Raw genomic sequence first — 71,652 nt, 5'->3', positions numbered from 1 at the left:
CAAATATCGTCAACGGAATGTTTTACCTCCAAAGAACGATTTGCACTTGTCTTTGGCCACCTCACCATGTGAGGCTGGTTGCGGTCCAAGACCAGACAGCTGACCTGGGAAGAAGCTGATGACGCGACGTCCGGACACGTGGAGAGAGGGTACGGTGTGGGCGGTGGGAGGATGAGGTGTCCGTCCCGGCTGCCATGGAGAAACACGGCATAGAGAAGTGAGTTCCTTGCTTTCCTTGCTGCAGTGGTTGGCAGTGGGGCCCGGGTAGACTGACTGAGGCCGGCGTCTCGTATGCTATTTCTCCTCTTGTGGTGGCCCACATAGAATATTAGAATCTGAGGGACAAGGCAATGAGGAGTGGATGCGAGGTGCAGGATTCCCTTCAGAACGGCGGCCCTACTTTCTTCCAATCATGCTAAAGTCATCAAAAATGATGACTGACATGTAGAGAACTTCTTTCCCAGAGATCAAGGACTCTCCTTCTTGGCTCATACGTTCGACCATCCTCTAAAATCTTCTTCGTCTGAGTAAAGAGAGAGGGAAGGAGATATGGCTGAGTCTCTGGTTTCCAATGTCGTGTCTCAGCTTACCAACCTTCTCATCCAAGAAGCTGTTTCCTTGGGTGGTGTGCTTGATCAGATCGAATGGGTGAAAACACAACTCCAGCTATTGCAAGGTTTCCTCGAAGATGCAGACTCCAGAAGGAAGAGCGGAGATGCAAGAATGGGAAGCTGGATAAGGCAGATGAGAGGTGTAGCATATGAAATAGAAGACGTCATAGGCACCATCAACTACATGGGTGAGAGGCGACACCAAAGGAGAGGCTGCATGGGCTCCATTTCAAGGTACTCTCACAAACCTTGTGAATTGATCACCCTCCGTAAAATTAGTTCCAGAATTGAGCTGATAAAGAACAAGATCCATAGTATTTCCCAGAGCACAGTAAGTTATGCCCTTGCCAATCCAGGTCAAAATAGTGCAGTGGATGGAAGTTTGCAATCACTCAGAGAATCCTCTCCTCACTCTGATGATGATGACATTGAAGTCATAGGCTTCGAGAATGATAAGAAAGAATTAGTGAGTCAATTGCTTGACGGGAATGAGAAAGCACGATGTGTAATTTCTATAGTGGGTATGGGTGGGCTAGGCAAGACCACCCTGGCAAGAAAAGTGTATAAAGAAATTACAAAACATTTTGATACCTTTGCTTGGGTTTCAGTTTCTCAGAGCTACCGAGGTATTGAGCTCGTGAAGGACATCATGGAAAAAGTAATGGGAGTCAAAAAGAAGAAAGAAGACTTAGAGCAGATGGGTGAAGAAGAAGTGAGAAAGACGCTCCGTGATTTCCTAAGAGACAAAAAGTATTTGGTCGTGATGGATGATGTATGGAGAGTTGATGTTTGGAGAGAGATGCAACGAGTCTTTCCTAATGAGAACAAGGGCAGCAGAATACTGCTTACAACACGTAACATTGAGGTTGCAAGAGATGCCGAGCCATGGATTCCTCCACATGAACTGCACCTTTTAGACGCCACGGAGAGCTGGAAACTCTTTCGTAAGAAGGCATTTCCACCAAATCAAGATGTCCCAACTGAGTTGGAGGCATTGGCCCAGAAGCTTGCAAAGAAGTGTGGTGGACTTCCTCTTGCACTGGTGGTGTTAGGGGGCCTTCTGTCAAGGAAAGATCGTAGCTACGATACGTGGTTGAAAGTAGCTCAGAGCATGAACTGGGCATCTACTAGAGATGGGAAGGAATGCCACAATATATTGGGTTTAAGTTACAATGACTTGCCATATCCGTTAAAACCATGTTTCTTGTACATCGCTACGTTTTCAGAGGACTCCATTATCTCTGTTTCCAAATTACTTGGGTTGTGGGTCGCCGAAGGTTTCATACCGCAAGAGCAGCGACAGACAATGGAAGACACCGCAAGGGATTGGTTGGATGAGTTGGTGCAGAGGTGCTTGATCCAGGCTGTCCAGAGATGCAAGGCTCGTGGGCGGAGTAGTAAGTCCATACGCATCCATGATCTGTTGCGCGACTATGGCCTTGAAGAAGCCAAAAAGGATGAATTTCTTCATGTTTGCAGTAGTGAGGACATGGCAGTATTTGATCGTATATCGAGTCATCGTGCAGCTTTCTACAATCGTATCAATGAGGATGTGGTTGTTTCCTCACCGCATCTCCGCACTTTGCTGGGCTTCAATTTAATTTTGACTAATGGGGGAAGATTTTTGAATGGGTTAAACTTATTAAGGGTGCTGGATTTGGAGAATGCACAAGATTTGAAGGAGTAACCGAAACAGATGGGCAGCATGATTCATCTACGATACTTGGGATTAAGAGGAACTGGTTTGAAAAGACTGCCATCCTCCATCCGACATCTCCTGAATCTGCAGACTCTGGATGTGAGCAGAACAAAAGTCCAAAGGCTTCCGAAATCATTCTGGAAAATCCGGACGCTGAGGCACGTATATATTAATATATACATGTTTCTAAGCGCACCGATAAGTGGTGATCACAAGAACTTGCAGACTCTGCATATCGAGGACTTTGGATTTGATACGGATGTTATGAAGATCGTCCGTTCACTAGGCTTAAGATTCAAAAATTGGGTTACCACACCGGGCTTTACTTGGGACGTGATTGACAAAGCATGCGAGGGAATGTTTGCAGCACTCGGAAAAGCACTCGAGAAAATGGACCACCTCGTCTCCTTCTCTCTCAGTTTGCACGAACTTATAATCCCTGGGGACATCCTTTTCGCTCGGGCACCAAACCTGCACAAGCTCCGTTCATTGACACTGCATGGATGGTTTTTATTCAAACAACAGCAGCAGCTCCCAGACAGAACTCAATTCCCTCCAAACCTCACCAAGCTCGTATTATGGAATTCTGAATTGGAGCAAGACCCAATGCCAGTGCTCGAGAAGCTGCCAAACCTCAGGCTTCTCGGACTGCATCGGGATTCATATGTTGGGAAGAGTATGTTGTGTTCTTCTGCTGGTGGCTTTCCTCAACTGCAATACTTGACATTATTCTATCTAAACAATTTAGAGGAATGGAGAGTGGAGGCTGGGGCGATGCCCAGCCTCACCCACTTAACCATTCATTGGTGCGCGAAATTGAAGATGCTTCCCGAGGGATTGCAGCACGTGACCACACTTCGAGAACTGAAGCTGATTGAAATGCCCCGTGAGTTCAATGGCAGGGTCAGAAATGAGGTCCGACACATCTCCTCCATTATTTTTGTAGATGAGCTTGATGAGACATAATATCACCAGTACCTGTAAGACACTCCCTCTCTCCTCTATTTCCTCTGTTATTTCCCTCCCTCGAGATCCTAGTAATGGAATAAATTTCTTGTATGATTGAATACGCTCAAAGCTCGCAATTATAGCACACTACATGTTTGATATAATATCATGCATAATATTATGATTGATTTCTCTCTGATCTTTGAACATTCTAATTGCTGAAATTCTTATTCAAAAATTCTTTCCCTTATCTAGTTTAAGAAAACAGAGCATTGAACTCAACCAAGTACTACTGACCTTACTGGAGATTGATCTTCACTATTTCTGTTGTTTTTTGTCAAATACAAGTAGTTGGATGACAGGATGTGATAACTCGGTCCATCTCTTACAACACCTCATGCATTAAGACACTGATAATACCATTCATACACCTGGGACCGGCCAAGAACAGTTAGAAAAAGTAGAAAGTAAACACTGAAAAACTCAGAATATGTATTCTAAACATTAGGGGGAAATGATTGTTATTACGGTCGGTTGTGATACTATGACTCCTTTAACTTAGGGGAAAACTCTATTAATGGAATAAACTTCTTGCATCATTGAATACAATCAAAGCTTGTAATTCATAACTTAGTAATTTCAAATATAATTCAAGCTAATAATATATTATTAGTACTTTAGTAATTTAAATTCACCCTTCCTTTAGAATCCACAGTATGGGAAAATATGAATGTCATTGAATGCATCTTGGTACTCACCTCTTCTGAAGTTATTTCTCCATTCGATTAATCAAGAAATTTAATTCTAGTTCCTTCCAAATGACTGGGTTTTTATATATATGCCAAATTTCCACCATGCCAAAGGATGCACATGTTTTTCGAGCTACATAAAAAAATTCAACACCTAACTTTATCATTTCCATCTAAATAAATAACCAATATGTTGTTTCCTGTCTTGCAGGATAGCCATTATAATTGGCATTAGTTGAAGTGATGATCCAGTCAATAAGATTCTCTGGCTCTCTTTAATATGTGCAAAGAAGCATTTCTAGCTATTTCGTATGGAACCGTTGATTGTATTAGTTCTCAATTTTCATTTTCACATCATATGTTTCTTTAGATTTGATGGAGTTGTTAATTTTCCATATTGTATTTCATAATGCTTTGGCACAAGAACTTCGATCTGAACTTGCAAATATTTGGCAATATATGATATATTCTGATGCAATATTCTTTTCTGCTGTTTCTTCAATAGCATCCTTAAAACAACAGCTTCTTCCATTCCTCAACTTAAATTTAGCATATGCACTAACCCTTACCTAAGCCTCACATAAAGTTCATGTTTCTTTCTGTATTCAGAAAAGGAAGAGCGCAAGCTCCATCTTATTTCATTAAGATTATGGCACAAAGTTCATGTTTCTCATTAACTCTTATTGCTAGTGGCTTGGTAAAAGGATCTATGACATTTTAGAAGCAGATACAAATGAGGCTTTTTTTTTTCTTTTTCACATGTTCTTACCAACTCTGGATGTTAGTTTGATACAATATTTGACATTAGTCGGTTGGATTTCTCACTTAAACCAAACTGCTTGTGATCAAATGAAATTGCAGACCCTACAAATGCTGCAAACTGGGTCTGTTTACCCATTTGAGAGTACCTTCATAGATGAGATCCTTTCGATCATATGTGTAGCTATGCTTCCCCTAAAACATAGGATCCTCAAATGAGATTTACTAGGATTTGGATACTAAAGTTGATGGAATGATTGTGCGCTGACATTTCTTGTTGGAAAAATATTTGATCGAGCGTGCCATGATCGTTCATGTAAGTTTGCTTGCTCTCAAATAAGATATTTTTCTGCTTGGATGTGCACTTTTAATCTCTATTTTGCTAGTTGCTATGAACATGGAAAGGTGTTCTGCATTATAACTTTCTCCTCTGTACTTTTGTTTTATTCCTCCCTCTCCCTCCCTTTTAAATCAAGATCTTGAAACCTGCTATAAGGTTTTAATTTTTGTTTGGCCGCAGGGGACTCTACTCGTCAGTCTGTGTCGATTATTGACCCCAATATGATTTCAGGCTTCTCTAGGTTTGTCTTTTTACATTTCATGTTGTTGAGGTATATATCTAGTATTTAGTTGTGAGACTTGGAGATGATAAATCAATAGAAGCTACTATTAGGATGACATCTTGCACCATAAGTGACATAATTAATTGAGTACTCAAATCCTATAATTAATACGTCAAAAATTATAGGGAATTTCTTTCATGCTTACTGTCTACCAAATCATCTAGGTATTGCCCAAGTAGTTCATGAGTGTTATATATATTGCAAATACTTCTTGGTCCTGAATCTGGGAGGGGGATCCTTTTTCTTCATTGTTCTTGTACCGGCTAGGTTGCCAAGGTTGTAGGCAGGGGCGGCTCAATACATTCCGGGGCCTAAGGCGAATCCAATGAACGAGGCCTCTTTTTTCTAATAATAATTTTTTTAATAAATATAAAATACTTAAAAAATATATATATAAATAGATAGTTATCAAGTACACTATTTTAACAAAGATACATGAATCTAACAAAGATAGATAAGAAGCCTTTTCAATTTAATATAATTTTTGAATGGAAGCACATAAAAGTAATTACTCTAAATGAAGGGCCATGAAACTGATTAAATAACTGAGATAATGCTTGGCAATACTGTTTACCATGTCAAGCAAGAGCCGTATAGGAAAAGGTCATCCCATGTGTCACGACCCCCGCCCCGTTTCCGGCGGGCCGCCGCGACGGTCCTAGGGTGCGGGTAGGCATAAGGCCACCAGCCACCACGTAGAACCCTACTATCTATCAATCATAAATAAATTCTGAAAATTTTGGCATGATGCATGCACAAAATGATCACCTTTCCTATGGTGACCTGTCAGGATTATCTCATTACATACAACAACGCTACCTGTCAGAGCAGCAATCACATAACCTGTCACATAACGAACCTGGACAATATATATCAATACATCATCACAGGCATATAACTCAACTGTATAAAAATCTGGTTCCCATTCCATCCATGGTCAAACCCATATCCACAACAGGATCTATGACTGTAACTATACACTAAATACAACAGAAGGTTTATAATACACCAAAAGGGTATAAACCTCTATCTACATTATACTATACTATGGAGCGGCACAGCTAGCAGGCAACCACTAATCCTGCTCCTCTCTATACAATACCTGCCCTGCAATCAAAAATATCAAACTGGGGAGTGAGTATATGAATACTCAGTGAGTGGAGTAGAGAGTACTATGCACATGAGACCAGATATAATCATGGCTCGAGGTGAAATCTCAAGATCAATAACAAGATGAACATGATCTCAACATAGAGAATATGGAGTAAATCATCAATATCACCACAATCAATATCAACTCATCTAAAGCATATATGGAATAATCAAGTAAACATATATGCTACTCATGAATATGCTCAACAGGTCATAGTACTGAATCATATAAATCAGGTGTCAATAGGCTGAATCATCAACAAGATAGCTATCGGGAGGTGGGTTTTACGCCCCAGGCGAACCAGCAACAACTCCCTACTGCCATATGCATATATCGAATATGACACCACACCAATATGTAAATCATCACTAGACAGCTGTCGGGAGGTGGGTTTTACGCCCCAGGCAAACCAGCAACAACTCCCCACTGTCACATGCATATGCAGGATAAGACACCGTATCGATAATGTAAATGCTAGACAGCTATCGGAAGGTGGGTTTTACGCCCCAGGCGAACCAGCAACAACTCTCCACTGTCACATGCATATGCAGGATAAGATACCACACTGATCATGTAAATGCTGGCCAGTATCCAAAACAGAAATCCATCTCACATCTATATACTAAACGGCACCTCGCGGGAATTCTACATCCGCGGAAAGCCGTACTGCACCTCGCGGGGTCTTACTATGCCCGGCGGCAAGCAGAATATAAGTCGTAGGACCGGCCGATCCTACGCCTAGGGCCGTGTCCCCCCTAGGAAGGGACTGGGCTCCGTCCACCAAGAAGGCTACTATGTGCACAAAGGCCGATGTTCAACCCCATCGACTATAGGTGTCCTGCAGATACTGCCAAGCCATGCATAAATGCCATAATGCACCCTCCCAATACTCTACTAAAAAGGAGTATAATCAAGACTACCACTCACTTGATCATGACCCAATCATAAACTAACATCAGGGTTAGAAATGAGGGTCAAGGAAGTGCAATACAACTCAATATACCACTAAAAAGGCTCTACAAATCTTTGAAATAGAGAAAATGAAATCAATTTACAAAAAAAATCATTTCACAATTCGGAATCAATTTGATTACTCATCAACCTCTCGTAATTCCTCTCAATGTTCCCTCAAATGCATGTACAGAATAATCAAGCATGGAGAATCAAGATTATAGAGGAATCTACTACAATATCAGTCAATATGCACAAGTGGAATCAATTCACACTTGGCGACATTCATGAAAATGAATTAAGAATGCTCATGGTGCAAAGTACATGACTCCCACTCACCTGTCAATCTGGCACAGCCCTGATACGTCTCCAAAAATCTACAGCTGGCAGTAGGAAACTTCTTCCTCTTGTTCCCTAGCTTCTTGCCCAACTGATACATGCATTTACAATATATTTAGTTTTGTATCAAGGGCTATAATCTACGTGCCAATTATAATATAGGAGATTTTAATTGATTCAACTCCCCCGTTCCCTAAATCTTTTCTTTTCTTTTTTTTTCTTTTTTATTAATTAACTCACCATTTATGTGTATTAGGGACTCCTTTGCATGAGTACAAGGTCCCCTTAGCTTAATCTGGGCTTAATACCCTATTATGGCATGAAATACCCTATTTTCCCACTCGGATGAACAGTAATCTGGACCGACAACCGGTTACTTTATCCTGGGTTTGATCCACTTTCCAAACTCCAAATTTGATGAAATTTTTACCTAACATTCTACACTCATAGGGGATTCCAAAGAGGTAAATGCATTGCTATCGGAGGTCGTTTGACCCCCTAAATAATTCGCCGAAGTTGGGACTTCGACACAGTTTTTCCGTAGTGCCGGAAAAATTTGTCAAAATCCGATTCTTCCTCTTTTAACCGCCTCTACAACCCATATCCGACCCCTCTAGACTATATCCACCCTTTGTATAGCCTAATGTCATCAAAAGACTAGATAGAGACGGATATTTATCTTTTTCTTTTTGGAAATCGAGGTCCTTGCGTAGAGGGGAAGGAGATCTACGTTTTTCCCTTCAGCTGGCAGCGCAACCGGGATCTCCTTCCTTTTCTTTTTCTTCTTCTTCTTCCTCTTCCTTTCTTCCTTTCCTTTCCTCTCCTTCTTTTTCTTCCTCTCTGTTGCCGTCTGAGAACCCCCTCCCTCTTTCTTTCTCTGCTTCATTCCGTGAGCCAGCTCAAACCCTCCAATTAAGTCACATCAAAACACTATTTATCCTTTGTTTAATATTATTAAATTTCCATTTTGTCCCTAACACTTTAACATATCTACTGTTATGCCATTAACTTTTGATTCCTTTCCAATTTTACCCATACCACTTCAACGCATCTACAACTATGCCATTATCTTTTGATTCCTTCCAATTTTACCCCTTATATCAATTTTAAAGGACTCTTCTATCCCTTTTGATAAAAAAAAAAAAATTTTTTTTTTTGGGGGTTATTACATCCTCCCCCCCTTATATAAAATTCGTCCTCGAATTTAAAAAAGTAAATTACCTGATTACTCAAAGGGGTGAGTGTATCGCTCTTCATATTCTGCTCAGTGTGGTATTGGGAATCAAATAAATTGGAAGTGTTTTACCTTCTATCTCTACCACATAGGTAGGATATACATACTTCGCTTCTATACTATCCCCTACAGATGTACTAATAGCTAAGGAAATATGCATTAATATCTTATCCTTAGCTAACTTTTTAGCAAAATAAGGGGACACAAATGAATGGGTAGCTCCAGAATTAAATAACACTCTAGCTTTAATCTTATCAATGAGGAGCATACCTGTCACAGCTACATTTAATGCCTGTGCCTCTTGTGGATTTACCGTGAACACCCTTCCTTGCCCTCTACCTACTGGAGCTGATGGCTGAGATGGTCCAACACTCTGCTGTGACGCTGGTGTCTGACCTCTGCCTCTGCCTACAGGCCCCCTACTACTAGGCCTGTCCATCTGCACAGAAGGGTAGGATGCCAAAGGCACAAACTGCTGGGTGGCACCCTGCAGGCATTCTCTGGCAAAATGACCCGGCTGTCCACATCTGTAGCACACTCCCTGACCCATTCTGCATCTGCCAGGGTGCTGCTTCCCACATATGCCACACACTGGCCATGATTGGAACCCAGATTCAGTTCTGGCTATAGTGACTGGAGGACGAGGTATTGATGGTAGAAAAGTATCTTGTGATTGACCTCTTTCCCTCCATTTCCTCTTACGTGGGGTAGGTGGAGCTGAGCGTACAGACTGCTCCGTCGGGCCCTCCGAGAGATCTACTCCCTCAGATCTATCTTTACTGCTTTGCTCCTTCCCCACACTCATTTTTCTCTGTTCTCTTTCAGCTCTTTCTTCTTTGTTTCTGGTCTCCCACTATTTTGCTTTATCAATCAGCCTAGACAAGGTGGGGATCTCTACTGCCAGTACTGCATTATAAAGCGGGGAAATCAGACCTCGTCTGAACCTTTCTATCCTGGCAGCTTCAGTGGGGATGATGTAAGGAGCATACTTTCCCAATCTAGTGAACTCACGAGCGTACTCAGATACGCTCATTCCGGGCATCTGCTTCAGCCTCTCAAACTGAAGAGCCCGATTCTCCCTCTCAGCCGGAGACAAGAACTCATCCATCACTGCTTGCCTGAACTCTTCCCAGGTTGGAGGATTCCTACTGTACAATCTGTCCTCCACTTGTCTCTGGTACCAGTCCCAGGCATCTTCCTTCATTGTAAGCCCTACAAGTTCTATAGCTCTTGCATCAGAATAGGGCAGTCTCCGTATCATCTTTTCAGTCTCCTCCAGAAATCTCTGAGGATCTTCACCTTCTTCCCCCTTAAACTCCGGGGTTATGAGCCTCAGAAACTCCTATACAGTAATCCCCTCATCATCTAGAGCCCGCCTGGCCAAACTTCTTGGCACAGGTACAAGAGGTGGGATAGATACTACTGACGGGGCAGGAGGTTTCCCCCGAGCAATCTGCTCCCTCAGAGCCTGATTCTCCGCCAGTAACTGTTCCATCAATGCATCTTTATTTCCTACCTCCCCTTGATCATCAACTCTCCGCCTGTCTGCAGGAGGAGATTTTTCTCTTTGGGGCTCGATATGTGAGGAACCCGCATCCAATGCTATATCTGGCTCCATCCTCCTTCCAGGACGAGCAGATCCTCTCCTTGGAGGTATTCTTTATATGTCTCTAAAAGAGTTAAAAAGAGAGGGCAGTCATTACACACTGAGTCATAATATATTTTACTGAATTGTAAATGACTCATAAATTAACATACAGAAAAACCTTATGCTCCATAGTATAATCCTATACTTAATCCTGACTCACCCTATTGCTCTGACAGGACTCTTCTTAACCTTTACTCTGATACCAAGCTTTGTCACGACCCCCGCCCCGTTTCCGGCGGGCCGCCGCGACGGTCCTAGGGTGCGGGTAGGCATAAGGCCACCAGCCACCACGTAGAATCCTACTACCTATCAATCATAAATAAATTCTGAAAATTTTGGCATGATGCATGCACAAAATGATCACCTTTCCTATGGTGACCTGTCAGGATTATCTCATTACATACAACAACGCTACCTGTCAGAGCAGCAATCACATAACCTGTCACATAACGAACCTGGACAATATATATCAATACATCATCACAGGCATATAACTCAACTGTATAAAAATCTGGTTCCCATTCCATCCATGGTCAAACCCATATCCACAACAGGATCTATGACTGTAACTATACACTAAATACAACAGAAGGTTTATAATACACCAAAAGGGTATAAACCTCTATCTACATTATACTATACTATGGAGCGGCACAGCTAGCAGGCAACCACTAATTCTGCTCCTCTCTATACAATACCTGCCCTGCAATCAAAAATATCAAACTGGGGAGTGAGTATATGAATACTCAGTGAGTGGAGTAGAGAGTACTATGCACATGAGACCAGATATAATCATGGCTCGAGGTGAAATCTCAAGATCAATAACAAGATGAACATGATCTCAACATAGAGAATATGGAGTAAATCATCAATATCACCACAATCAATATCAACTCATCTAAAGCATATATGGAATAATCAAGTAAACATATATGCTACTCATGAATATGCTCAACAGGTCTTAGTACTGAATCATATAAATCAGGTGTCAATAGGCTGAATCATCAACAAGATAGCTATCGGGAGGTGGGTTTTACGCCCCAGGCGAACCAGCAACAACTCCCTACTGCCATATGCATATATCGAATATGACACCACACCAATATGTAAATCATCACTAGACAGCTGTCGGGAGGTGGGTTTTACGCCCCAGGCGAACCAGCAACAACTCCCCACTGTCACATGCATATGCAGGATAAGACACCATATCGATAATGTAAATGCTAGACAGCTATCGGAAGGTGGGTTTTACGCCCCAGGCGAACCAGCAACAACTCCCCACTGTCACATGCATATGCAGGATAAGATACCACACTGATCATGTAAATGCTGGCCAGTATCCAGAACAGAAATCCATCTCACATCTATATACTAAACAGCACCTCGCGGGAATTCTACATCCGCGGAAAGCCGTACTGCACCTCGCGGGATCTTACTATGCCGGACGGCAAGCAGAATATAAGTCGTAGGACCGGCCGATCCTACGCCTAGGGCCGTGTCCCCCCAGGAAGGGACTGGGCTCCGCCCATCCAGAAGGCTACTATGTGCACAAAGGCCGATGTTCAACCCCATCGACTATAGGTGTCCTGCAGATACTGCCAAGCCATGCATAAATGCCATAATGCACCCTCCCAATACTCTACTAAAAAGGAGTATAATCAAGACTACCACTCACTTGATCATGACCCAATCATAAACTAACATCAGGGTTAGAAGTGAGGGTCAAGGAAGTGCAATACAACTCAATATACCACTAAAAAGGCTCTACAAATCTTTGAAATAGAGGAAATGAAATCAATTTACAAAAGAAATCATTTCACAATTCGGAATTAATTTGATTACTCATCAACCTCTCGTAATTCCTCTCAATGTTCCCTCAAATGCATGTACAGAATAATCAAGCATGGAGAATCAAGATTATAGAGGAATCTACTACAATATCAGTCAATATGCACAAGTAGAATCAATTCACACTTGGCGACATTCATGAAAATGAATTAAGAATGCTCATGGTGCAAAGTACATGACTCCCACTCATGAAAATGAATTAAGAATGCTCATGGTGCAAAGTACATGACTCCCACTCACCTGTCAATCTGGCACAGCCCTGATACGCCTCCAAAAATCTACAGCTGACAGTGGGGAACTTCTTCCTCTTGTTCCCTAGCTTCTTGCCCAACTGATACATGCATTTACAATATATTTAGTTTTATATCAAGGGCTATAATCTACGTGCCAATTATAATATAGGAGATTTTAATTGATTCAACTTTCCCATTCCCTAAATCTTTTCTTTTCTTTCTTTTTTTTTTTATTAATTAACTCACCATTTATGTATATTAGGGACTCCCTTGCATGAGTACAAGGTCCCCTTAGCTTAATCTGGGCTTAATACCCTATTATGGCATGAAATACCCTATTTTCCCACTTGGATGAACAGTAACCCGGACCGACAGCCGGTTACTTTATCCTGGGTTTGATCCACTTTCCAAACTCCAAATTTGATAAAATTTTTACCTAATATTCTACACTCATAGAGGATTCCAAAGAGGTAACATGCATTGCTATCGGAGGTCGTTTGACCCCCTAAATAATTTACCGAAGTTGGGACTTCGACACAGTTTTTCCGTAGTGCCGGAAAAATTTGTCAAAATCCGATTCTTCCTCTTTTAACCGCCTCTACAACCCATATCCGACCCCTCTAGACTATATCCACCCTTTGTATAGCCTAATGTCATCAACGGATATTTACCTTTTTCTTTTTGGAAATCGAGGTCCTTGCGTAGAGGGGAAGGAGATCTACGTTTTTCCCTTCAGCTGGCAGCGCAACCAGGATCTCCTTCCTTTTCTTTTTCTTCTTCTTCTTCCTCTTCCTTTCTTCCTTTTCTTTCCTCTCCTTCTTTTTCTTCCTCTCTGTTGCCGTCTGAGAACCCCCTCCCTCTTTCTTTCTCTGCTTCATTCCGTGAGCCAGCTCAAACCCTCCAATTAAGTCACATCAAAATACTATTTACCCTTTCTTTAATATTATTAAATTTTTATTTTGCCCCTAACACTTCAACATATCTACTGTTATGCCATTAACTTTTGATTCCTTTCCAATTTTACCCATACCACTTCAACGCATCTACAACTATGCCATTATCTTTTGATTCCTTCCAATTTTACCCCTTATATCAATTTTAAAGGACTCTTCTATCCCTTGTGATAAAAAAAAAAAAAAAAAAATTTTGGGGTTATTACACCATGGCACTTCATGGTCAAGGTAAAGAAAAGAATTTGTCATAAAGGAACCTCTCCATAAGAGAAAGTAGGGTCATTATGGGAAATTCACTCCATCTAATTAATAAAAGTCCCATCCCACCATCTCCCCTTCAAGTGAGTACCCAAGCGGCAACTGCAACATCACAGCACAGCAGCCATTCAACCCCCTCCCTCCTTTTCTCTCTCTACCACCCAAGAGGGGAGAAGAAACCGAGAGAAGAAAACTAAAAGAATCTCCACCCTCCAAGAAGTCCATCTCCAATCCTCCTATCTTTCTTCCGGATGGCCCAGCTGGATCAGGAGTAATGTGAGGGAAGGAAAACCAAGACCAAAACCAAAAAAGAGAAGGGATGAAAGATAAGAGTGGCTTCAGGGAGTCTATCAAGCCAACCAAATCCCCCCTCTCTCTCTCTCTCCAGTCTCCACCCAAAACAAAGCTACTGTCCCCAACTTCCCAAATTGCCCCTCTGCAGGCCAGGATACTCTCCACCTCCCTTCCATCAAGGGGGAAGACTCGTAGCCAGCTCCTGATCCCGTTTTATATGGGGCCTTTGCTTTCTTTTGGTCAGCCTCCCGGAGGCCTTCCATTGGCCCATGGTCTTAGGCGACCGCCTCGGTCGCCTAGGGCTCGGGCCGGCCCTGGTTGTAGGTGGCCTTGAGCCGTGGGCTATTTTTTATCTTTTGATTGGCCTGTTCTTTTTAGCATTAAAATATTCATAGAATCAATATTTCATAATAAATTATAATTTTCATAATGTCATATACTCGATCCTTAATTTTAAGAAAACATGATATCAGCAATATTTAATATTATTTTCGTATTTTCATATAAATCACAAGCATGGAAAATATGCGAAAAATTAGAAATTTAATAAAAAATGCCAAGATTACTTATAAGTTCGAAAAGTAGTAAGATGTATAAAATTTACTTACCGAGTTGTGTAGCTCATATTTTTTTTTCTTTTTCCTATTGAATAGGGTCACTGAAAACGAAGGATGGTTTAGGTTTGAAGTTCGCGCTAGTAAGCTTGGCGATTTTGTAGAAGAATTTTAGTATTTTTAACTGACTATGAATTCATAGTTGACTTTCTGAATTTTAAGAATTATGGGTTTCTGTATTTATGTTTGGATTTAGATGCCCTAAACTCGTATTGGTTTTATTTAATAGATGATGTAATTAGGCTTTTATTTATTATATTTTGTTTGTGATAGATTTGGAAGTTAAAATGTAATGGTTGGCTTCGTGTTATCATGGGCTACACCCCTCGGTAGCATGGTCGTATTACGTCTTAAATCTGGGGCATGACAGTATGCATCAAATCCTTCGAAAATTCTGCAATGATGGAAGCCTCGTGCATTAGGCCACCCTATCCATAAAGTGTATTGTTGCCCACTATGTAGCCCAAGAGGGGGGCGTAAATTAAGTTTTTCAAAAATCTTTAACTAATAATGCAGCGGATTTGAATGCTTGACGGATGAATAATGATTTCGGCAAATATGTACCAAGTAAATATGCAAGATATTAAAGCAAGAAAAACAAGCAAGGCAAATACAAGAAGTTTATAGCAGCTCGGTGCCAATCCTGCATCTGCATCTACTTTCCAAGACCTCTTAGGAATTTCATTATAATATACGTCTAAGATTACAGCCTAGTTATTTTTTGGGTTTACAACAAAACCAACTTGATTTTTTTAAATTGATCAATCAAAACCTTCACTGATTATTTTTTGGGCTCACAATCAACCCAATTGATTTTTCAGGCCAATCAACCAAAATCTTCCCCAAACCAATCCTAAGCTCAACACAATCCAATTACAGATTTGGATGGACCTATCTTTGAAGTTTCAAACGGAAAACTTGTCACAAAAAAGTGTAGAAAGAATTAAAAGCATAATGAGTATTGCTTTGAAATAAATACAAAAGCAATAAGTTGAGCAAAACTTTGTTGGTTGACTTAAATGCTCTCGAAGGTACTTTACCAACTCTCTGAAGTTGAGGATGTAATCTTTCAGCTCACAATAAAAGCTCTTAAATGATATCTTCTTTGAAGCTCTCTCTTTTTGCTCTACTTTTCTGGCTATTAGAGGATTTGTCTTTTTGGTGCTTAAGCTCACTCTTTTCCTTTGGTATTTTCATGTTTTATACTCTTTGGAGAATGTTGGAATACATTTCTAGCTGTTTGACAGGAATAGAGCCGTTGAGAAGAGAAAACAGTTATTTAGACTTGTAGAATAACTAGCCATTACAGTTATCAGGCACAAAGAGGTCAACTCACAGTTTTCTGGGGTCGACATGAAATTTCTAAGAGTCGACTCGTGATCTTCAGGAGTCGGCTTGAGCTTGCTTCAGTTTCTGCTGCACTCTGTCTTTTGTCTGTGGCACTTGCAGAACCGGCTCTCTCGGTTCAGAGGTCGACTCGAGATTTTTCAGAATCGACTCGCCCATTTTAGGGGTTGACTCTTCAGCGAACTATCTTTCGATGCTCTTTGTCTTTTCACTACGGCCGTTCTGAGATCGACTCAACTGTTCCTAGGGTCAACTCTAGTTTTACTAGAGTTGGCTCGTGCGTTTTTTGGGATGACTTGCCAATGCAGTGATTTTTGTGGCCCTCTGTCTTTTCTCTATGGTCATTCTGGGATCAACTCAACCGTTCCTAAGTTTGACTCTAGTTCTACTAGAGTCGGCTCGCGAGTTCCTCGAGTAGACTCGCCGATGCGGTGATTTCTATGGCTCTCTGTTTTTTCTCTATGGCCATTCTGGGGTCGGCTCATGCTAAGCTGGAGTCTGTCCTAGTTCTTCATGAGAAGGCTCGTTGATGTGATAATTTTTTTAGCTTTTTGTCTATTCTTTGAAACTGTTCTAGGGTCGACTCGTAGTTTGTTGGAGTCGGCTCATGAAAGTGCACCAGTTAGCGACAGTGTGCCAAGGTCGACTCGTTGCATGTTTGGGGTCGACTCTTGAGATAGCTCGGGATGAAAACTTCTTTGCTTGTTTGCGAGCTTTCAAGGAATATTTTTGTGGTCTTTTGGAGTTCAACTTTTTTGATGTTGAGCCTCAGATGGATGATCTTTCCTTTTGAATAGCTGAAGGCTTTTTTTTTGCTTTTTGAAATATATAATTTAAACTCAAAGAAAATATATTAGTCAACTTTTAACTCAATTGTTTTGCATCATCAAAATTAACCTTTTATGTTCAATATGTATTCCAAGATATGTTCTACATAACTGGCTTGATTCCCTTGTTGGTGAACGAATCAAATTCATGGCCTGCTTTGCATATTGAGATAATCACTTTTAATATTATATTTCATGCCAAAGTTGTTCTATCAATTCTTCTGCAATTAGACTTTGTCGGGTTATGGTAAATTTACATAACATATCACAGTTATTTATGCTTACTTCCACTATCAATATGCAGTTGATATGCATGTGTCAAAACCAAGAATAGTAATGTCAACTTAATGGGGCAAAATGAATGGCTAGCAATTTTTAAATCGGGATGTGGCAAACAATGAGGAAAAAAATAATAATGAGAATAATAAGCAAAAGACAATCTCAACCCGCAAAGGGAATAGTTGGAAGATTTATGACGCTAGATGCCCACATAATTTGTTAGAAGAATATAACTTGAATGGAGGTAGAGAGGAGACGGGGCTATTCTTAAAAAAAAGCATGGCGTGCTATCTTGCCACAATTCAATGCTCCAAGATGTAGCCTCAGAGCAAGCATGGTTATTATCTTTGATTTAAACTTTACTAACTGCCTTTGAGACATTATTTCATATAAATCATGGCAGGCAGATAAAGGGGGATCTTCCTTTTCAGCATTGATCATGGTAAAAGAAATAGGGTGCTGCAAGACCATCTTCAACATTCGAAAGAGTTAATTAGTCATCATTTAATGATGCCTTAAATACTACAAATAAGTTACTTGATAACTAAGTTCAGGACCCTCTTCCATGTGTCTCTTTTAGAATTAGAAGTAATGTTAGATTATTCTGTATTTTAAGGTAAATATAACTCTATTTTCTCATTTTAAATAACATAAATGACATAATTAATATTTATAATGATACTCTTTTATAATGCAGAATTTCGTATCGCATATTCTTGCAATGATACGGCAAGAAGACCGAACAGTGTTTCGATGCAAACAAATATTTCCGTCTCAAAATGTAATGATTGCAATGTCTTTCGAGATGGGCGATTGGAGACGGAAGTTTAAAGTGTTCTAGAAGTAGACACAGACTTTTTTTGACAAGGATAAATTTAAAGTATGAATATTGTTTCGCAACAGGTGACATGAATATTCTTTCCTTCTTGCACAAGAAAATTCTATCTTGCAGAATTATATAACTAAATTTATAGCCTCATATCTGGAACCAAAAGAATTTATTTTAATGTGTTACGACAGCACTGGCATGTGCGAACATAAAACAAATATATAATTTTTAGACAAAATTTGATGTTAAATAAGTTGAACTAAATCTAAATATATAAAAAAATAGTATATATATATATATATAGAGAGAGAGAGAGAGATTAGATCGAATCAGATCGGATCAGTATGAATGGTCTGTGTGTCTATATATATATATATATATATATATATATATATATATATATATATATATATATATATATATATATATATATATATATATATATATATATATATATATATATATATATATATATATATATATATATATATATATATATATATCAGGATGGTTTGAATAGATATACATATATTGTGTATGTGTGTGTATATATATATATGGATCAAGTCAGGTCGACTCAGTTAAATTAGTTTTCTGAAAATTCAAATCAAAATCAAAACAAATTTTTTTATTCAGAACTTGCTCAAACCGACATAAAACCAAATTTTAAAAGCAAAACAATGATATTAAGAAAGATTATTGGGGTTGATTCCTAGATGGACATTCAGTATTTGCATAACATTTGTCCATTTCAAATTAAAGGCAACAGACAATCAGCATAAGCAAACAAACAACCTGGTCATCCACCTGGTTTCCATCTCAGCAAGTCATTCTGCTACGATTGCATGGTCACATGATAGTTACATATTCTGCAGAACACCGATAAGAACTTGGAATGTAATGCTCAATTAAACAAAACATATCTATGTGAACCCTGAAAAACAATATTATTTCATCCTCTTCTTCTTTTTTAATGTGTGTCTGTATAATTTCAATGGGCCAGGTTGGATCTTGCACAGTTTCAGCCACAGGTTATACCCTTCAGCATAAGGCTAGCCCTGCCTCAAGCTCAGCCAAGGATACTATGCCGTAGACCGACCCGACATAAGTCCAGTTGTCTTCTCCATCTACCAGAGTTCTTACTCTCGCAGGGCAAGGCCAAAGCCAGAACTGAACAAATTTCAGCAGAGCCAATCCAGACATAAAGCAGGAGGTCAAGCTGATAATATGACCAGACTTCTTGAAAGCTTCATCTCGATGGAGTTAGAAACCATGGTAAAGTAACATGTGACAGTGTGCATTAAAATGACCCCACTCAAAGGTAAAACTATATTCACCGACTACCATATCTGATTCTCAGATTTAGAAAATTAAGTTCATTCAACACATCTACCAGGCATGTAAGCTAGTAACATGAAAAAGAATGCCCTGCAAACTTTCCACACATCAAGCTCAAAATCACTGGAAATTCAAGCTGGAACAGAAAATTTCTATTAGAACAAAACTACATTGACTCAGCACAAGTTGCACTGCAGAAATTCGAGAAGGCAACCAAATTGTGGATAGTATTGACTCATTAATTCTCTATAAATGTTCTCTTTTTATCATCCACTCTGGATAAATCACTGAATTCTGATTTTTGCTCGACAAAAAATAGATGGAGAAAAACAAAAGGAGAATGAAATCAAAATTATGCAGCAGACATGATGCAATCAATAGCTTGCTTGCAAATTCCAGTCATCGTTGCCTCTGGCCCATACACCTACAATAAATCATCATGCATCATTTTCAGGTAAGTATCCATTAGAAACCTTGAAAGTTCTCCACTATGCAACTGGCATAGTTGGTAGAAGCAGCAGCTGAGGAAGGGTATAAAACTTGTTCAAGTTGTAACCCGCATGGCAAGAATTGGTGAATGACCAAATGAAATTTCATGTTTAATACAAGAACAGGAAATGAGTGCAGATTATTACCTTAATAGGAATGTCCAACTCCTCACCCAGAGCCCGCATTTTGGCCAGACCTGTTTGATAATTAGGGCCACCTCTTCGGACATAAATGTGCATCCTGGCAGCCTTTAGCTTGGATTCCTGCAAGAAAAGGTGAAAATATTTGTTTTACACTGAAAGTAGAAAAGATAAGAAATCACTGCATCAGTTGATCAACCAAACCTTCTCCCTTAGGGCACGGATAATGCCACCAAAAGTAGCAGCAACATCAGTGAAGTTAGCTATACCCCCCCCAATGAGAAGAGCCCTCTTTCGGCCATCTGGATCAACAGTTGCAGACTACAATAGCATAAAGAAACCATAGTTATAGGTGAATAAAATGGAAGAAGTGCCTGAAGCACAAAAATAGGATGAAGACCGAAGATAATGAATTGAACAAGAACTTACATCAAGTATCACTCTAGCATACTGCAGGACCTCGTCCTCATTAGGAGCACCACTGTACTCTGCATAGTTTCCAAGCTCTGATGCATAACCCAAGTCACCAACCTAATAAAGTGATAAAAAAATAAAAAGGTTAGTTTTGCTGGCAGATCTTTTGCACCAGGCCTATATTCTGTCACTTCCTATGACTCATACCCCTAAAAGCAATCTGCTGCCATGTAAGTTCAAACTGAATCTATGAAGTCCAAAGAGATCTCAAAATTTTATTAAACCATGCAAAAGGACATGGATAAATGTAAGCTTACGGTATCAGCATATATGACACTAGCACCACCACCAGCCACCATGGTCCATATGCGTCCTTTAGGATTTAAAACAGTAAACTTCAGGGAGGCACTAGTCTGCAATGAAATAGCTTAGCATATCATATATTTGCTCTAGGCAAAGCTCGGCAAATCGCATGCATTCTCAAAATACTATGATGGTTCTGTTGCTTTATATATTTATTTTGTCTGTGATTTAGCAATCCCAAAGTTCCTTTCTGATACGATCAAATAAGGAAAAAAATGATCTTTTTTTTTTCATTTTTGTACTTTTTCTTTCATAACATAAATATCAGAAAGAGAATTCTGGTGTGGAAAAGAATGGTTTGTGACGCTGAAATGTACCCCCGACACATAAGATCAAATCTGAAATGACCTCTTATAGAAATGGAAAAACATGCAAAAATTAGTACTCTTTCTAAATGTAGCAATTACATCTCTAATTCATTACATCACAAGACTGTAGAACAAAATGGAAAATAGAGTAAAATAGAAATACACTGCTATCTGTGCTGGCTGGCAAGCTGTGAATATTTCAAGGATTTCACTCGCTCCACCTAACAGTAAGCATATTGGAAATCATAAAGAACATTTATGGATCCCATTCAGGATTTTTCCTGGACAGTACCAGCTTTTCCCACAAAGTTTTTGCTAGATATTCCATCCTAATGTGCCAGATGCAAGCCACCATTAGGTAATTCAGCCAGTAGCTTAGCAATCTAAGAATTTTATAACAAGTTGCATGGATTTTGTGAGAAAGGTTTCTACAGGATATAATTGAAGCATTGGCAACCACGAATCAGCATATGCTTTAAAGTGTGGAAACTTACATAGCACCTTATGGGGCTATTTGGTTGACAAGTTTTATTAAAATGGGTATATAAAAAACACAAAATGAATGGGTTTTACTAAAACAATTGTTTGGTTGTTTTCATAAAATTTGTTTTGCCAAAAGAAACAACTCATAAAACCTGAAAATAATAATAAAAAGGGAGAGACATTTTTTCATAAAACCTGTTTTACAGGATCATGATTTATGGATATCTATTTTAGTAAAACTCAATGGCAACCAAACACCTCCTGAAAGATTATGGAGTATTGGGAAACCCTACCGAGTCCTGTCTCTGTTCATAGGGACAATGATCGTATAGCTAACAAAATTATAACAGGAGCAAAACATCCAACTGGAGGGGAAAATACATGTCTGATGAACTCAATGGATTCAATATTGAAGTTTAACAGACTAAAAAGAATATCAAAACAAAAAGTATTCAACAACATAAAATCCATATGACGTGGTGATGTAGTCTCGGGACTCCATCTTATACTTAGTTTATATTTTTTGTTGTTTCTGTGTTTTCTATCCAAGGCCATGTTTAGGCTTGAATTTTCAGTCGACTCATATACTAGTACTGCCAAGCAAAAAAAGTCCACCTAGGTGCGAAAGGAAGCCTAACCCAACTCCAATCCATCACACTTAATTGTTTGAGCCTTAGCCCTTCTTCAATGCCCACGGTTATCACTCATCTTTAGAAACAGAGGACGATGTATGATAGTCTTGGAAATAGAATTGTTGAATCTATGGAAGGAGGGGGGAAGGAAGAGAAAAAAAAAACCCTAAAAAGGTGAGTGCCACCATGGGCGAAGCCCTGAGAGACCCCTTTTTCTTCCATTTTCATCAATATTGAATAAATCATTATTTAATTCATCATGATAAGGATTATTTAGGAGGAAAGAAGATTTAAACTCAACTTCAGCGCGAATATTGGAAGTAACTAGTATAGCATGAGATGGTATTAGCGTAAATATTGTTACTTTTCATTTGATCAAATTATATAAACATGAATTGGTAATAAATGTAAATTAGGAAATATTGCCACCTTTTCATCAAGTTTGTGAATAAAGCTTTCTGTAGGGCTCAGGACTCTACCAAAAGGAAGTGGAAATTCTATATTCCCCCACCTGCACATCAGCATATAAATACACACAAGATTCTCAAGTGAAACAATGTTGATAAGATGATAATAATGCCTGCGGCATAAAACCTACTTCTTGAAGTTCTTGAATGCAGCAGTGTCATCCAACTCTCCCCGCATATCAAAGGGGTATGGCTCCTCATTTATCAAACCAAATGGGTTCATCTCAAGAAAAGTGAAGTCCAAGTCTGTGATATATGCACTTGATCAATTCCATGCCAGAAAAAGATATATCAACAAAATGGCAGATATAATTGGGACAAATCAAAAAAGTCTCCAGATCTATGTATTCAGTAAATGAAATGGCAAAAGAAAGAAAAAGTTTACGAGATGAAACTTACTAAAAAAATTTCAGTATACTGAGATTATAGACAGCCATTTACACATACGGCCTTTTAAAGAAGTTTTATACAGGATTATTAAACTAATTTAATAAGTATTAGAAAAGTGGTCATGTAGATCTGTCTCCCAGCATACCTTGGAAAACAGCAAAAACCCCTCTTATGAAGTCTCCTATTTTCCCTCGTACCTGAGCCAATATTTGTGATAAGTATTATCAGCATAGTTATAACATTTTAAAGTAAGTCACCAAACTAGAGCATGTAAAGTAGGAGGAAACAGATTAAACAAGATTAACCAATAGCAAAAATCATTATGTTCAGAAATCAGGTACCAAAACTAAAAATTTGGTACACTGATGCGAGCAAAATGGATACGTAATATGTAGAAGAAATGCACCTCACCTCCAGGGGAAGGGTTGTAATAAGTGGAGCACATGCCTCGGACGTCATAGGCTTCTCACTAGGAAGAAAGATAGTCTTAACCTTGTCCCAGTTCTCTTCAATTTCAATTCCACCACATTCTGAGAAGCTGATGGTGAAACCAAGCCTCTCGGAGACAAACGAGAGATAGTACTCTTGATCATGGGGAATAAATGGCTCAATTATAAATGTGGTGACTGGGGCCTTGCACCCACCAATTTCAACCTTATATGAAATTAAATTGGAATACATTTTATTCTAGTAATAATCACTGACTCGGTAAATAATTAAAAACTTAAACAATGTTAATCCCAAAATCACCTCAACTCCAAGGCGTTCCTTCACAAACTGAGCCACCTGTCCAATATCTAAGTCCAGAGCTACCAAACCACTCTTGCCTCGCTTCCCAAATAGCATGTCAGGCTTCACGACCAGTTTCATACATGAAAGCCATGGCTCTTTTTTCACTAACTCAGTGAAGTCCGTAGATTCCGTGACCTTATTTAACCAACATAAATATATTAACAAAAGATCACCACTAATTCGAAGAATCGAAGAGCGAAAGCTAATCATCCAATCAATAACCAGGAAATTCATTTTATGCTAGAATCAGTGAGGAAAAGTAAACAGGTTCCGCTTTATCATTAAATCCAAAACATTTCACGATCTAAGTCTCATAAAATGTTGCAAAGCTACCAGAATCGAACGTCAAAAACACCTCCTTAGGCAGAAAACCGGGACAACAAAATGCACTTGATAATCCAATCAAAGAAACATCATATTTTTACTTTAAAAAAAAGCATAGATTATTAGAATACAGTCTAACAGTCAAAGGTACATGAAACTAATCACAGATTTGCTCCCTTTTCCATCAAACAAGCACTCGTTTTGCTAAAAAGAAAAGAAGAAATCTCCCATATTTCGACTGAGAGACGAATTTTTCCGCCAATTCTCGATCAATCACCACACGAACCACGCAGAAAACGAGATCGAGATCGGAAGAGCTCACCTGGGCAGAGCAGATCTGGAGGTCGATACCGGCGATCCGCTTGAGATGCTCCTTGAGGAGCCGCTTCGAGTCGTATTCCCGGATCTTCTTTCTCGCCATCTCCTCCTCGTCCTCCTTGGATCGATTCGGAGATCGATTTCGAAAGCTCTCAAACCCTCGATTCGAGCTTCCAAGGAGTGATGGCTTCGAAAGGAGGTAGATGGAAGCCGAGAGAGAGATTTAAACGCGAGGGAGGAGGGGTGATGGGTGCGATTGTGGGTGGGGGGTAGCCGCGGCGGCCGTATAAAAGAAGCAAGCATCCCATGGAGCCTTTCTCCGAACCAAGCGACCCCCCTGGACCGCTGTTCGCTGCGCTGTCACTAAACGACGGCATTAAAATTTCATGCGGGATTAAAGATCTGCCGTCCATGTAAATTGTCTATTTTTGGGAAGATTTGCACGCCGACATGATCGTTCGCGCAAGAAGTTCATCGGGACGATTTGATGGAAGGAGGAGGAAGAAGAGGAAAAAGAGGAAAGGAGTTGATGAGTGGTTAATGCACTGCTTTTCGAATAAGCGCTTCGGACGGAAGGACTTGATGAGTAGTTCATGCACTTACTTCTTTTCGGACGAGCACTTCGGACGGATGGGACCGGAGTTATGTGGCCCCACGTGACAGAGACCGGAGTTGAAGATTAAATTATTCACAGATAGAATCTTGCAAATAGTATTGGCAAACATGTGCTCTATTTTGTCACTAATATGGCCTAGATATGGCAAGGTTTTGAACAATGATGTTACAACCATTATAATAGACGTTATAATGGTTTCAGCTACCCTTTATTATGTTATATATAATACATTAGTTACAATTATAGCAATCCAATACAACATAAGTACTGAACATTATTTTTATTTGCACTTTTCTCCAAATAAAATATTAGTTATTTCAAAATTCATTTTTTTCATCATTTTTTTTCCTCCAAAATTGACAATCATTCACAAAAATATTATTTATCCAATAAAAAGTGAAATAAAATTATGGCTATGATAACTCCATTATAAGAACTACTATATAACAATCATTATTTATGACAACCAATGTAATAGTTGTTATTTAAATAGTAAACGTTTGAAATTATCTCTTCCAGGTAAATATTAACTGTTACAACCATTGTGGTGTTGATGTGTGTATTATAATGGTACAATGCATTATTTAAGCCTTGAGATATGGAAAACTTCTTGTCTAAAGTTGGACCAAACGGTCCGCATCAACACAATCATGGTAATAAAAAGGAAAACTAAAAGAAATGACATAAAATGGACGCTAAAGAATACCCGCCAAACAATCATGTTGCACATCTTTCCCGCCAGTTCTTTTTATTCGTTTTATTTTTTTTTCCATATATAAATACCGCCGCCTCTCTCCGAACACTAACGAAACTCGACGGTGGTCTTCTCTGCCTCCAAAATTAGGGTTTCGGCGCGGCGGACCAAATTCTGCTATGGAAACCCTAATTCCCGAGGTCTCCCGCCTCCTGAGTGACACCCTGAGCCCGGAGAATGCCCATGTCTCCTCCGCCACCGACGGCCTCGATCGCCTCTCCCTCCTGCCCCACTTTCCCATCTCCCTCATTGTCATCGCCACAGGTCGGTCCTCCCTCTCCCGTCTCTTTCTTCGTCGAATCCTCTCAGGGATGCCATCATCTCTTACCCCTGATCGGTGATCAATTCAATGCCTCCACTCTTGAGATCAAAAAAATTTGCACGAATAGCTTAGGGATGACGAGGAAGAAGAACAGCAGTTTGGAGTGTGTGTTGTGTTGTTCAATTCCTGCCTAATCTCGAGTTTTCACTATTTATCTGGTATTCTGATAAGAAAAAGATAAGATTCTTAAGAGAAGATGTGCTCAAGGTTTCCCATATGTTTTTTCCCCTTAACTAGGAAAGAAGAAGAATGGTTTAGCTTTCTTGTTGGGTTGTTTAATTATTTGCTTTTGGGTAATTATGTAAGAGAATGATGTGATTTTTTTAGCTGGATTGTATGATCAAACGCGTGAGATTATGTGATTGTAGGAGGCGACCGCCAAGGGCTAAGAGTGGCTGCAGCCACCTATTTAAAGAACTTCACGAGGCACCACATGGAGGAAGATCCATCTAATTCTCAACTGCATAATGAGTTCCGGAACCAGCTTGCCCTAGCCTTGCTTCAAGTGGAACCTGCAGTTCTGAAAGTTCTAGTTGAAGCTGTACGTATCTGTTTCCTTGAATAGGCCATAAGGAAATATGCGTGCAGGAATTCTATTGTCAAAAGCATTTCCAACTTATCATCTTGTCTACTATGTATATTTTTTCGCTTTGGAAGTTGGAGACTCTAACAAGAGTAACCTGAGAACTGTCACTCTTACTGTACTTGAAATATCGCATTGACTCTAATTATACACCCTTCGGAAACAACCACCCTTGCTAATGATGCTTTACTTTTGTAATAGTTTTTGAACTTCATGAGTTTTGTGTCGGTATGCTCTTCCTAGAAGATCTGTCTTCAGGATGCATCTCCCTATAACCATGGGTTGGCTAAAACCTAGCTAACCTGTTAAGCCATAGATGATCAATTGCTTTCACTGGTTGCATTTTTAATAATATGCAAGGATAAGTTTTAGTATTTGTTATCTATTTAACTAAATTCTGGCTGCCCTCCTTCTGTGTTTCCCCTTTCTACCTCCAACATCTGGGTAGAGTCCTCAATGTTTAAAAAATCTTGATACCAGTCCAACAGGTCCACTTTGTCCAAAGAGCCGAAGTTGGTGGGACTTGAGTTCTCCCTTTCCTTTTTGAGTAATGGGAGGTAATGCCTTGTACCCAAGGTTTTTAAGAGCCAGAGATTTGGTTATCGCAATGAGTGACCAATATTTAGATGCATGTGTTCTCCCTTGAAGTGTGCAAACAATTTATGCCTCTAAACTTGAGCAAAAGAACGTCCAATTTTCTTAGTGAAACGTTAGTGACAAAAATAATGAGCTTCTGCTAGTGACACACCATTTTTTTACTTTTTTGGAGTACTAGATCTGTCCAATTGCCTCAAACCCATGTATAGTACTTAGTGGTTACTGACATCTGCATGCGATGCCTCACTTTGTGGTGGAGATGGAAGTGCAGAATTCAGTCATCATGTCTCCCTTGTCAATTGCCCTTCTGCAGTCAACAATGATGAATGATGGCTGCATTTATGTTTGTCTTTTTGGTTGGTTTCTCTTCTTAGAAAGTTTGTAGTAAAATTTACAAACTTTTATTAAAGCATTTTGTTTTTTCTTATCAAATACTAGCTTCTGAATTTTGTCTTTGCACCATTAAATGGCAGATTATTCACTTTTTATTATCTTGTGCAGTTTCACTTGATTGTGGCCAAAGACTTTGTGAAGGAGGATTCATGGCCTGAACTTGTCCCTGAACTAAAATCAGTCATTCAAAACAGCAATCTCATTTGTCCAAGCGCATCTTCCCAGTGGAACACCATAAATGCACTTACAGTACTTAAAACAGTAATTAGACCATTTCAGGTACGTTTTCTGAACTTATTAGTGCATATGTTTTCTCAGCCTTTCCTTATTAGGAAATTGATATTGGGACTGCATTTCATTTGGCTGATGGGCTCTTGGTGCCATAGAGATAAGCCCCTTATATGAAAAGTATCATAAATCCCCCCTTTGTCTAGACTCTTTAAAAGCCTAGGGGAGTTTTGAAGGGTGATTTCTTGGTCGCATGAGCTCAAACTGCAATTAGAAAGGTAAATTTCTCTGCCTGCCAACTGACTTTGCAGGTTGCATGACCTGCCTCGCTCTTGCCTAAATTTGCCTTGGCAGGAATTTGCCTCCGTATTTTAAAGGGTTGATGTCTGAGGGTGAGCTTGGGCACCATGGTAAGCTTGCTCTATTGTGACTTTTGAAACATGGAAATGCCTTTTCCGCATGCGAGGGTAAAGCTGCGTACATCTGACCCTCCCCAAACCCCGCAATGGTGGGAGCCTTGTGCATTGGACCGCCCTTTTTTTCATTTTAAAGGGTTGATGCCAAGCTGACAACTAGGTATAGAGTTTGTTCAATCTTTCACTAGGGCCTTCTCAACTTAGAGTTCTTCTCTAATCTATTTGAAAAAAAAGCTCAGATGTTGATGATGCTGATTATGAAGCAATTGATAAAAATGAAAGCAATCTATCATAATAAAGCTTCTTTTAGTAGATAGTTGTGACCCGCCACAGTCATAATTGGTTTTCTAATATTTTTGTTTTTCCATGAATTTGAATTTAATCATATCTGAAGGGAGGAATGCTGTCAATGCTGACTGTAGGTAGATTTCTTGCATCCCATTTCTCATTTAGACTTTGATTTTGTACAAAATTCTACTGCTCTTTGGAAGCCCCCTTGTTTATGCTCTTTTGGAGTTACTGTTCTGGCTTTTCCTTAATCACGCACCTTGATTTTCTTTCTTTTGCATTTTCTCTATAGAATTATTTCTTAAACATGTTTTTGAGCTGAACCATTTTTTGTTAGATATGTGCTTTAGGCCATTGGATGTGATTTTATTTATCTTCTTCAGTACTTTTATATGGACATCTCATGGTTTTTATTGTTGGCAATAAGCGTGATGCTGGACTTGAACAAATTAGGGGATATCTGTATATTTCTCTTTTTTGCTTTTGCCTATTACTCTAGTTGATTGGTTGGATATTGTCCAGTACTTTATGAATCCAAAAGTTCCAAAGGAACCCATGCCATCACAGTTGGAGCTGATAGCAAAAGACATTCTTGTACCTTTACAAGCAACATTCCGTCACTTTGTTGATAAGGTTGTACATTATATTCTATATATTTCTTGGCTGTTTCTCTGAGTCTCAGTCAAATATTTATCTCTGCCTATGATTTAATTACAGGCTTTATCGCTTCAAGATAGGATACAAGTAGAATTTGAACAAATCCTTCTTATCATATGCAAGTGCATGTATTTTGCTGTAAGTTCTTTATCTGGTCTCTTAAATGTTATGAAGTTTTATGCAAATGACTGGGTTGGCTTGGACATACATCCATAGATAATATAGCATTTATTCAGTCATTTAATAGATTGCCATGTCCATGTAGACACATCATGACTAGCATACTGCTTGGAGAATAAACCTGCTATGAATAGAAGTTGTACATGTAGGGATTCAATTGAATGTAAGAAGTTATAGTTCTACAAGACTATGTTTATACCAATACAATATTTTACAGTTTTTAGCATTAAGATTCAGGTTATGATGTTATGGGGCTTTTTTTTGCTGCTTATAATACTATGACAAAACATCTATAGTAGAGGTGATAATGGGCTGGGCTTGGGCATAGAAAATATGAAATTTTAAATAGGCCCGGTCCGAAGCCCGACGAAAATTGAATATAGTTTAGGCCCGCGACCCAGCCCATGATCAGCTCTACTCTATAGCAAGGTACGCCAAACCGGTATTGGATGGGGTATCGGCCGGCGATTGGTTCATACAATACGGGTCTATACCATGCCGTTCCGGGGAGTATCGAGACAAGAAGACAAAGAGGAAAAAGGAGAGGGATGGGGGGGGAGAGAGAGAGAGAAGGGGGGAGTCACCTGCATGGATCAATCTGTAGCCAGGCCTCCTAGGTTCAGTGGTCTTAGTTGGGGATGGACAGGGAAAGTGGGGGAGGGGGGAGAGGCTGGAGGAGGCGAAGGGGCTGGAGGAGAGAAGGATCCATGGTAGGTGGGGGTTGAAGGCTTTGAAGGATGCAGGGCGGTTGGTGGGTGATCGCGAGTGGATTGAGTGGAGGAGGCAAAGGGGCCGGTGGATGTGGAATCCACGGTGGGGGTGGGGTTTTGAGAACCGGTTGGGCTTGTTTAATAGTTTTGGCCTATTTATCGAGCCGACAAGGTGAACTGTTCTGGTTCCCCATTGATTTGGTTTGATATGCCTCGAACCGGGTTGTTTGGGTCGGTACCACATTCCATGATTGAATAGTATGGTTTTTCAATTATCTAGATGTACTATTGTGGTTGAATAGGCAACAAAACCTCTACATTAACATGTTCGTGCTTCCATAGATGATGCTTGAATTTATGCGACTGCGTTATGGGCTAACTGAGAGCTAAATGTTTGAACCTGCTTGGCTTTCTCATCTAGAACACTTGCTTGTCAGTCTGTTCCATATACATAGTTACACACAGATAGTTGTCTTTTTTATAAAAATATATAGATAGTTAACGTGTGGTTATATGTTGTTCATGTTTGACTTTTTTATTTGAAGTATGCAACAAAGAGTCAATAATCTGAGTACTAGCTATTCCTATGGTTCTAATCGATCTCTTAGTTGTAATCCTTTGTGAGATAAAATGACAAATTTTTTCTGTTTTATTGTAACTTTGAAATTACAATTTCCTGATATCTGTACTTCTTTATTGGATATTTACAATATATTAGCTATATAGGTGAGGTCATATATGCCATCTGCATTGAGCCCACTTTTGCCTTCTTTTTGCTACGACTTGTTCCGAATACTGGATTCATTGAGTTTAGATCGTACTTCTTCCAAAGATGGATCGATGCTGAGGCTGAAGACTGCAAAAAGAAGCTTAATCATTTTTTGCACTTTGGTCACTCGCCATCGGAAGCATACTGACAAGTAACATATCATTTTCTCATCTTGTTTAATTATACTTCCATCTCATCTTGCTTTCTCTCTCAGGCTGATGCCGAGCATCATTAATTGTGCTTTCAAACTAGCCAAGCAGAGCACTTGCATTGCTGTAAGTTTTTCTGTTCCATGTTATTTTCTTGTAGTTATGCGATGATAGAGAGTTTGCAATTTAAAATATATTATTGGATAATCTTAAGTTTGCATGAACTATTTAGACAGCATGAATATGTGTTTTTTATGTTTTATACATGTGTCTATGCATAATTGATAGTTTGTGTACACCATCTTGAGTTTCGCTCCCCTTGCCTCCATTTACATACTTTCATTTGTAAACATCCAGAAAGAAAATCAACTAATGACATAGACTGCAGGGACAAATGTGCTCAGAGCTGCTACATAAAATTCTAGGAAAGCAATATTAAACATAAACATTGCACACAAAAATTAGTTTATGTACACGCACGCGTGCCTGTGTGTATATATATTTTTGTATATGTTTGCATAATACTCATGCATGTTTTTCTAATATAAAAATGTATATATGCATGTGCATATATATATATATATATATATATATATATATATATATATATATATATATATATATATATATATATGAGTATATATACTATATGTGCTGTTTGCATTGCCATAGGCGAGGTGGAAATATAGGAGTTTGCACACTGCTGACTTAAAAAATGGAGGCTGTAATATTGAAATCTAAACTGTTGGACATGATTTACCGGGGTAAAAGCTTCTGATGTAAAATCATATGTTTTGGAGATCTCTTGCCTATTCATCAACAATCAACTTATCTCAAATGAGTAGGCCTAAGGGCATGGTACAATGCATTGGTTTTGGAATGATATTAATGTTACCCCCAGAAAATGTGATTTCTTGTTTAGTAAACATTTCAGACCTTGTAATTATATTCGATATTTTGATTTCTATTTTGTGATCCTCATCCTTGAATTTGGTAGTGTGTGCAATTTCCTTATTTTCCTTCTTATGTGTATTATAACTTTCACTTATGTGTGTGTACACGTGTACTCAGCAGAATTTCCAGGATAGAAATGTGATCTGTACAATGTGAATATTATGTGCTGATCTGAGTCATTTGTATAAAGCTAGTCCATCATCATGTACTTTATTCTTGTGAGATTCTGATATATTGAAGGTTATGCAGAAGCTCGATCCTCTGTCAGAGCGGATTGTTTCATTGGCATTTGATGTAATTTCTCATATATTAGAGACAGGCCCTGTAAGTTTCTTATTGTTTTCAAGTTGGAAGTGGCATAAATGAGTTGTGTGTTTTGTCTAATGGTTTCATACTAATTAAGTAGAAAATTACATTGCTGATTACATCTCAATCTGCTTGCTTTGAACCAATTCAATTGCAAATTTTCAACCCCTCTTGAAAATTTAGTAAAGACATCCTCGTCTTCATATTATACTTTGCACTTTGACAGCCTTACCTCTATGTCTGCTAAGTAACATAACTGAAGTTGTTCATTTTCCATTAAACGGGTCCTGTCCTGTCCTTATTAACCCTGAAAGTCTCATCTCTATCTTGTAATTCCGAATGTTCTTTGCAGGGATGGAGATTTGTATCACCACATTTTTCTTCCCTTTTGGATTCAGCAATCTTCCCTGTGTTATCATTGAATCAGAAGGTGAGCTGTGTCTTGTGTTTGTAGTAATAAACATTTCTAGTATGGTTGTTCTCTGATAATGCTTAGTTAACACCAATGGCGAGGTGGTATTATTGTCTGCTACATGGGTTTGAGCAAGAGTTGCCTTTTGGATGAAAGGAATCTTGGAGTTGATACCACAGATTTAAAGAGTTGCAAAGGTTGTGTAAAGCATTCTACCTTCATAAAGTCAGAGAATATTAGAAGGCTGCATCCTTTCCACTGCCAACCCCCTAGATTGATCACAATTTCTATATTTATGCGGAAACAGTTTGCTAAAAGGGGCAATATATCTTCCTCACATCTCTGGAGAATTTAACTAGGAGCAGGTTCCTTATCATTATAATTCTGCAACCAAGTTCCTCCAACAATAGAAGGGGTAATGGTTCAAAATAGACTATGACAAGTAAACATTTTGAGAGGAAGGTTTCTGAAATATTAACTGAGTCACATTTTCCTCCCTTTCATATATTAAGAATATGAGAGAAAAATCAAGATGAGCATTAACCTCTTCAATGATTCCCTCCATTTGTTTGTAAGATGTCAGCTATGAAATTAATTTATACTTTATCACAATTGCGATATTATTCTATTTTAAAGGGTTTTTCATATTAGTGATTGAGATCTTCCATAATTGCATATTAATCCCCATTTTCTGTATTCGTATTTTAATCCCTGAAATCGTGTAACTTTTTGCTTATACATCCTTCAGGTTAATTTAACTAGATGGAATGGTATATTATGCTTTCTGCTAATGTTATTAATTTCATATCTTTGGAAATTTTTGCCCTTAGTCCTTAAACCTAACCAATTCCTTAATTCATGACACTCCATTGTTAGTTCTGTTGCGGAGAAGTCCTGAGCAAGAAGAGGGCAAAGTGAGCAAAAAACGACCAAGTTTCGGGCCTCATTTGTTGTTAAGATGTGGGCAATCTTGTCCTTTGGCGATCCTGGTTAACTTTAACTGGTTCAATTAATAAATACTAGCAGAAAGGCCAATTGGTGCAAATAGAGTTCTTTCCCAGGATTTTTATATAAATATTGAAAAAGACAGATTAATATGCTACTATGAATGATTTCAGGGATTAATCTGCCAAAAAAAGCATATTTTAAAATAGACTAAAAAGTTCAATAGTTCTTCTTGTTTAATCAAATTTACATTTACTCACTGCTGAACCTAAAGGACAGCTTGCATCTGCATTCTACTAAATTACCTCTAAGCCATTTGATAAACTTAAACTCCAAATCTATAGATAAAAATGGCTAAATCTCTTACCAACCAATGATTGAAATCCAGAATGTCAAAAATTATTTGCTCGAAATGTGGAGAGGTTCCCTATGGAAATAAGTGCTTGGTGTAGCATGAGTCGGTCAGCATGAATATAAATTGTAGAAGGAACCTTAATTAATTGAAGGCATGAAAGTTTGATTACCATTATATCCTTAAATTCTCTCCAAATAAGCCTGTCTATTTGTTGTTAACTTCACAGGTAGATGCTGATTGCTAGTTTCTGGAATCTTTTTTTTTTTTAAACAAGAAAGGGTTGAAATTTTTTTTTACCACGTTTTGCTGAAAGGATTATCCCTAACAACCTCATAAATGAATCTTATTAAAGTTGATGTCTTGAGAAGGAGTTATGGAGAAGAGAGAATGGTCTGAAGTAGTCTAGAATGTTAATATTTCTTGTTTTCCAGGCCATTACAATTTACAAGGAATTAAAGCCAAAAATAACCTATTTGCCCATGTTTGTGTACAACAAGACTTTTGAACAAGGTATTCCATATTGTACCAAATTGGGTGGTACGGGATATGTTGTACAGTACCGGTTCGGTATCAGTATGTGGTATGGGGGACGTATAGACACTCGCTACGCCGAACCGGCCCCTGTACCGAGTGTACAGACACAGTAACGGGGTGGCACCGGTATGGGGCTCAATATCGAGACAACATACCTTGCTTTTGAATTCTCCATTTCATCTTGAAAATCTTGTTGAGTCACAAGTGTGAAGATTTTCTTGATTTTAACATGACTATTTAATATCTTATACTGCAGATCAACAAGCCTTATCCCATCTAGAGAGGGTCAATTTTACTGTTCATATATGATCCACTGAATTCCACATTTACTACATACTCTAATACAATGTCAACCTGTTGAATCAAATTCCTAGCATTGTAAACTCTAGGCAAGTAATGCAGCTACGACGAATCCCCAAAAGCTATTTTCTCATGCATACACTTTGATAATTAAACTTAGATAAATTATGTCATATTTGTGCAGCAAATCCTTTTTGTTGTTTCTCTTCTGTTTTAGTGAACTTAACATTAATGATCTTTGTACCAAATCTGAGTTGAATTTTCTTTGTGATAATTCTTTAGACCAAAGCAAACATCCTTTTGTTCTTATTTTCATGAAGCATTAAAAATTTAGAAGAATGCGACTCAGCACTCCATCAAGAGAAGGCTATGTTTGCCTATGTAAATGTAGTCTCCTGGCCAAAAAAGTAGATGATTTTCCATCTCAGTTGTCAGACTTTGTTTATCCCAACTAAAAGACCCTGAAGTATTGCATTAGTAATCTTAATCATAACCTTGAAGTCTCATCCCAATTATTCAGGGTCAGCTTTATAGAAATATTGAATTAACAACTTTATAAAAGAAGTTATAACACCCTAGGCAAGCTTCCTTGTTACAAAGATCCACATGTATTCAGTTTAGTTGCTTTGAAGAACATTGCCAGTGGTGCCATTAAATGTGGTGCTTTGTTGTTTGAGAGAAGTCTAATTCAGTATTATGGGGCAGCATACTTAGTGGAAGTTATATGAGCTTATATAGGAATTTTCCAATATTTGAATCCACTTTGAAAGCAGTCCTAAAGGGCATGTTATACTACTATTTTTTGGAGAGTGTTCTTAGGATTTCATGCACCTTTGTTCATTTAAGAATTGATTTATGGTATGCATGTTTGCAAATGCTTGTTTAGATTTTTCTTTTACTATTATATATTGGAGTTCTTGTCACTTAAACCATAGGATAACCTGTTATTTGTTGCTTTTAAAATGCAGCAATTTGTTTTCTATATCAATCTCAAGTCCTAATGTTGCCTGCTAACGTGCACCCTTCAATTTCAAAACAACCTCTATATCATTGCCAATTCTTGAAGATAACTTGTTCTTTGATTCATTCCCTCATTCTAATCCTTTTGATTCATTGTTATCATGAAGGATATAGTGGAGTGGGAAGAAGATACTGATGAGTACATTCGGAAGAATCTCCCATCTGATCTTGTATGAATATCTGCTGGATAGACTGCAGATTCCTTTTTTCTCATATCCTGCCTGAATGTCATTTCGCAGCATGCTCATGTGGTGTGCCATTTCCAATGCAGGATGAAATTTCAGGATGGGCTGAGGACTTGTTTACAGCAAGAAAAAGTGCAATTAATTTACTTGGTGTTATTGCAATGTCAAAGGTTGTAATTCCCAACAAAAATAATTTCCTTCTGATTCATTCAAGATTACTGTATTTCTGCCTCTAAATGGGTCCTGTTTATCAGAGTTGTCAAAAGAATGAGATAATTAATTTAGAACATGTCTGATCTGGACTAGATTCCAGAATTGTTCAGCCATCCTGTTCATTATGCTGGGCTTGTTCATGTCATTTTTCTTCTTGGAGGTTGTTGTTATATATTAAAAAGGTTTATAAATTTGAATTTTCCTCCAACCATGATTTAATATCTTGGTGGTTGCCTGAATAACTAGATATAACTTAGTATCTGGATTTGTGTGTATGCACTGTTCATTCAATCATCCATAAAACCCTATGGCAACCAGCACCCATAAACCATCCATGTCGGATGATTTGTCCACTTTCAAACTGGATCAGAAGAGCTGGATGGCTTGGTCATACCAGCCAGTCTGGTCTGGTTTTTGAGCAGTCCCTTTTCTTAAATATATTTAAGTTATTTTGCTTTGTTGTGCTTCCAGGGTCCACCTACCATCTCTTCAGTTTCAAAACGTAAGAAAGGTGACAAAAGTAAAGGAAGACATCAGAGATCTGTTGGGGAATTATTGGTGATACCATTTTTATCCAAGTTCCCCATGCCTTCTGATGGGGAAGAGACATCATCTAAGATCTTGAGCGAGTAAGTTAATGCAGGTTTGGACTTTGGAGTATATAGATGAAAATTTTGATCCTTCTTTCTTTTTCAAAAAGATGTTCCAATGCAATAGCATTGTGAACTCATTTTTGTCTTGGATTAAGCATCTCCTGTGATTGAAGCATTATCATTTTGCATTTGTTGGGAATCTTTATATTCATTCATAAGAGTCATTGACAAATTTTTGGCAGTTATTATGGTGTTTTGATGGCATATGGAGGTCTACAAGATGTAAGCTTTCTTCCCCTTTTTGGCATATTTATCTTAACCAAGTTTTATCAGCCAAGGTATGGAAATGATTCTTCAGTTTTTAAACTATCTTCTCTTACAGTTCTTAAGAGAGATAAGTTCAGAATATACAACCACTTTGGTTCGCAATCGAGTACTTCCATTATATTCATTGGGTCAATGCTCTCCATATTTGATTTCTACAGCAAACTGGGTAATAGGAGAGCTTGCATCCTGTCTTCCTCAGGTACTTTATTGCATATATAGTACATGATTCTTTTATGGGACTCTTAAAATATTTGTGAAATTCATGCTCTGTAACACTGACACATTTCCATTTCTTTTTATTTTGAGTAGGAATGGACCAAGTCAAGTAGGGAATAAAACCTTCAACCCATACCAAACCTGTTTATAGTTAGGTTGAAAAGATTAACCCCATACCTAAACTATTTGTTTTATATGGACCTATACCTGACCCACTAACCCAATATGGCTTCACTTATTAGTTATGTACCTTGAAAAATGAAAGTGAAATAAGTCCAAGATGAGAGGACTCGTGGTTTAGCATCAAAACAAAAAGTTAGAGAGAGAGAAAGGAGAACTTAAAGTGAAAAATCAAACTGCCGTATGCTATGAACGTTCCTAGTTGTTTGAATCAAGATTACACGGCTATCTTAGTGCCCTAGGGGCTAGGTTTTAAGTAAGGTTTTAAATCCCGTAGGATGGGGCTGTCCCAATTTTCTCGTAGAGTACGACGTGCTGCTATCCTGCTTTGTCCAAACACTAGGGACTGGGGATGTCCTAGGATACGCCGATCAAAATGTTGGGATGATGGCGGGACACTCCCATGTCGACACTTGGGTTAGTACCGCATTTCGGCATCTTGCGGGATGTCCCATTGAGGTTTGAAACCATGGTTATAAGAGTTGGTCCAACTCGTTGCAACTTGTGGGGTCCCGGTGCTAAACCCAAACATGGTTTTTTTATTAAGTCATCTGCTGAACTCTTTTATGTTGGGCAGGTTGGTAGGTCTAGGTCAGAATTTGCTGCTATTTATTCCTCATGTGAGGTCTTAGAAGCATATTTAGATTATACTCCAAGGAGACAGTAGGTTTTGCTCTTTGATGTTCCGTACTAAAATTTAGATTTTCTGAAATGTTTATAATTTTTAGGTTTTCTTAAAGGAAATCGGACGTAGGGTATTCTAATATGCATAGACATGCTTCTCCCAGTTGGCTGGTGTATGGCCCTTCTATCAGATGTAATGACCACGCTCTAGTCTCAGGAAGGTTGGATTACATTTTGAAAGTCCTATAGACGTGTTTTTGTGTCAATATATTTGTATATGTACTATTTCTGTCTCTATAACTCTGTATGTGTATATACATGCTTATATGTATATAAACACACATACACGTGTTACACATGGAGAAATGTACGCACTCACATGCATTCAGATGTATAAAATCATTCTGCTGTGGAGTTGTATTATTTGAAATTTCCTGAGAGTCTGAGATGTCTCTTTCTTGAGGTTTATTACTCATCGAGGAAGCTCAAGGTTTTACTTAGGAATTAGGCTTGTTTTCAATAAATATCAGATTGGTCTGGCTAAACCAACTTTATACACAATTTACTTTATAAAAAAGTTGGAACAGTTTGGTGATTATATCACATTTTATGCAGTATATATTGTGATATACTTTGATGCATGCAGTTCCTAATAATACTCGGTTTCTTTTAGGCTATGAATGCAGACATTTATAGTTCATTAATGAAGACATTAACCATGTCAGACATTGGCAATATTAATTGTTATCCTGTCCGTGCTTCTGCTGCTGGGGCCATTGCAGAACTTCTTGAAGTAAGAATATCCCTGTGAATTTAGTTTATTTATGAAAGTATAGTGCTTGATTATATATATATATATATTTAATATATTTTTTTTCAATGTGTTACCATTGGCAGAATGATTATGTTCCGGCTGACTGGCTCACCCTCTTGCAAGTCTTGGTTAATGGGATGGGTAGTGAAGATGAAAGCGAGGCTTCTCTTTTGTTTCAGCTTTCAGGAACTGTGGTTGAGGCTGGGCAACAGAATGTGGCCACTCATATTCCTGTGATTGTGTCCAGCATTGCTGGTGCTATTACAAAGCACCTACCTCCTATCCCAGAGCCATGGCCTCAGGTAGCTTATTGCATTCTGGTGAACATGCTGGTCTTATGTCATTACCATATGCAAGTAACAAGCCTTATATCCATGCTGTAAAATATTTATTCTATGCGGCAAGCATTGTAAATTTTTTATGGTATGGTCTTGTTTTCTGAAACTTGGACCGGTCACTGAATTGCAAATTGTCTAATTAACAAAACCTGATAATTGCCATATCATTGTGTCTGACATGGACATCTATATGTGGTTATGTTGCTGTTGGTGTAAGTATGCTTGTCCATAACTAGTCTCATTTTTTTACAAAGTGAGGGTTGCTAGAAGGATATCATATAATCATGGATTCAAAAAACCCCAGAACGATGGTCCTGTCAGTATCGTACCGTTCTGATACCAAACTGGAATCAGTATGAGTGTCAAGATGCAGAAACCATCTGTACCAGTACATACCAGCTTAGCAGTGCATACTGACAATACCATACTGACTGTACTTTTGACCCCCCCTTCCTTTTTTTTTGATGTTTTACAATTTACCATGTACCATCAGTACTGGTACTACCCCATTCCATATTGTTCCAATGAAAATATGGTACAAAGTTTGGTACTGGTATTTAAAACCTTGCTTGCAATTACTGAGAAACAACAAAAAAGACATCTGAAGTTTAGTGTTCTGGTGCTTAAGATAATGATAGTGTATTTGTTGAACATGATGATGTGGGTTTGATATTTTTGTACCTGAAGATGCTTTGGGTCTATTATGTTTTATAATTATGCATATATTTCTTTGTTATGCTTTCATCTAATGTGATCAGAAAACTTGTTAGAGTAACTTTTTTCTGTTACATGCCATACAAATTTGCTGACATGATAATATATAAATTTATTACATGCAGTCTTATAAGTGTATAGCCATATGCCATTGTATCTAGATTTTGGAAATTTGCTGTCATCAGCACCCATATCTTGTTCGCTATGTGACACCAGTTTTTTTGTCAGCCAATAAGGAGTTTGACCTTGTATGATTATGTTTTTGACCTGCCATCTTTTAATATTATCATTTTTTTATTCACTTTTCTTTGGTGTTTTGATTGTTGTTACAAAATGAACTTTCTGTGTTTTCTTTTAGGTGGTTGAGCAGGGCTTTGCTGCATTAGCAGTGATGGCCCAAACTTGGCAGGATTATATGCCAGACGAGACCAAGAAGCAACAAAATCAGGAGTGGCAGTGTGGCCGGGCAGCGATTGCTAGGACATTTTCAAGTTTGTTGCAACAGGCTTGGCTCATATCTGTGAAGCCTATGGTAGGTTCATACACTCATTATTTTCTGTTAAAATTCTGAAATGTGTTTAAAAACTGTGTTTTAAATAACACAAAATAATTTTACTTGACTTCAAAGTTCTAAGTTAATCTAATTTTATGACTGACTATAATAACTATGAACGACTTAAAATTTTTATTCTAACTTTATATGATGGTGATCAGGATTCAGCAATATGTAGTACGTTACCACCTCCATCGTGCATAGATGATGCTTCTGCATTGCTTGGATTTATTATGCAGTCTGTTATTACATTGGAAGAAGTTAAAGAATTGAAAATTACAGAGTTATTAGCAGTATGGTCTGATCTGATTGCGGATTGGCATGCTTGGGAAGAGATTGAAGACTTGGCAATTTTCAGTTCCATCAGGGAAGCTGTCAATTTACATAGAAGAGTTGACTATACGGATTTTTTCATGAGAAGGATGTCATCTCATATTTCTTCAGGTTCAACGCGCACCATTATTGAAGGCATCTCTGCTTTTGTCACTGAGGCCATTACAGCATACCCATCTGCAATGTGGAGGGCTTGTTCATGTGTGCATGCATTACTAAATATTCCACGGTTCTCATTTGAGACAGGAACTGTCAAACAGTTGATCACAGTTGCCTTCACACAGGCAGCATTTTCTCGTTTTAAAGATACGCATAACAGGCCTGCTGGGCTTTGGAAGCCTCTGTTGTTGGCTATTTCATCATGCTATCTATCTTATCCTGAAAAAATTAAGCAAATTCTAGAGAAGGAGAAGGATAATGGTTTCTTGTTATGGGCATGTGGGTTGGCTCATGTCTCGAGTAGCTCTTTTGAACCTTCTCTGTCATCGGAGTCTGAGATCAAGTTAGCTGGTAAGTTTGGTTAAGTATAATTTTGATGATTGTCATTGCAATCAATTTTTCATTTGGGTTTTCCTCTGAACTGCTAATTCACATCTTTCTTCCCAAACATCAATTTTTTTTTTTAATCCTTGTGAAGATTCATATTAGGTACCATGTCATGCAGTGATAACGTTAGCAAAGGTGGTCGAGCAGCTTCTGGGGTCCCCTTCAGATAGTGACATTAAGATATATCGGGATTGCTTTGTGTCATTGATGGAGGCATGCATACATCTGAAAGAGGTTGGACAGGAGGATGAGGAGGAGGAGGATGGTGCAGGAGACATAGAGAATGAAGCTTCAGATGAAGAGAGCGATGATGATGAGGTAAATGATGCTGGATTGATCTATCCATTAGATTAAATGCTTTTCTCGATTAAGAATTTTTTTTTGTTTACTTTTTGAGGTGCAAGCATGCTTATCTTGAAACTGGTAAATAACTTTAATTGCATGTGTTCCATTTTTTTCAGGATTCTGAGGAGGATGAGCGTGAAGAGACAGAAGAAGAATTCTTGGAGAGATACGCAAAAGCAGCTGATGAGTTGAGTGAGATGGTGGAAGAAGGAGATGTAGAAGATGAAGCACAGGAGCTTGAATTGGGTAAGCTTGCCATTATCTTAGTAGTTTGTTTGATAGGATAGGCTACTTGATTTACTTGTGCTCAAACAAGATTGTGTGTTTTATGCTTCTTACATTAATTACTTTCTTAGATGAAGAGTTTTGCAAAGTGAAACTTTTTTCTTATAATTGGAGTCCTTGAACCAAAAGGAATATACAAGTGGGACTGCTTTGATGGGCTTGGGTTAAAGTACTATGCAGCTCTATAACCAAAAAAGAAAAAGTAATATGCACCTCTTATACTCCTAGCAAGGCTTATCAAATTGAACTAGAGAATTCATGTGGCAAAAGTAGTGCATTATCTCCTTAAAAGATTAATTTTCTATGTTGAGGTTAGAAAGGTAGTTTGGGTGAGGAATTTAGCGCCAGGTTAGAAGATCAATGTCAAGTCAACAGCTGTAAAAGTCAACTGCAAAAGTCTTCAACATTGATGGAGAATCCCTTGATTTGTAAAGCTGACCCCCTATCTATAAGATTAGGCTTGTTGGATTAGACACTTTTGATTCTTTTGATTTTGTGAAGAGAACTTATGCACCAATCCCATCTACTGCCATCTTGTTTGTATAAACGTATTGATAAATCGGCATGCGCATACTTCAATATAAATTCAAAGGATATATCTTTTCACCAATGGAGGGCAAATCAGACATATTGTGAGACAAGGATTTGCACACAGTTATCAGACCTGAACTGGATCGACCTCGCCAATGGGCTGGGACTGCTGAGTGAGTTGTTCAACTGCTGGGCGGACCGGCTGGACCAGAACATTATGAAAATATATAAATTTTAAAACAACTCATAGTGATTCTATGGATAGAAAATTGAGCATATAATTGTTCTATGTTAGGTTAAATGACTAAGATATTTTATTTAACTGGAAATACAACAGTTTGTGAGAAAACTTTTTTTCTAGAAGTGGCCAACAGAGAGTATATTAGATGACCAAAAATTCAAGACAATGCCAGTATCTTGAAATCTGATTTATCTGATCTTTTAAATTTTGGCAAAGAAAAATGATCCACTATGTTATGAGCCAGTGAGCGCTAACTACTAGAGCTGTAGGGTGAGTAACAGAGCCTTCAAGACCCTTGGCCGGCCAAGCAAGGGGCGAGGGCAGGCTTTTCCCGGCAAGTGCTATTGAGGCTTGAGCCATGAAAAGAAAGGGAGAGGGAGGGGTTAAGGGAGTAAGGGAGGGAGAGCATTTGACTGAGACTAGGTAGCTGTGCATGGTGGAAGAGCAGCTGCAGGTGTCCGTGCTAAGGACCATGGCAGAAAGAACCAAACTCACCAAGAACAAAACTGCGAACAGGTGTATAACTAATGAGTCTTAAGTCATGCACAAATTTATCATTTTGTGCTGGTTTAGTAATGTTCATTTGAAAAAAACCAGTTTGCTGGTTCACGGGAAAGACGAGCACTGGATTGCACAGCTTTTCCTATTGCAGTTTGGGTCTTTTAGGAGAACTGAAATGGCCTGGGAGCCAGTTCAGTTCACCGGTTTTTCCCACTGACTGGCTGGGCCTGTCCAATTCTGGTAACTGATTTTAAGTAATTGACTGCATCATGTAGTGAAGATCCATGTCTTTGTAGATAAGTTAACAGTCCAAAATTGACCCAAGTAATTTTTAGTTTGCATGAGCTATTATTTTCTTGGACTATTTTCCTTTCAGATTTTATTTTTAAGTTCAATGCCTGATTTTACATGCCAATTCCAATTGCTTAACTTTGCTAACAATCCCTGTTCTGGATAAAAAAATAAACTTACAAGATTTGGGTATCAATGAAAGAATGCCAATCCCTTTAAGCTGCAGTTTTGGGGCATATCAAAGCACTCATGCCCATGAAAAGATACAAGGGCTTTTTACAGAGTAGCACCTAGAATCTTTCATATTTGCATATTAATCCTTGCCTTTTCTGTATTTGTATTTTAATCCATGATATCTTAATAAGATAAGATCCCTCAGGTTAAGTTGATTATTCTGCTTATATTCTTCTAATGGTGTTAGTTTCATATCTTTTGGATATGGAAGATTTCAAGGATTAATCTGTTAAAAACTCCAAAAATACAGTGATTGCCTTCGTGGCCTTTATTACCTGGTGTAATGACTTGTGTGATTACTTTTGCTATAAGCATTCCATAAGACATTGTTGCGGGACTGCAGGTTCCTTGGATGAAGTTGACATACAAAAGACTGTGCTTACACTAGTACAGAAACACCGCCAAATCCTCATACAGGTGCAAGCATTACCATTGCCATATAGTGTGTTCCAAAGGGTCCTGAGCACGTTTCCAGAATATGGTCTGTTATTCCAAGTCTCTTGATGGGAACTGTTGCATCAGAATTTCTGACACATTCAGATATTTGTGGTTAAATCTTTTTGCCCCCTTCGCGATTCCTTTGTTATGTCACTGTACATTGTTAAGGTTTCAATACGCATTGCCTATTCAAAGTGCAAGTTACTTGTATTCTTGATTTGTATATTTTGTCTATTGATATATATATTTTTTGCTTTATTCTTTAATCGTATTGACTTGTTAAGATGTTAAAAGAGAAGCCCCTTGTTCACTTTTATTTATTTAGTAATTTCATATAATCTTTTGCTGCTTCTAAATAGATGCAGTTGTGCTTGAATTCCCACTATACAATGATGATGTTAAACGGTTATTCAGCGTTTATGGCTTCGAGAAATTGCTCAATTGGAAGGAAATGCTTCGATGGAATAGGCTGATGTCGTCAGTCTCAGTCATGAGCAGGATGCCACCAGTAAAGAAGGCACTAGTCATTTTCTATGGTTATTCACTTGACCCACAAATGATGTTGGTCAAGTTAATGGGATCTGAAGCCCCGTCGAAAGCTATCCTGATAAGCCTACTGGTGATTGTGTATGACAGTTTTAAAAATTGGATCGTCATGACAAACATTAGGTCTAAGATTCTTTTGCACATAGTAGGCCAAACAAGTGCTTTCATATCATCCATTTTGCGAGACCAATAAATTCACATTTCAAATACTCAACAGCCATATGAAATGGTACCGTTCAGCAATCGTGGCTGGGCACACATCTCTTTCTGAATCAAAATGCCAAAAAAGAAACAGGCTTAAAACCACCTTGCTAAAGAACATAAGTCAGATATATTGCTCCAAGATAATATCAAAATTTCAATTTTCACCAGCCCATGAAACTGCTCGGGAAATTGTTTATAATTTAAACCTACTTTTAGCAATTAGCAAATGATTCTCCGGAGAAATATTTGATGAGACATACTTTACAAGCTGTGCATCTAACCCATGTTCTCTCAGCCACAACAACCTCCCAGTATCGATTATCTCTTTGCACATAAAACCCAAGATGGCTCTGTCCGCAGCTGAAATATTTCGTATAGCTTCTTCGACACCTCTGTCCTCAAGATCAGGTTCATTTGGCTCGCTACATAAGATGCCAGGACAAGGAAAAGCTAAAAGTCAGGTTAGAGAGATGAAAATGCATAAGCTTCAGATGATTAGAAAATTGATATATTTGAATTCTGCATCCATATTCTCATTTACCACCAGTCATTTTAAGAAATCATGTTCCCTAATCTTTTATCTAAATGCTCAATTTCGCTAGAACCTCATAAGTTTAAAAAGAAAAGTATAGTTACTACAGAAGTCAATTTGACAAATAATTAATGGGTTTGCTTAACGGGTGGTTGATGTATTAAAATCATGTAACCAACCATGTACTAAATGGCTTATTGCTCCATCAACTCCAGTAATAGAAAGTGACTTCTCAATTGCCAATTCTCACAACTGTCACCAAAGATAGAGGTTTCTTGATTTGTTTGAAAACCTAGCCAACAACAACAACAAAAAAAAAAACAAGCCACATTAGAGAGGTGAGTCTACCTGGTGTTTAGATGTAATCCATCTACCATGTTAGAAAGCTCATAGCTATGATCAGCATCTACGGCCCAGCTGCTAAACCATGTCATAGCATGGAAGTCGTCCTTTGTAATCCCCCAATCCATCAGAAATTTTGTATCTGCTTTCAAAATACAGAACATGGCTATTAAGGGGATTGCATTACAGAATCAGACCATGTAATCAAAAAAAATTACAAGCAAAACTCCAATTACTTTAGGACCTCTCTTTTTTCTTTAAATGACAGCATGAGAATAAGATTCTTATCACTTTAGCTTCTTATTGATGGTTTATATTGCAGTCTACACCTTAGGATCAGCAGGCATCAGTCAAATCTAATAAAAAGTTTAACAAAGATTTCTGGAATTTTGCTTCTTTTTTTTTTGGAACAGATTGCATATTCTTTGTTGATGTCAGATTCCCGTGGGCCATCCCCCAGCTTGGAGAGGGATGAGGAGAAGGCACAGGTGCGCCGAATGGTGTACTTCACATTTGGAGGTTAAGATGAGTGATGACTTTATATCCTAGCAATGTAAACATAGACAACATGATTTCATGGTTCATCTATATAGGTCACAGATGAGAACTGATATACAAAGTTAGAATGACCCCAAATGTGTGAGATGCTATACAGATACACATTTTTATAATTTTGAACATTCTAGTGAAATAAAGATGAAATAAAAGTGCAGATCCCATATGGAGTCCTCTGTTATGCTTATTGCAATTTTCCCCATGACAACAGCAGCAGCAACAATAATCTCTAAAAAGCTGTAAGGTATTTTAGCATTGCATGCCGATTGTGCATATTTTTGTATAATTTCAGTACATAACACATCCTCCTGGGAAAAAAATATTGTGCAGAAATCAGTACGTGAAGCTTAAAGGAGCCATCTCATGCAAATGCAGATATTAAAGGTTCCGACAGTGAAAGGCTTAGTTGTGGATCATGTTATGACATCTTAGTAATTTATAGCACATCAACATTAATGAAACAGAACCAAAACATTCAGAAAAAAGTGAGACAAAGATGCAATCAAGAAAAAGAAATTACTTGAATAGTGCTTCCACCGGCAAAGATGGTGGCAGCATGTTGCTAGGGCAAGGCCTTGCAGATAAGAATTACTTGAGAACCTTCCCTTATTTTGATTATATTGTGCAGTAAGACAACACCTCATGGTCAGATCTGCACAACATTTATTTACTCAGTTCTCTGATCATGAATTTACCAATGGCTTCTAGGGAAGAAATTCATGAGTATATCCAAAACACATTAAGTTGCTGGTCTCTTATCGACAGTAATGTTCACCTGTCGCTGGTCCACAGAGATGTTTTCCAATGGCCAGATATGGTATGCCCCTCAAAGATTCTACTGCATGCAAGTTCAAATCCTCTACTGCAAAGCAATAAAGATCCTAATTATCAGAAGCAAGGACATGATGCAGTAATCATCGAGTATATACATAGTGTGCTCTCTGTAACATTTAGTAGTGAAACAATGTACGAAAATCAGATTTGATGCATCACGTGCGTATTTTTTTAACATTCATGGGACATAATAGAGACATACTAGTTAAAATTATTGGTTGAAAAGCTAATCAAAATTTCACTTCGTACATTACAATCCTAAGAAACCCTCTTTTTCCTTTTTTAGGAAAAATCCTAAGAAACCTTGTAGTCCTTCATACTACAAGCTGGAGTTCGATTTTGGAGAAGACATGAATGATGAAACCTTATTGTTCTACTTAAGATTAGCATTTTTTGTGTAAGGTCACTCGTGGCAGACTTGTAATGTCAGAGTATCTCCATCTAATCAGTTCAAGCGCATCTTTTTATTTCCTAGAACATTAAATTCATATTTTACCTATTATATTTTTTTAAATTTTAGGAAAACCAAAGAAACGATAGACAAAAAATCAACAACTACCAAATATTCAAAAGCTACAGTGTTACTGATCAGTGAATTGCAAAGGGCCACTCATCTATGTTTTTATCTGTAGCCACTCATGAATTTTTTATCTCATCTATGTTGTTGTCTGTAGCCACTCATATTTATTCTGTGTTGCCCCTTAAGTTGATACATTTTCCATTTCCTATCATTTAAAAATTAGTTTTAGTTAGAAAGTTTGTGCAACGTACCTTACAAATACTACATAAGTTCAATAACTACTTAACTGTCTAATAATACATTAGGGCACAGAAAATCATCTAAATAATTAAATATTGAGTATTTAACAATTGTTTTAACACTCATGATGCTTGATCAATAAAATGGTTGGTTAACACTTCATGTCTGTAATAAATAGATTGTAATGTATCAGAATCAATACACCAATACTTCAAATGATTCTATAGAAGGGACATGTCTACTTTTGTTTTATGACCAAATGTAGATGCTTGTGTAAATGGGTCAGTAGTGTCCTTATTATTTTCCTCTAGGAAGGGGGAGGGGGGTTACTATGAGTGAGGAAGACCAACCAAAAATACTTTGGTTGAAACAAAAACCACCCCCTATTTAGAAAAGAACACAGAACTATGCAACAGTGATAATCAAATGCATAATAAGTAATGGAAGTCTTACTGTCAATTCTCAAACGCTCTAAAATTATGCTTTGGCTTTGCCGCAGAGTTCGATCAGCCTATAAGTTATTTTCACACAATAAAGAAGCTCATTATATGCCAACATATGACAAACAATTTAGCAACACACAAAAAAATATTTTTTATTGCATAGGAACTAGTAAATATTTGGGTTCACAGTTCAATATCAACACATAAAAGGACAGGGAAGATAACCATAATCTAAGGAGACAAAAACAATCCCTCAGATGAGTAGGATATTAAAATTCAATAGCATGACAAAATATTCCTTAAAAAAGAACAAAGAAATAGAAAGAAGAAAGAAAGAAAATTGTTCGATTCTCGATGATTTACATATGCAACCTTAAAATATATCTTTAGAAGCATGGAAGGACGTATGTTGCATGTAGGCATGAGTGGACAGATGCATAATTGCATGTGTGGAAAATAAAAACATGTATACAAGATGAATGAGGATAAATGAAAACATAGACTGAGAGCTTCAAAAGCACATAAAAAAACTACTAAATAAAAGAATAAATCAAGGTCCACGATACTGGTTCAGTGCCTGCATCAGTGCCATGGGGTGCAGTGTGGATGAGGATCTGTTCAGCATATCAATACTCATTACGTGTTTCGTACATAGTATCAATTTGGTATTGCTATGATACGATATGCCTAGCACAAGATGGGTATGCACCAGTACAGCGGACCTTGGAATAAATAGTCTGAAAGTAGCATTTATAAAGTTACTAGTATGGAAACTTGCTGGAACTTAGAATGCGGTCATATATACATTATTGATGAGTGATTTTGTAGGCCAAAATACCAATTTTACCCCTACCGGATCAAAAAGGGGGGAGAACAAGTTTGCATTCATTCAAAGCAAATGAAACATCATTCTTCTTTACTATGCTTCTCCTTATGCATATGACATGTACAAAATCTAAGTACCATTCTTTTGAGGCCATGGGGAGCAACGAACCCGGCCAAAATGGTATCATCATGCATGATAACAATTAAATAACATTTCTACAAGAAAGGTATATTGGATTTTGGTTGTAGGATTTGATCTGAGAAGAAAAGGCATAAGATGACTTAGACTGTTGAGGAAAGGATTTGATATAGCCAATCGTATTAGGGTGTGGATTGAATAAAAATAAATATCTGGAAAATATTCATATGGCAGACTGCAAAATATAAAACAAAGCCTTCTCAGGTAGGGTAATATTCATAGATTCAAAAGATTTCAATGATATGGCAAGCTCACCATATAATATAGCAGCAGCAAAACAATGGAAAAATAATTGTAGAAATGATCACAAACTTGAAAAAGGCATACTCTTATCATCACTAGGTTTATTCTGTATAATGAAACTCCTTAGACTAGATAGCCTCTAACTGGATGTCTGAAAAAATAGACTGTTACAGGTAACAATATGTCTTGACTTCTTATTAAGGTGCAAAAGAAAGGACCTGGGAATTTATTACCATCATCCTATGGCCTAATAAGTTTCAAAGCTGCACAGTTTTCTCAACTTTATATCTATCCAGCATTTTTCCCCCTTTTTCCTTCTTCAAAACATCAAACTACATGGTATCACAATTCTGAAAGAAATCAGCAACAATTTAACCCAAAAAAAAGTCCAAATAAAAAAAAACTTTGCCCCAAGTAGGTAGATAAAAAGAAGATGGAAGGGCAGACCTTGAGCTTGTAGGAGCTGCGTTCAACTAGAAACACCTTCCTTATCCCATAACAATCAGCAAGCATGTGAGTCAAATATCCCCTCCCAGCTCCAAACTCAACAACTGCGGGGACCTCTCGTTCCTCTCGATCCAAACCATCACTTAACTCACATTTCCCACAAACCACATCATTTGACTCCTTGGCTGGCTTTCTCAGGATTCCAAGCTCTTCCATGTTCCCCAAAATCGACGCCTGCTGCAAGACATGCTTCTCCTGATACGGCAATCTCCTGCCCAAAATACAACACCACATCTCACATAACCATCTCCCCATCAATTCCTCAAAGATTCAAACTTTAGAAAGAAATCCACCTGTCCACCTCCTGCTTCAACCATTTATCGCAGGCATTGGGCACGATATATGAATCCTTCAGTCCGTCGACAACGGCTGAATGTATCGACTTGATCTTCTTCACAATATCATGGAACTCCGTCACAGACAGCTTAAAGATAGCCCTCCTCTTTGCAGCAGAGCCCACATTCTCCTCTTCCAAGTCACCGTCGCCACCGCAACTGTTGATGCCTTTGGAGTAATAGGGCTGGGACTCCAAGGCTTGCGTCTGTTTCCTCAAAGGGCATCTTTTGATGTGGGATTCCAGGTTCTCATGAAGCACGGAGCTGAAACGAGATCAGTAAAAGGGGCATGGAGGAGAAAATTGAAGAGAGATACAACAAGAGCGAGGATTTCTAACTGGGAAGGATCGATGGGGCACGGCACCCGGGAAGAGGGGTTGTGATTGCCGCAGAACCTGAGGAGCAGAGAGAGAAAAGAAGAACAAGAGATCAAATCTTAGGGCAACGCGAGTGAATCAAGGGAAAAAGAAGAGGAGGAGGGTTAGGGTTTGGGGGTTTACTGGGAAGAAGGAAGAGGAGCGTTGGCGCATAGGCGGCGCTTGTTGGGGAGCCAGAACTGGCATCGCCTCTCCATCTTTGCCTCTCCTACTGCACCTCCTCCGCCGCCACCGCGGCCGTCGTCCGGCGCCGCCGAGGACGGGAGGCACGACATGGCTCGGACTCTCGGTTCGAGCGGACCCTCTCTCAGTGTTAAAAAATTATATATATATATATATATATATATATATATATATATTGTAAATCACAAGACCACCCTAACATTATGTGCAAATTACACTTACATCCCGTACTTCGAAAAACCAATACCTATGCGTTGAGATTTATTTTTAGGCTACAATTAATTAATCTCAAATAAAACCCAAATACTAAAATAAATTTATAAAATAATTAAAATAATTTTGAATAAAGAATAGCTTAAAAAAAGTCGGAAATTCTCTTCATTTATTTCCTTCTCTAATAACCAGTCTTCTATCCCTTCCTACATTATCTGCATTCTTCTTCTTAAGTGACATGGCCTCTTGCTTCTATGCACCTCAACTCTTTTGTTCTTATGTGCCATTGAAAAAAAGATTCTTCCTTTCCACTCGGAACCCGCTTTGCCCTCTCTCTTTCCAGCCCTACCACTCCATCCAATTCTGAACCGGCCTACTGGAATCGTAAGCTTCTATTATTTGACATGCAGTTTATTAGGACTCTACTTGAATTTATTAGAAATTTATCAGATATTTATTGTTTGAAATTAATGTGCACATACACACATATGCACACAATTCCCATAACAAAAAATTCCCTCATTCCTCATTCTATAGACCATTTCTCACCTCATTGTTAGTTTTCAATATTGACCTTATTCTCGTTGTATCCAGGTTTATCAAGAATGAAAAGTTTTTTAAGGATTGAATTAGATAGTGTAGAAATCCAAGGTTGGATCGTGATCCTAGTAGCAATTTTTTAGTGGTTTCTGGGCATCTTCTTTTGATACGTGTGTTAAGTACCAACACTATTACGGTCATAGAAGTAATAAACAAGCCAGATAACTCCTATGATTTTATAACTCAAAAGGTTCAAAAGCCTAGTCACACATGCCCAGAGACTTAAAACTAACAAATGGCACCTTGCACTATTTCTCTTCTCGACCACAAGCTTTTCGTACTATTCTTGTTTCGATATCATACTTATCGCCTAAATCTTTCATATTTATTGTAAACTAGGGCTTGCCTCAAAAAGGCAAAGGCGATTTTATTTTTTCCGCTAAAACGGGCATTTCATACAATACGGATACGAATACATCCAATAGAGTCAAAAAACAAAAGACCCTGAAGTTTTCCGGACAACTCACTCTCGATCCCGAGACCATAGGGTACCTCCTGAGTGGCTCGCAATATATGCCACCACCCAGTCGGCCGCCCCGTTGGCCTCACGATATACATGCATAGCTTGGAATGTAACCTCCCTCGCCATATCCCAAATATCACGGAGCAAAGGGTGAACTCCCCCATAGCTGCTCAGGCCCTTTCGGACCCAGCTGATCACAGTGGTCGAATCTCCCTCTAGTAGGATTGAACTCGCCTGAAGCACTCGCTGCACGTAACACATCCCCATCCAGGCCGCCCGCAGCTCTGCCCTAAGAACCGAGGTATCAAAGATCTGACAGCCCTCTGCCACCACCACACCAGAGCTCGGCCCCCTGATGACGAATCCAGTCCTTCCTCTCCTACCTCCATCCAAGACTGAGCCATCAAAATTGACCTTGAGGAAACTCGGTGGTGGGGGCTCCCAGGTAAAAAATACCCTATGTGGAGCTGCCGAAGCAGTATGGGAGCCCCAGGTGTCCCGAGCTATTAAAGGTCTATGGGCTAAATCTACATGTATGATCTCTGCTGCCTGAGCTCGAGGCCGCTCCATCACGAACCGCGGTGATGGGCTACCCTCGCCAAAGACACAGGCATTCCTGACTAGCCATACCTGATAAGCTGTACAAGATGCCCGAATAGCCATGCTGCGCATCTGAGGGATACCAGCCCATCGCTGAACCATCTCCAAAAAACAGTCCCTCCGGCTCCAAGCATCCTCTGGAATCCCAGTCAGCCTCCAAGCACCCCGCGCCCAATCGCACTGAAAGAGCACATGATCCACCGACTCGTCCACCCCACCATCCGGGCATAGGGGGGAGAGCCTCACTCCTCGTCTACTCAGCACTAAACACGTCGGCAACGCTCCCAGGCCACCTTCCAGAGGAAAAGAGCAACCCTCTGGTGTAGCCCAACCCTCCACACCCAACCACAGTCTAAGCTCGGCTCTGACTCCCACTGAATAACTTGGGAAACATCACCGACCATAACACTCGCTCTGCAAGTAGTGCTCCAAACCCTGACATCCGGACCTGCAGATCCCGGAATGGGAAGCGCCCGAACCTGCTCTGCCAAATGCTCTCCAAACAGCTGGCCTAATCTGTCACCATCCCACTCTACCGCCCCCGGCCTGAGAAGGTTAGAAACTCGGAGCCCCTCTGCCCACGCACCACCAAACATCGTCAGCCATAATCTCAATGGGAGTGCATCCACCCACGAGTCCTCTGTCACATCAATGCTTCGTCCGTCGCCAATCAACCATCTGGAATGCGCCAAGGCCATCGGCAAGTATCTTCCAATCTCTCGCCACATAAAGGAACATCTTCAGCTACCTACCGCCTGTGCAGTAAATTCGGCACGACCGTATCTAGCCGTCATGATCTGGCTCCAAAAACCATGCAGCTCCAAAACAACCTGCACTGCCCGCCATGCCAGAAGAGCCTCGCGCCGCGCCTGGAGTGACTACACCCCTAAGCCACCCTCCCGCAGAGGCAAGCATACTCTCTCCCAGGCCACCAGATGTACTCCGTGACCTCCCCCACGAGTGCCCCACAGGAAACTCCTCAAGAGCCTCTCAATCTCCTCCAGGACTATCTTCGGCACAATAGTATGTGCCATCAGATAAATGGGCATAGAATATAGAACTGACCTGATCAGTGTCAATATGCCCATCATAGAGAGTGAGGACGCTCTCCAACCCTTGAGTCTGCTCCGCACCCACTCCACCATGGTAAAGCACTCCGCCACCCGCAACCTCCTCCCTGTAAGGGGAACCCCTAGGTAAACTAGGGCCCCCTCCTCCTCCTCCATCCCCAGAATGCCCTGACCTCCCGCACCTTCTACTCTATGCTTGGATTGAAATGTATGGCTGATTTTTGGAGATTCACTCTCTGCCCGGACATCTCACAGTACTCTGTCAAAACCCTCCGAAGGGCTCTTGCATCAGCCTCTCTCGCCCTGGTGAGCAAGAGGCAGTCATCTGCAAACAATAAATGAGAAATGGGGCGGGCGCCAGGCTGGACTATAGGCTACCAACTCCTGGTTCCCACAAGCAACATGCAAGGCACGAGAGAGTACATCAGAACAAATAATAAATAGATACGGGAATAGAGGACATCCCTGACGAAGATCCATAGTAGCTCGAAAGAATGGCGATGGTGTGTCATTGATCAAAATGGAAAAATTAGGCCACTACACACATCCCAAATTCCAGTCAATCCAAATTTGGTGGAACTCGAAGCTCTCTAGCGCTCGCCGAAGAAAATCCCACCGTATCCGGTCGTAGGCATGCTCCATATCCAACTTCACTGCCATCAAGCATTGCCTCCTCAAGGCGCGCAATAGGTCCCCCATCATCTCCTGGGCTAGCAAAATGTTATCAGAAATACTCCTCCCTCCCACAAATGCCCATGCTCCTGACTGATGATCCTCGGTAGCATATCTTTCATCCTCCCCACCATGATCCTCGACCACCTTGTACATAGTAGTGCATAAACTAATGGGTCTATAATGACTCGGCTCTGAAACATCCAGACGCTTCGGTATCAATTTTATAAAGGTGGCCTTCCACTCATCAGCCATCACCGACTGACTGAAGTAAAACTGTACTGCCTCCACCACTCCCCTCCGAATGATGCACCAATACCTCCAAAAGAAGAAGGGTGGAAATCCGTCCGGTCCTGGGGCCTTATCCTCAGCGCCTCTTGTATCTCCGTCTCTAACACAGGCCAAATCAAAGATGCATTTTCTGTCTCCTCAATACTAACCCCCGACCTAGGGAGTTAACCTATAACATGTGATCCATCATCCTCCATCCACCTCAATCTGAAGAACTCCACTAACACATGTCTCACTGCAGCGTCCTCCTCCACCCGCTGACCCGCCCCAATCCTCAAGGAGCGAATCATGTTCCTCTGTCTTCTAATGACTGTCGACTGGTAGAAGAAACTGGTGTTCCGGTCACCATCCTTAACCCACTGTACTCTGGATTTCTGTCTCCAAAAAATCTCCTACTGGCGAAGCAATGAATGATGGGTAGCTAGAGATCGCCGTAAGTCTGCCATATCCGCCACCGTAAGCTCCTCTCCCCGATCCTCCCGCCCATGGAAATCTACTATCCGAGCCTCCACCTCCTCTAGTCTCCGAAAAACATTGCCGACAACCTCACGGTTCCATCGACGAAGACGCCGCTTGGTAAGCTCCAGCCTACGCGACACCCTCTGCATAGCATCACTCTGTACTGGCATACCCCAAGCCTCCCTGACCACATCCCAAGACTAGGGGTATGACAACCATAGCTTCTCGAAGCGGAAAGGGCTATGACGTGTGGTCCCCGACACTGTGGAGATCAAAAGAGGGCAATGATCAAATGCAATCAGGGCTAGATGACTAACCTGATAGGATGGAAAACGCTGAACCCAGTCTAGAGAAGCAAGTGCCCTATCAATCTGCTCCCACACTCTAGCCTGCCCACACTGATTGTTGCACCAGGAGAATTGAGATCCAGAGAAGCCGAGGTCCAACAGTCCATTTCTCTCCAAAACCTTCCAAAACTCTCTTCTGTCCACAGAATCTGAGTAGGCCCTGCCTCCTCTCTTCTCACTGGGGCTTAAAATGCAATTAAAATCACCTACCACCATAGTCGGCACTCCCTGGGTCAACAGACTCGTCAGCTCATCCCAGAGGACTCTCCTAGTCCGGTAGTCAGTGCTGGCATAAACTCCACATAGAACCCAAGGAGGGTCATTTGGTTCTGAAATTACCATCACAACCTGCTGCGAACAATTGCAGATGATATCTACAGAAGCTATCCTCCGCTTTCTAACACCAGGATGCCCCCAGACAAGCCCCGAGACTCAACTGCATACGATTCTCAATCAACTGCCAAGCGCCGTTGCACACGATGCAACCCATCTCCCGATACTCAAGTTTCACAAAGAAAATAGATGTCCGGGCAATGAAGCTGAATTAATCTCTTAAATGACGACAAGAAGGACAGCTTGGCTGCCCCCCTGTAGTTCCAAGCGAGTACCTTCATTCAAAAACAATGAGAAGAATTTTGGCCCTCTCTCCCTAGGCTGATCACTGCGGGTGCAGAGATCACTCCTCCTTCCCCTGATGCCAAATCATCTCCCTGGATCGCAGCTCTCAGCAGATCCACCACCTTCCCATGCTCCAAGATCGGAGAAGAAGATCTCTGTCCCGAGCTAGTCGATAGACCCCTCCTCACCACCGTCCTTGAAGGCGATGGCAGCCGCATCACCCCTGGGATGGGGCCTCTTGGCGCCTCAGGGTTCCCCTTCTCCATCTTTCCCTTCCCTGTTAATTTAGAAGAAGGAAACAGAGCTTTTGGAGACCCCCAGTCGCACTCACCTTAGGGCGCCGAACAGGAGTCTCGTCCGTCTCCCCGGCCGTCGCTCCACCTTCCAGTCCCCGCCTCTCAGCCGGAGCCCTCTTGCCGCCTCTGATCGTTGCCGACCACGATGATGGTACCTTCTCCACCGCTCGCATCCCGCTCGGCACAAGGGCGCCTTCCGTAGTCGGGACCTTCTCCGCCGCTGCTGGTCGCAACACCCGCCGGCAGCGATCGAATAGGCGGTCTCACCGGGGGTAGGAAGGCACTCCGGAAGTGTCTCCTCCCTTCCCCCCTCCGGCGAGTCGTCAGGTCTTCGAAGGAGGACGATGACGACAATTTGGGAAGATTCGACCCACTCGCCCCGGAGCTTCGAGTTGCCTTAGCTGGGCTCCTGGCCCGCTTCATCGGGCTTGGGCCCTGGCCCGGGGACAGTCCGATTGCAACGGCGTGGTCCGACTCCGACAGGCCTATCCTGCCTTGGGCCACAGGGCTTGGCATCAGCCCAACCGATCCAGCCCGCCCTGACTCCGCCCGGCCCGGCTCACCCACAGTCCCAACATACTCCGAGTTTGAATCGGCACCCGCACCGAGTTGAGTTGCCTCGGTCTCCTTTGCCACCGAGTCGCCCACCACCCCCTTCTCCGGCGACCGCCGCCTGGCCACCTTGGTAGGCTTTTGCCACCCATCAGTATCCACGGGCGACTCGGGGGATATCGGCATCGCGTGGGGGGGCTCGGCACGGACTCTGCGGAATGACAAACCTGAGTTGGGTCAGCACCGGCACTCGCCGGCACTGGCACTCTGTGCGTGCTAGCCATGGGCCAAAGGTACAGCCACACTTCCAATCCACCGCTGGTTCTGCCTGGCCACCGGAATCCGCTTTGGCCCCGGACCCCCCACTCCCGATAGCCGACCCCGGGGTAGCAGACCGGCACCCATTCCCTCCATGGCCGAGCCGACCACAGTGGTAGCAGATCGGCTGCAGATACTCATACTTGAAGGTCTGCCAGAGTTTCCCTTCCTTCCCCCCGATAAACACCCCCGGCCACACAGGTAAGCTGGCATCCACCTCAACCTTTATCCTCGCATACCCCATACGACGGCGATCCTTCGTGAAACTGTCAGCTTCAATTGGGACGCCGGCCTCCATAGCAATCTTCCAGATGGACTCCTTGCGCCAGTACTCGAGTGGCAACCCTGGGAGGTGAAGCCAAACCACCACCCTATTGACCTCCTTCCTCCCGGGAACGAAGTCCGGCTGCCACCTCTCCACCGCCAGTAACTGGCCGGCAATGATCCACGGACCTCTTACCAGCATTGCCTCCCTGTCCTCCACATTCCGAAAGCGTAGAGCGAAGTACCCAGAGGCCATAGGGAAGGCTTCAACCTCGTAGTCCAACTTCCCTCTTGCTTTCATCTCCCGGACAGCCCATTCCGTCTGAACTCTCCTCCCCAAGCTCCTCGCAATCACCGCCATGGAGCTCCAGGCCTCCCTCTCCATCTCCACCCACTCCGGCGTCAACTCCAGTACCTTCGGGAACCTCCTCTAGACCTCCTCTAATTCCTCAGCTGGGATCTCATGGTTGGTCCACATTGATGGTCGGGTCGAGCCCCTAGCTATCTCCGACCAAGACTGCGAGGATCCAGCCTTCCTAGGTCCCTGGCGCTTCCCGGCACCCTTTGGGGTCTTCACTCCCTCCACCTTCTTCCCCTTTCCTTTTTCCCCCGTAACGTCCATACTCCACCCCTTCCAGCTGTTTGGGGAAATGCCACAACCACTTGCACGACTATTGGGGCACCCGCACCCAAAGGCGAATTTTTTGGTGTTATATATAGACTTGAATAACTAATATATATATATATATATATATATATATATATATATATATATATATATATATATATATATATATATATATATATATATATATATATATATACATAAATGTTTTAATATCATAATTGTACTCACTTCTTGTTGTCATCGTCTGCAGAATGTACCTTACGAGGCCGCATGTCAAATGCTAGTTCGATCAAAATAAATTAAGAACGCTACCGAGCTTCCCTCAGCCAACCCATCAATTTCATGCTTGCATCAATATTTATAGCACTAGCATGAGAGTCATGATCTAACCATTCTTTCATGAATTGCGCCCATTCCTTCATCACATTTTCTCAAGGAACATGAGATCACTCGTACATGTGCTATTTTCAACCGTTTCTTCTTTGAGAGCAAGAATACCATTATTATCTAGAAAAAAAAGAAGCAGAAAAACTAGAATTGTCAGTCGATATCATAGAAGAGCATATCTTAGCTTGTATAATTATTGTGAGAATATATGCAGGTGTGTGTTTAGCCCTACATCAGTTCTTTGTTGAATAGATGTTAGGTACTTATATAGAAACAAGAAACCCAAATAATATCTTTTCGCTAGCCATTTTAGATAAGGTCCTGGATTGTTATAAATGGCATCAGAGCGGATCTGGCCCATAACCTATATTGACTAGGAAATACTATAATATAAATCTATTAGGACTGACCACGGACCGATCGTGGTGCTTGATATTAGATTAAATGGATTTGAACTCTTAGCTTAACGAGGGCGTCAGAACTTAAATGAAAAAAGTATGTGGGATCCGCGCGGGCATATGTTTAGTCCCACATCGGTTATTTGCTGGATAAATTTTGGGTACTTATATAGAATCAAGAAATCAAAATAATATTTTTTGGCTAGTCATTTTAGTCCCAAAACAACAATGACAATGAAAAGACAAGGAAATCTCACAAGTCTGACAATGCGGCACCTATACCATATTCCAAGAATATGTTACCGGCGGGTTAGTGTTGGTCCTAATTGGCTAAAACCTTTAGAGATAGATGATCTCAAAGCATGCAAGCGGCCGGACAATTTGTTTTCAGTCGCTGCAATAAGCTAAGGAGACCTTTTGAATCATTCACCGGAAGAAGTTGCTGACAACCCAACCCCAGCCGGTCTCACGCCCATGAAAACCATGGAGAGACTTGGTCTCAAACAACGATAGACCCCAATGCCAGCCTCTAATATATATAGCATCCAACTTTACCATCCTCCTGGTATTGTCGTAAGGGTGCCCTTGTCGTTCACTCCACAGCATTTTTCCAAGTAGATTAAAAGAAAAAGAAACAGTGTTCGTTACCTTGTCCTCAAATAAAATGGTAAGCAGATTAAGCCGCTGTCGGCTAGGAACAAGTTGAACAAGCCCGGACAAAGTAGATAAGTTTCCACTCTCCATCCCATTCCAAAAAAGTTTCCATTTTCCAAGCCCATAAATACTCATCGGCAATCAATACCTCTTCATCACCTTCTGTCTTTAAGACAAAACTACTATCGCAGACAAACAAGATGAGTTGCTCAACTCAAATGCATCCAATGTGTTATGGCATGGTTTTCTTTCTTGCCATCTCAATGGTGGCCGTAGTATCATCCCCGCTCTTGAAAGTAGGCTTCTATATGGGGACGGTCGCCCACTGATTCGTGAGACTCGCAGACTGGTCAGTAATTTTGCTTCTTTCTAAACAGTGTACGGAAGACGAACAAAGCTGCAGACTGGGTCGCCGCCTATACGGTGCGGCATATTAAAGAGATCTTTTGGACTAGTGTCACTGAGATTTTCTTTTTCTTGTATCATTTTATTGCTTTTGACTTGGCATGCTGTACTCATATAAGGGCTATATAAATACCATTAAAAAATAAAATAAAATAAAATAAAAAGGTAGGCTTCCATCGAATGACATGCCCATGGGCAGAAACAATTGTCAGGCGAACTGTAATCAAGGCCTTGGCTCGAGATCCAGGGTTGGCTGCGAGGCTCATTCGAATGCATTTCCATGATTGCTTTGTTAGGGTAAGCAGCCTCGTTTTTTCCTCTTGTTACCATCTGCAGCATGTATGATAATGTCGATGACGATGAAACAACGTTGGCTGTGGGTGTGTCTCTCCTTCTCTTCAGGGTTGTGGTGCTTGTGTGCTCCTGGACTCAATCCCAGGCCAGCCATCAGAGAAAGAAAGCTCGGCAAACAACCCTAGCTTACGAGGATTTGAAGTGATCGATGAGGCCAAGGCCGAAGTCCAAGACCGATGCCCAACACCGTGTCATGCTCTGACATCCTCGCTTTCGCTGCTCGTGACAGTGTCTGCAAGTTTGGGCTGATCGACTATGCCGTGCATGCCTTCTGGCAGACGAGATGGAAGGATCTCGCGGGAGTTTGAAGCAAGTCAGGAGCTCCCACGACCATTCTTCAATGCAACACAACTAATTGAGAGCTTTGCAAGTAAAGCGCTGTCCATGGACGAGATGGTGGCACTCTCTGGTGCTCACTCTATAGGACGTACCCACTGCTTTAGCTTCACTGACCGGTTATACTTCTTCAATGACACACACCGGCAAGACCCTTCCATCAATAAAGCATTTGCTAGAAAGTTAGGGGCTAAATGCCCAAGATCGAGTGCTCGTGATGGATCGGTTGCTCTCGATGCCATGACGTCGATTCTTTTGGATAATGTTTAGTATAAGAATTTGATCAGTGGCAAGGGAGTCTTGACTTCAGATCAGACATTGCTTGGTAACCCCTTGACTGCTGCATTGGTGAAGGATCATGCATACCATTCAGCGGAATGGGCAAAGAAATTTGCAGAGGCCGTGGTTCACATGGGTTCGATCAATGTGCTTACTGGAACAAGAGGGGAGATAAGGAAGAACTGTAGGGTTGTGAACTAGGCCTGTAGCTTACAACTGGCCATTGAAGAAAATACTGTTTGTTATTCCTTCATTCTTTGTACTTGAAAGTATTGATTCTTTTATTTAAGCACGATGATCTTTGCCTCACCATTAATGATGTTTAGTGTTGAAATATAGGATAATATTAAATCTTCCATGAACTTGTTTTCATCAAGTAATTTTGGAGCAAATTAACTCTGAATTGAAAGCACAATTTCAGAACTGCTAGGTTTTCTCGTAATATAATGGTCTTCCATGACTAGGGGAAGACCATTTCCAGGTATCCTCTTCAGCAAAACCCTAGCCTCCAATTCTGTCTCGCCATGCTGTCGCGACACCGGATCCATCACCAGCAATTACCTAGCTTTATCAGCAACATGACTATGTGAAAGCTCCATATCTCGCCTCTTGTGGTTGATATTGCTCAGACTCAAGGTCATCGAGAATATCTATTGACCGATCTACGTATTCCAATTCCACTTGTGCAATGTGCAAGAAATAAGATCTGTAGCTGCAATAGATTCCCATTTTGGGAAATATACATATTTGTTTTCTTTCTCCTGAGATTAAATTGCTTTTCATTGGGCTTTGGCTCTTCTTCTACTGATCATGAGACCCTTCTCTTGTTATCATTTTGTGTCATGATTACCATCAAAGAGATCGGATTTAATATTTTCACTTTCTGAATGCCAGCTGAAAGATTTACATTCCGCTGTTTCTGAGTGTTATGAATGTTTTAAAAAGTAAGAATTGCAGCAGTAAGAACAAATGGTACATGGGGTAATCTGGGAAGCAGGGGAGGATATGATTAATGGAGGGACCAGATTGGGCTGCCAGGAAATAGGATGAATTGCAGGTCTTCTTTTGGGAATCTCTAGATATTCAGAATTTCGGATGCAGGAGAAGGATGCCAATCAAGATGTTGATGGCAGCAAAGAATATATCTGGAAATTCCGCACTCGAAATCAAATTAGTGTTTGCAAAGGGAATCATTGCAATGGAAGATCTGGTGAATCCAACAAGCATTAGCCACTGTATTCCAAGTATGGGTTGATTGAAAAATTTCAGGAGTGCTATATATATAGCATTGCTTTGGATTCAGATGTATTGATTATGAAAGCTGTGAGGAGTGGCAAGATAGAACCTTCATGGGGATGGCAACCTATAGAAACAAAATTCAGGCGTGGTAAGTAAAGAATGCTCCTAAAGGCTGTTCATAGTCTATTCATATGACTAAACCTTGTCAACATAAATGTTAACCAGTAAATATGTAACAAAAGGTTCATTTCTACAAACTCTGGCCAGATATGGTTACTTTCATACTGAACTAGACTTTCTTACCTCGAATGACAATTTTTGAAGGAAAGGTTTCAAATAATATACCCAATAATTCGTTCAAGATGCCAGATTTGACAGAACAGCAAAAGTAATTGTTGGAGGTGAATTATAAATCTAACATACCTTAAATTCAGCTTCTCTGGTGCATCAAGAAATTGGAAGGTCTCAAGCTAAAAAGCAGTACAAGGTCTGCATATATCACCAAGCTGTGCTTCTATGATTGGCAGTCTTGCTCAGTTGCATGAGACTCTTCAAGCATTTTGAGAGTGCTTCTACTGAAAAATATGAGGAGATACAAAATGGAGGAAGTATGAGAAAGCATGATGAATATTCAGGATTGTCTCACTGTCTATCTATCATGGCCAATTCTCTTTATATTTGGATTACAACCTCATGATGTTGAGGTTGTACTCCAACCTTCATCTGTACCATGATCACTTTTTGAATCCTTGAGTTTGATCTTATTTGGAAGAGATGGTGACAGTAGCAAGAGCGCCTCGCAATCTTAATTTGTTTTCTATGTTTGCTGGTGCTGCTGCTACTTTATCCTTTTCCTTCTTATTTATAGTTCATGCACCCTGCTGCAGAAATCTACATCTGATGCAATTACTTTTACCAGATGCAATATACGGTAGACCAATTGAGTTAGGCAAGATTAGCCATGTTGATCTCTATGCATCCATCAAAGGTTAGAAAATATCAGCATTGATTGAACTTCTTTCTGCTTTTATACATTGTTTAGTTATCAGCGTATGATTAAAGACTGTAAGAAGTCGTTTACAATTAAATGCAGTTTGAGGAGATTGGTGTTGACTCTCCATCAAAATGGAAAGGTTAGTAACAACAAGAGGGAGGGAGATAACTTACTGAAGTCAGGAAAAAGGCAGGAGTAAGAGGACACAAGCATTTATACAACGATGGTAGCTAGTTATATTTCTTGATTTTTTAGTTAATTTTTCTGATAGGTTGTTGGGGAGGGGATACAGTAGGACTGAAGCAACGCAGCCCTGTAATAAAAATTTCAGACTCTTTCAGTTGGTTACACCTAGTCACCTACACCACCAGATGAATTGTAGTTCTTAGCCTTGCACTGCAGCGTCGTAAATCATATGAGAAAATTAGGCAATCTTTGGTACACTATCTGGCTTTTGGGGGGAACTATCTATCAGTGGGACTTCGAAGAAACTAGTAAAAACAACACATTTGGGAAGGAAAAAAAAGTGCACGACATTTAGTTGCAATTTTTTTTAAGAAAAATATTTCTTATTTTATGAGATATTTAATTCTTTGAACAGGTGATGCACCTTGATCCATGTGCTGTTGAAGGAAGATGCATAATAAACAAGAAGAGGAAAAATGGAAAAAAAACTCCACAAAAATTTCATTAATCAACCAAAATGATCTAGTATAAACTAAATCCTACGCACCGATTAAAATAGAAAAGCTGAGCAAAAAATAAAGGGAATATGGTAGGACTACTCGACTACAAAATTCAAAAATTAGGCAAAAACAAACAAACATTGAATCTCTTCGCACCCTCTCTCAAGGAATAAAATAGAATAAATCAATTATTTAACTGCTGGGTTCTTCGGCCATGAATCCACTGGCTTCTATGTGGTTTGGTAGCCGACAATAAAACCAGCCAGCTTAGTCTTGTACTACATCAACTAGTTAAGAAATACGATCGAGGTGTGAGATATATCATTTGGACCATTGCAAGGGCTTCTCCTAGTTAGAATGCGAAAAATTAACCAAATTTTAGTAAAATGACTATATCTCCACTTATAGCATTAATTTCGTCTCCTTTTTAATGTTCTTTTTATTTTCTCTTTTATTCACGTTAATGTTCTACACATCATCCATTAGTATACCAAGAAAACCGCTTGAAGGAATGAAGCAAAAGAGCATATCTACAGGCGAGTAGAAGATCCAAAATAAAGCATGAATAAACAAGAACGAGAGGCTCTAACGTATCAAAAGGAAGGGTCTCTCAAGTAAAGACAAGCCCAAGAGGTTGTTACCTGGCTGCCAATCAGCTTGTCATATTCATCTGAGCTCATTGACGTAATATTTTAGGATGACTTGAAAAAAGAGAGTAAGAAACGAAAGCTGGTTTGATGCAACATTCTGCAAAAAAAACACTGGATTCTGGAGAGGGAGAACTGGTTTGCTGATTTCTTTATATTTTGGTTTTCCACATTTCGGCAGTGCTGATTATTTTCTTATTTACTCTTATTAAAATCATCTCAGATCAGCAGCTTAAAATCATAAGCATCAATTTTCTATTATCTTCTTATTTTCCCTTTTTTTTAAAAAAAATCTCTATTATTTTCTCACAAAACAACAAAGCATCAAACATGATTGATTAGGTGACGAATATTTACACCAAACATGAAACTGATTAAGCATACCAAGATGGCACAAGGGAAATAATTATATGTTAAGAAGAGCCTAGTGGCAGAAGGACAAGATGCATTCCAGTGTTTAATAGCATGCTGAGATAGCAAGAGGGGTCTGCTATGTCAAAAGAAAGAAAATCTCCATGCTCTGCCCATCATAGGGTTTCACAAGTATGTACAAGGTTCCACATAAAGGAGTTCATACACAGTAAACAAGCTGGAACTAAACGCAACACACTTCAACACAGCTGGTAAAATCAAAGCCACCGACAAATATGCCTCCTTCAACAGAATTCATTTGACTTTCAGGTTTTTAAAAGAATTCGACATGGAATTCAGGAATGGAAGCAAAACAAGTCCAGTCCAACATAACATCCTAAATCCAGCAAACCAGTCTCCTGCTTGTGGAGAAACCCATTTAGCTTCAACTCTCACTTTGACCGAGGCATCGCATGGAGTACAAGGAGTGGAACTAATTACTAATCAAATCCAGCATAGGGAATAACCAAGTCAACAAAATGCATGGCTAACTGATCTCAAAGATGCCCTAAGTGTCATGCCAACCAGGCTCTTCCAGCATGCTGCCAGCCAAACGTGATTAATCAGAAATTTGATGAAATCATACTCAAAACTATAGACTGCATTTATGCATCTAGAATTTTACATATTAATATTGACAAAACAAGATCTGAACCATAATGAGGCAGTTGATGAATAAGTTGTTCCATGTACATACCTGTATCAACATTCAGCCTCTATTAAAAGGCTCGCCAACATGAACTGCAGTAACACTGCTCCGCCTGAAGAATTGACTGCCGTGTCTTGAGTGATTCTGATCACGCTCCCTGTACCTCAGTCCTGGAGCCTGGGAACCCTCCCATGCTTCTTCACCAACATGAGAGTTCCACTGAGATGAATCACCGGACTTGTCATAAGGCCCAATAGGCTGGTACTCATACTGTGAGTTAGTTTTTCTCCTGTCACCATTTCTGTGAAAATTTTGCCTGCCAGCATCTTGCCCTGGATCCCTACCTCTATAAGCTGCTTCTTGGCCTCTATTAAAGCGCCCATTATGCTGTCCATGTCGTCGTGGTGCTGGAATAACCTGATGTTCATGCTGGGCTTCTACATTTTCTGGGCCTAGCTCAGCATTAATTGGCACATCTTGGTTTGGGGTATGGATCTGCTGTTTTGATGGATCTACAGTAACCTTCATGTACCGTTTAGCTTCTTGATGGGATTCACCAACTCCATTTTTTTGGATAAGGGCGTTAGCATCCTCCTGCAAGGAATTACTCTCAAAACCTTTTGAAGCGAACTCCTTGTCAGATCTGCCACTATGAAAAGCAATTCTTTGCCCTCCATTGCCCCTATTTCCTTGCTTATGAGAATTGGCATGAGATTTTGGCTTCCAATGAGACCTCATATGCTCACCACCAGAATTCTTGTTCTCAGTTTTTGAAGCATTTCTTAGATCAGGTTCATTTAAGTCAGAGGCTGGAGTTTGGATATCGCTTGTATCATCTATCCCAGTCTGCAAATCCTTGTTTCCAGCAGGGGCATGATTATTTCCTGCAACTCTATGGACCTTAAATTGTTGGCGCCTTTGTCTGCTAGTTATTCCTTCATCCTTCACACCAGCAAGTGAGGCAATCGGTTCGGTTGGCACTGCATTATCATTATTACTGTCCCACTCATCAGATTTAAACTGCTTTTCTAATTGGCTATCAGGCTTTAACAGTTGGTGCTGATCAGAAGGGTTCTGGACAACTTTAGCACCAGAAGAGCCTGAACCTTCACCAGAACTCTGAAAGGCTGATGCAGATTCAGCTGAATTCCTTTGACGCCAAGAAGCATGTGTCCTGCCACGCCTGCTAGGTTTATTCTCCTCTCCGTTCTTGGTATCAGCAGGAAATTCTGTCTTTCCAACTACCAAACCATCAGGTCTGCCACTATCAAGACTCCTAGAATCAAATTCAGGTTTCCCAGACTTATCACTAGATGCTCCCTGCTTGAGGAAAGAAGGTTGCCGGGAATTTTCTTGTTGTGACATTTCTTTGGCCACAGGCTTGGGAACATACCTCTCCATTTCAGCCCTCTTTGTTTTCATACCATTCTGAATATCATGCTCTTTCTTCTCCAAAGATTGTCTGCCAGCATCAGTCATATTGCTCTGGCTGATTTCCTCAGGTTGCTGCTCATTCTTGTTTTGTTGTTTTACAGGTGCCCAGACGACAGCCTCACTAGCATGAAACTTGTCTCCAGGCTTGATACCCTGCTGGTTTCTTGCTGACCTCCTAGGAGGCTGAGGTTTCCATTGGTTGCTAGTCCTAGCACGTGCTTCTTCAGTTGCTTTGGACCACTCGTGCTTGGAAGATGTAACCATAACATCCTTGGAACCTTGTGTTCCTGGAATCTCACTAGAATTTTGAGCTGGAACAGAGACAGTCTCCACCACTGATGCTGGGGGATGAGTTTTCTGGCAATCAATTGGACCTTTTTCAATGCCCTCTTCAGTATGTCCTACGGATGGTGTGGTGGAGCTCATTGGAGCCTCATCTAGCTTGTTCTTATTTCTTGAGTTTTTAGTATTTTTCTTCTTGTGCTGCACAGAAGGATCCTCGTTATGGGGCAAGCTATCACTGATTGATGCATGTACAGCCATCTCAACAAGATTTTTCTGGCTTTCCATATTCCCAGAAGCAACTAGCTTCTCGCCTGCATTTTTTTCCGTTGACATATTCTGCCTTCTTCTGTAGCCCATATGCTTATGCTTGGAAATACTAGTATCATGAATATGTGAACCCATTTTCTGGGAAGCAACCACAGTACTATTAGTCTCTTGCTTGAGGACCAAGGATGGGTCATGGGAAACTGCAGGATCCTGGGTAACATTAGTTGAGGTATGTGAAGCTACATCTGAAGGCAACTCAGCTGGTGCATGAAGATCTTTAGGCTTGCTATCAGTTGCTTGTATCAACGCATCAGAATTCTCAGCTAACACCACACCTGGCACTTCATTGTTTGTTGCATCAGTTTTCAGAGCTGCATCAGCTCCAGAATCTTGTTTATGCTGCATATCAGTGCGTGTTGGTATAGCATCATTCGACTTCTGTTTTGAGCTTTGTGCAGAAGATCGCCTGTTCAACTCTTCCAGCTTTGCAAGAGCTTTTGCTTTTTGTTCCCTTGTCCGTTCCTCCTCCTCCATCTGCAACTGTTTTGCACGCTGTGCAGCTATCTCCTTCATTTTAGCACGCTAGGAGTAAAGGCAACAAAATAGCGTCAGATTGATCCAGGAACATTAAGCAAGCCTTCACAAAGCAATTTAACTTAGAACTATTGTCAGTGAGTTACAGGAACAGTCTCTGTCATTTGCATTTAAATAACATGTATACAACATAATTTCCACTGCCCTTAAATTTAATCCTACTTCAGGATGCAGTCATTCTACATTTAAATGCTCAATTTTATAGCATCAAAATCACAGCTTTCCTTTTGAACGTTTAACATATACAGCATCTTATCATAAACCAAACATTTAGTCGCATTTTACCTCCCAGCTTCCTTTCACACACAATTACCAGAAACATAATAGAAAGGAAAAACATCTCATAATCTAAAGGAAACAATATGAACACAAGCGTATTCTTCAGGAAGTAGGACATGGTAGTCGTTAGCCCTGTTTACTTTGTTTAAAGAGGATTGACTTTTCCTCCTAAATAGAAAAAACTTAAAAATATGCATGATGCTTTTCAACTAGTATTATTATGGCCTAAAGCTATAAATATTTATTTTTGTTATAAAAGTATCTTTTCTTGGAAAGTATAGAATTTTGTTAAGAATAAAATTGATTTCTGAACGCAATCTGGAACAAGTCTACGTACCTTCTTCACAAAAATTGCATAAATCAGAACCTCTTTGAACTGATTTAACATTAGCTGACACTACAATTTTCTTGAAAAAAAATCGGACCAAGTAGGAAATGGCATAATGCACCACCATATATAAGGATTACAACATGTGAGGATCGTTTTTGTCTTCAAGCTATTACTTGACCGAATTATTAGATAAAGAAATAATATAATATAATGGGTTTCTCGTGAAAAAGAGAGGCTCGTATAGTCCCAGAATGGAGTTTCCCAACATCTTTGTTTCATCAACCTCCTAGTTATTCCATAGAACCAAGATCTTTTCATAGAGTCCTTTCCAAAATCCAAACTAAGTTTTTCCAGTTGTCAAGAAAAAATAATTTTGAGAAAAATTAATGACTTCCAGGGTTCTTAAAATGATTGTCAAACATATATTCCAACCATGGCATCCTGAAGATGAGAGAAGCTACATACCTGGGCTTGGTAATCAAGTGAATCCAAAGAGGACGTATATGACACACTGTTGATTGCATGATGCAACTCCTCTGTGGCAGCCTCTTGAGAAGAATGGCCATCATGAACACCTACCTGAGGACCATCCTCACCATTTGTCACATTGATTATCACTGAGGAGTCTCTTCCAGGGGATTCCTTTGTCCATCCATCATCAACTTGACTATTACTTCTTGACTTAGCATGATAGTCAACTCTAGCCCGCGTTGCATTGTCTCTCTTATAATTATGAGAATGACCCACTTCACCTAGTTCTGAAGAATCTGACTTACCCACTACAATGATTTGTGATTCTGATGGCCCAGGGACAGCTTTCCAATCACTGGATGATTTCAGGTCATTGTTTATTGTAGAAGAATTTAACTCACCAGAAGGTGGGATGACCATACCAGATGAAGGAGCATTTTCCATGGGAATAACATTAGAGCAGATTGTTGTTGTAGAATGATCCGCCCTTCTAGTTGCAGCCTTTAATTTTGTCTTTTCTTCTCTGAATGAAAATGGTGTAACTTCACTGTGGCCATCAGCACTCCGAGCTTTATTGTTTAGGCCCTCTATTTTCTCTATCAATGTTGCATTCTTTTTAGTAATAGGGTATCCTTGCCTATCGTGTGCCACGGAAACAGCAGTTTCTGGTCTCATCAGAATGCCATCAGTTGCTTTGTCTGAATTATTTTGAGAGTCCATGATAACAGGTTCTGAAGAATGACCTTCAAAGTTACTCGATGGCTTTGAAAAACCTTCACAATCAGGTTTTGACCTCCCAAGTACTGCCTGTTCATCCTTTCTGCTATTTGTGCACCAGCTTTCCTCCTGTGCAGAACCCCCCGGTTTGCGTCCCTTATCCAAGTGTGGTGGGTTAGATACTACAGGTTGCCCTGTCTCTTGTAACTTATTATCCTCCAAACGATCATGCTGTTTTAGTAAAACCTTGTACTGTCCTTGATGAGTACCATGAGCCTGATCAGTTTCCGTTGCCATTGGTGGATCATGTCCACCAGGTCTTACATGAAACTGTCCTGGGTTAAGATTACCATTATGATGTGGATGCTGGTTATAAACACCTGGCCGACTAGCTACTCCCAAGAAGGGGACCTCTCGCTCACTATAACTGCAAAAGCCTGCTTGAGGCATGCCATGATAGCCATCATAGGGCACTGGAGCTTGATAAACTCCAGGCCTAGCTGGGAGAACAGGATGACTGGCAACCATAAATGAATTAGGGGGTACATGACGATATGTCTCACCATTATTGGGGCGGTATCCACCCTGTCCAGCACCCTGCCTAGGAACAGGCTCAGAGTTCGGGGGAAACTGAGGATAATAACCAAAATGATCGGCAGGAAAACCACCAGAGGGCCCAGTTGGTCTGCATGGACCACCTAACCCCCCTCCTCTATACCAAATTCCATCAGGAGAGTGGAGTGGAGGACCACGCCATGAGTCAAACTGGTGAGGCGTCATGTTCAAGCTTGGATATTGCTGCACGTGCTGGGGTTCCATCTGCCAATTCATGTTTGGTGGGCCCCCACCTCCGACATACAAGTAATTATCTGCCTTTTGGGTATTCATAGTTTCCTGCTCTGAACATGCATCTAC

At 40.1% G+C, this 71,652-nt stretch overlaps 4 protein-coding genes and 2 pseudogenes across 10 annotated transcripts in view; 3 read left to right on the top strand and 3 right to left on the bottom strand.

Moving 5' to 3' along the window:
• The first annotated feature begins 424 nt into the window (after nt 1-424).
• On the top strand, nt 425-3,439 carry LOC103696568 (putative disease resistance RPP13-like protein 3; annotated as a pseudogene).
• Nucleotides 3,440-19,658: 16,219 nt separating this feature from the next.
• Nucleotides 19,659-25,231, bottom strand: LOC103721595 (ATP-citrate synthase alpha chain protein 2-like). Its single transcript, XM_039119732.3, has 11 exons — nt 24,659-25,231; nt 23,971-24,147; nt 23,632-23,874; nt 23,366-23,417; nt 22,962-23,076; nt 22,793-22,874; nt 20,895-20,990; nt 20,593-20,694; nt 20,368-20,484; nt 20,170-20,286; nt 19,659-19,958 (listed from the first exon to the last, which is right to left on the bottom strand). The coding sequence occupies exons 1-11, from the start codon at nt 24,755-24,757 to the stop codon at nt 19,887-19,889; spliced, it is 1,272 nt and encodes a 423-aa protein (XP_038975660.2). The 5' UTR covers nt 24,758-25,231; the 3' UTR covers nt 19,659-19,886.
• A 727-nt stretch (nt 25,232-25,958) lies between these two features.
• Nucleotides 25,959-44,937, top strand: LOC103721588 (ARM repeat superfamily protein). Of its 5 annotated transcripts, XM_088717087.2 has the most exons (22): nt 26,078-26,288; nt 26,715-26,887; nt 28,028-28,198; nt 28,459-28,723; nt 29,374-29,484; nt 29,569-29,646; nt 31,125-31,318; nt 31,382-31,442; nt 32,520-32,594; nt 32,929-33,006; nt 36,250-36,312; nt 36,414-36,497; nt 37,012-37,169; nt 37,376-37,415; nt 37,516-37,659; nt 39,154-39,273; nt 39,378-39,596; nt 40,705-40,878; nt 41,061-41,742; nt 41,897-42,096; nt 42,240-42,369; nt 44,550-44,937. In XM_088717087.2, exons 5-22 carry the CDS (start codon nt 29,380-29,382, stop codon nt 44,708-44,710), a joined length of 2,766 nt encoding a protein of 921 aa, XP_088573213.2. In that variant the 5' UTR covers nt 26,078-26,288; nt 26,715-26,887; nt 28,028-28,198; nt 28,459-28,723; nt 29,374-29,379; the 3' UTR covers nt 44,711-44,937. The 5 variants fall into 5 exon arrangements, 4 of the variants coding, with proteins under 4 accessions (XP_008810077.4, XP_008810076.4, XP_088573212.2 ...); XM_008811854.6 differs by lacking the exon at nt 28,459-28,723 and having other exon boundaries at nt 25,961-26,288; XR_606331.6 differs by lacking the exon at nt 28,459-28,723 and having other exon boundaries at nt 26,056-26,288; nt 41,881-42,096.
• Nucleotides 44,938-45,498: 561 nt separating this feature from the next.
• Nucleotides 45,499-51,667, bottom strand: LOC103721587 (methyltransferase). Of its 2 annotated transcripts, XM_008811852.5 has the most exons (9): nt 51,470-51,667; nt 51,308-51,364; nt 50,928-51,233; nt 50,575-50,845; nt 48,871-48,928; nt 47,599-47,685; nt 47,344-47,475; nt 46,275-46,410; nt 45,499-45,816 (listed from the first exon to the last, which is right to left on the bottom strand). In XM_008811852.5, exons 1-9 carry the CDS (start codon nt 51,619-51,621, stop codon nt 45,588-45,590), a joined length of 1,428 nt encoding a protein of 475 aa, XP_008810074.4. In that variant the 5' UTR covers nt 51,622-51,667; the 3' UTR covers nt 45,499-45,587. The 2 variants fall into 2 exon arrangements, with proteins under 2 accessions (XP_008810074.4, XP_008810075.4); XM_008811853.6 differs by lacking the exons at nt 45,499-45,816; nt 46,275-46,410 and adding an exon at nt 47,016-47,131.
• A 9,460-nt stretch (nt 51,668-61,127) lies between these two features.
• On the top strand, nt 61,128-61,934 carry LOC148714950 (peroxidase 5 pseudogene; annotated as a pseudogene).
• Nucleotides 61,935-65,794: 3,860 nt separating this feature from the next.
• The window catches only part of MOS1 (modifier of snc1), a 15,310-nt gene continuing 9,452 nt past the window's right edge, over nt 65,795-71,652 (bottom strand). For both annotated transcript variants that reach the window (XM_008811851.6, XM_088717085.2), the window contains 3 exons: nt 70,015-71,652; nt 66,408-68,927; nt 65,795-66,252 (listed from right to left, as the gene is read on the bottom strand). The exon at nt 70,015-71,652 is cut by the window's right edge and continues 11 nt beyond it. In XM_008811851.6, the coding sequence (XP_008810073.4) occupies nt 66,420-68,927; nt 70,015-71,652 (4,146 nt within the window). In that variant the 3' untranslated portion in view covers nt 65,795-66,252; nt 66,408-66,419. The remainder of the gene's footprint in view (nt 66,253-66,407; nt 68,928-70,014) is intronic.

Source organism: Phoenix dactylifera, chromosome 2 (genome assembly GCF_051530095.1).
Source record: "Phoenix dactylifera cultivar Ajwa chromosome 2, Ajwa_hap1_PhDact_Kaust_v1.1, whole genome shotgun sequence".
NCBI lineage: Eukaryota > Viridiplantae > Streptophyta > Magnoliopsida > Arecales > Arecaceae > Phoenix > Phoenix dactylifera.
This window is presented reverse-complemented; position numbering and strand designations above follow the sequence as displayed.

Bases quoted from the DNA above. Each gene is read 5' to 3' on its own strand.
- LOC103721595 (XM_039119732.3), bottom strand. From the start codon at position 24,757: ATGGCGAGAAAGAAGATCCGGGAATACGACTCGAAGCGGCTCCTCAAG. The intron at 23,077-23,365 runs GTATGCTGGGAG...CATATATCACAG, and splicing joins GGTTTTTGCTGTTTTCCAAG to ACTTGGACTTCACTTTTCTT. The intron at 19,959-20,169 runs GTAATAATCTGC...GATTTATTGTAG, and splicing joins AGTTGGACATTCCTATTAAG to GTGTATGGGCCAGAGGCAAC.
- LOC103721588 (XM_008811854.6), top strand. From the start codon at position 26,144: ATGGAAACCCTAATTCCCGAGGTCTCCCGCCTCCTGAGTGACACCCTG. The intron at 39,274-39,377 runs GTAAGAATATCC...TACCATTGGCAG, and splicing joins CCATTGCAGAACTTCTTGAA to AATGATTATGTTCCGGCTGA. The intron at 42,370-44,549 runs GTAAGCTTGCCA...GCGGGACTGCAG, and splicing joins AGCACAGGAGCTTGAATTGG to GTTCCTTGGATGAAGTTGAC.
- LOC103721587 (XM_008811852.5), bottom strand. From the start codon at position 51,621: ATGTCGTGCCTCCCGTCCTCGGCGGCGCCGGACGACGGCCGCGGTGGC. The intron at 51,234-51,307 runs GTTAGAAATCCT...ATCTCGTTTCAG, and splicing joins TGCCCCATCGATCCTTCCCA to CTCCGTGCTTCATGAGAACC. The intron at 46,411-47,343 runs GTAATTTCTTTT...TTTTGAAAGCAG, and splicing joins CCGGTGGAAGCACTATTCAA to ATACAAAATTTCTGATGGAT.